The following is a 72,089-nucleotide window of genomic DNA, read 5'->3' as shown; positions in this document are numbered from 1 at the left end:
GGCGAGACCTGGTAAGTTACCTGTTGACCTGTAAATGGGAGTCCTGACACCTGAGGACACTTCACCAGAAACAGACTGGGACACAGAGAGGCATCAGCAGTACCGGAGAGTACAGGAGAGCGTGGAGCGAAGTCTCTGTCAGGCTAGGGAAAGACAAGAGAAGACTTACAACCAGTATGCTCCCGCTGTTCCCCTGGTACCCGGAGAGCAGGTCTTGAAGAGGAAAAGACGGCTCCACAAGTTGGATGACCAGTGGGAGAAGGACCCGTACACCGTACTGCCCTCAAGCCACGAGAACCCGAAGGTCTGTACCATCAGTAAAGACGGAGGGGAAACCACAGCCATTGTATCCCGGGACCACCTGAAGAAGTGTCCCGAACAACTGAGGAACCCTGAAGAGGAACAAGAAGACCATCGACCCGTGGGAGAAAGGGAAGATATGGTTAGTACCGTGCTCGGGGACTTCCCTCGGTCTTGGACTCAAGTCAATGGTGCAGTTGTGGTACCCGTACTCACCTTCCTCCAACCATCATCCCAAGAACCTACGGAGCAACGGGTAGAGCTGGAAGAACAGCCGGTCCAGGAGGCAGAAGACTCCACACAAGTAGAACAGGAGAATCAACCCTCTGCTTATAGTGAGCCTGCCGTACCCCTAGTGAGACAAAGAGCCGGTAGACAGCTGCCCAGTTTACCCTTGACAGCTCCTACACCCTGTAGTTCAGGGCCAGACAGTCAGCTCCGTAGGTCCACTAGGGCCACTAGAGGCCAATTACCCGCACGTTGGAGGATCTAAATGTTTAAGCTATTTTATAATGTTTACCTGTCTATAGTTGCTTGTGTGTAATTTTGTATTTCTAGTTGTTTTTAGGAATCCTTGGTGGATTTACCGGGAATCCTTGTATATAGTTGGAGCGTAACCCAGGATGGACTAAAGACTGTAAAGGACTCGGGGTAGAACAGACCCCTACCTGGTTACGTCTCCCTGTGTTGGTGAAATGGACACCTTGCTTTCTTCAGAGACTGCACCCGGTTGCGGACACGCCGTAACCATCTTTATGTGTTTTCTTATTGTATTATTAATGTTTTGCCTTGTTATGTTTTCTAAATGTGTTTAGTCCCGGAGTACTAAATTTTACTAGGGGGGAATGTGACACCCCAGGGGTCTGGTTGCCACAGTAACGTAATGTTATGTCTGAGAGCAGGTGGGAGGTCCTTTAGTCAGGGATCCTGTGCATGCCACACCTCCTGCCCAGTCTTGGGAGGGGAAGAACTTCCCCTATATAAACCTGGGGCTGAGGCAGGGTGAGTGAGTAGAAGAAGAGAAGAAGTAGAGACAGCATAGGAAGAAACAGCAGTTACAAGGAGTCAGGGGCTGGCAGCTGCAGAGTTCGCCCTGACTAAGAAGACTTTTTACCGGACCCGGAGTCCGAGGCTGTGGGGACTAATTCCTGCCCAGCAGCAGAATCCGTCAGGCAGGGGATTTCAGGTCCTCTGGCCCAGAAGCCCGAAGGCACGGTCACACGCGTGGGACCAGCACCGCCATCGTGGAGCGGAAGCCATTAGAAGGCCCCGAGTCACCGGCCATACGGGTGAGCACCACACGGTACACTCAGGGACGTGGGCTACTTACATCAGCTCCTAGCAAGGTAGCCAGAAGAGTACAGTCAGTTTGGGAGGCCTACAACTACGCCTGGCCAGGGGAGATCCCATCTGCTCAAGGACTGACCAGGCCCCATCCGCTAGCAAGTACTCCGGGAGGGTCTTTTGTTGTTACCAGTAAAGACCCTGAACTACACCGTACCGTCTCTGAGTGGTTCCTGCTACCCCCATCATCCACGTCGGCTGCCCTGAGGCCATACCCCTCCCGTTGGGGGTTATACTATCACGCTGCACAATCCCACCATCGGCCTCAGCGGTCTGCCCTGCAGCAGCAGCCCCCTGGCTGCACTCAACGGGTGGCGTAGTCATCAACCATTTACTACTAATGGACTGCCGTCTAGTTTGACTCCCTGGGCACGGACCGGGTCACCGCCACGAGACTACAACCCTCCACAGATCCGGCTCCGGGTAAGCTCCCGCATGCGCAGCGCAGCGCGACACAGGCCCAGGGGCGCGTCATATACATGAATGACCCGAGCTATAGGTATCCTTCTCTACTAGTTCCTCAATCCCAACACAAGATATGCATGAAATTTACGGACTATCGCAGAGCAGATGTAAGAGAACTAACAGTGTCTCTTACCTGGCCAGGTTTGTCATCTGCTGTTCCGATGTCCCAATCTCAGCGGTTACTCGTGCCGGTCGATGAACTTGAAGGAATACGCAGACCTCGGGTCCCTGTTCGGGCGCCAGGAATTGTTAGGATCATTCAGCCATGGAGGGTCCTTGTTGGAGTCGGGGTATCCCCGTAACAAGAAATACACAGACACGTAGTGTATAATCAAGTACTGGGAAGCCCCTGAGCGCGTCTGCCTCTATAGGTGCTGTCCCTTTATTTATACTAATAATCATAGTTTTTTTGTCACACATGCGCAGTAAAATGCCTTTGTTTCACAAGCAGTGAAGTGATGATTCATAACAGTGGAATGTTGATAAGAAAGTTTCATAAGCAGAAAAGTGATAATTCATAGCAGTAGAAGGTTGCTGAGACAGCTAAAAACAAGTTACAATCTAATTTCTGGGCGTCAGTCCAAATGTCCAGATAAGGGAAGAATAACTTCATCTGTGTCTTACATCGTAGTCTTGGGTGAAGTATAACTCCTATCATCCTCTCATATTAATAACCTTACCATTTGTCAAGTGACATACATAAAACTGAGGCAGGATCAGCGTCCCAGCCCAGACAAAGGGCGGCCACACCCTTTTATATGCACTAAAGCAAATATTTATTATTATTTTTGCACTGTGCAATTTATATATTTACTTTTAATTATTTGGGTATTTTTCTTGTCTTTGGTTTCTCTCTGTTTGATGGCCTTGTGTGAACATGCATTTGCATTTTGCATGTGACGCGCCCCCTGGGCCATATTCTTTAGGGGGAATATCCGGAGCCGGATCAGATGGGAGTTGTAGTCTTCCGAGTGGCTGTGACCCGGTCCGTGCCCAGGGTGTCAAACTCAGTTGTATGTGGCAGTCCTACAGATGTTATAAAGTTCTTTATTGTCGACTACGCCACCCGTTGTATTGCGGTCACTATGGCCGCCGCTGCAGCAGGGTCCGCTGAGGCTGATGGTGTAGGTGCAGCTTTTGGTGGTATAACCCCCAACGGGTGGGGTATAGCCTCAGGGGGTCAGGTGCAGAGGATGGGGGTTGTGGTGGTGCAGCATAGATGTTAAAGGAAGACAGAGTCGGGTTGTGCAGTTTAGGGTATTTACTCACTGCTGATGTTCCGGTCACTCCAGCTTCAAGTGACCTCCCGAGCCGTGCTGCATCCACCAGGTCCTGGATCCAGCCAACCCCCAAGCGAGTCCGGAGCGTGACCCTGAGCTCTCCTTCTGTCCTTTCTCTGGCCGTCCCCACTATTGATCCACCCAGGTCCAGCTCCCTCGGGCCTTCTGTTGGGAGACCCTTGGCCTTGGGTTCCCTGACCCTCCACGTGGTATGCCTTCGTGGTGGATGTGGTGGGTGGCCGTGGCAGACGCTGCCCACGGCCTCCGGTCTCTGGCTGGGGTGTGTTTTTGCCCCCACCAGCTTGGGTTCCGGTACCCTGATGCCGACTCTTCACCCGTGGATTGGATTTGGGGTCTTAGAGTCCTCTCTTCTGCTTCCCCCTCTGGGTCTCTCTTGCTTTCTCCTCTCTCTCTCTCTGGGGCTTCTCTGCTCCTCTTCCTCTGCTCTGCTCTGACAGACTGACCCTGTTCTCTGATGGTGCCCACCTTATATACACCCTCTATGTGTGAGCTCAGGTGACCAGCACCCAATGAGCTCCTATCTTTACCCAGGCTGCTCCCCCTATCTGCCCCTACACTACTTGGGATGTACCACCCCCCTCCCACTCCAGCCAGGAACAGACTCGGTCGTACCTGCACATTTCTAAGTGGGAGTACCGTCGGTCTGCTCCTCGGAAATGGGATGTGTGTAGTGCATGCAGCCTACCGAGCTCAGTTCCACACTCCATCCTTACCCGGGAGTGGAATATCACACCTCTGGGTTGAGGTGCAATACCCCTGTAGCAGCCGAATCCTCAGGGTGCTACATTCCCCCCTGGTAAATCACAGCACGTCCTCGGGCTGTAAGACATAACATCCACAAACATACATTTTTTTTTTTCATAAACATATAAAACATATTAAACAACATATCTTAGCAGATAAAACATTCTCGTCGCCTCAGGCTCCTCCTCCGGTCACTGTGCAACGTGTGACCGGGTAAAGTGCGACAGTCTCTTCTTGAAAAACTGTTTTTTCTATAAAACCGGTAGGGGGCGCGCAACTATTTACAGGGATATGGCCGCTCTCAGTCCTCGGCCAGGTATTGGGGAGGAATGACCGCTCTCAGTCCTCGGTCAGTGGGATTTAGGGGTTAAACGGGTAACAGTTCACACTTGCTGGTCCCAACGGGGACTATTTTTAGCAACAGCAACAGTTTCAGTTTCAGTTTATGGTGCCCCGACGGGCAACTATATACAGCTCCTGCTTCGCTGTACTTAACGACGGCGTCCTCCTGCTCTTTCTTTATTGTTACCTTTGGCTCTAGTTTCAGACCCGTCCGGGTCCTCTTGTTCTTCCTCCTCACACCGCAGCTCTTCCTCCGTCAGACGATGCACATGGAGGGCGTAGGGTCCTTTGGCACACTTGTGCCGGGTGAAGGTGACCTCGTCCCCGATGTAAAGGTCACGACCTCTGTGTCCCTCCGGTAGGTGGGACTCAACGTCTCTCCTCGTCACGAAGACGTCGCCTAGGGTGCGGTGGTCTCGGATGAAGCCCCACCCATGCTGCATATTAAACTTTATCACAGTCCCGGTGGTGCGGGGACTATGCGCTGCACGGGGGTCTCTCCTGGCCCGGCTCTTCTGCTCCGTGCTCCTTACTTGAGCTTGCTGTTCCCGGACCCGCCTCTCTCTCCGCTCCCTCTCAAAGTCCTCGAGCTGTTGGCGGCAGCACTCAGCACGCTCCGCTGCAGCTGCCCGAGTCTCTTGAGTGAACCCCATGAGATCTTCTCCGGTGGGGTCCCACTCGAACTGCGCTTCTGCTAGCGGGGGCGAGATCCTCTTTACGGGCTTTGGAGCCGGGATCAGGGGTTCATCCAGGGGTCTCTCTCTCCGGAGTCGGGGATGGTGAAACTCCGGTGGCCATATAAATGGCTGCCCATCCGGGCACGTATGCTGGGCGTACAGGTCCTCTCCCAGATGCGGCACTTTAGGTCTTATGGGCGCGGTGGTGTTAGCGCCCGGGTTGCCCGGGCCTTGCGGCCAGGCCTGGGGTATCTGGAAGGTAAAGGGCACCGTAAGGACGGCGGCGCCCTGGGCTACTTGGCCCTGCGACCAGGCCGGGGGCTCCGCGGAGGTAGGGGGCGCTGTTGGTATTGCGGCGCCCGGGGGTACTAGGCCTTGCGACCAGGCTGGTGGTACTTCCTGCTTGGTCACGCTCGGGGTCGAGGCGTGTGACGTCACAGGGGTCGCGGCTCCCGTTTGAGGCCTAGTCTGCGGCGGTGACGTTGCAGCGACGGGCACGGCAGGATAGACTTCGGGCTCTGCGACGGGGAGCTGGGGCAGGTACGCGGTTTCCCGGTTTGGGGTATAGACGTCCCCTTTACCTGCCTCCAATCGTTCGGCTCCCTTCTCGGCGCCGTCTCCGGCCTTCAATCCTCCTGCGCCATCCTCAGAGGCGGTCGGTCTCCTCGTCTTGGGTGGCGTGCTCCGCTGACGGGTCTCGGTCTGCTGGGCCATCTCTCGGCTCCACTCCGCCAACGTCTCTCGCTGTACCCGGGCCATCCTCCTTGCGAGGCCCTCCAGAGCGGTCTGCGCACACTCCCGGTCTCGGGGGAGCTGTGCTAGGACCTCCACTAGGCCTAGTGGGGTCGTTGTTTCCAGCAGGCTCCTGACCAACGGGTCGGTGCTGCTCTGCTCTTCTACAGTTGTCTCCAGCAGGCTCCTGGCCAGCGGGCCGGTGCTGCTCTGCTTTCTCGCCATCTCCGGGTAAGCTCCTCCGATATTCTTCTCCCGGCTTCTTGCCTCCGGGTGCGCTCGCTCTAGACTGCTCCAGGCGGCACCCATCTTCGTTCTCTCCTTTCGTCTCCTCCCACCTCGAGGGCGGTCCCGGGGCCACTTGGTGATTGTCAGCTCCAGGGGCTGTTCTTTCACGCTGACAGACACCTCTAGCATCACAGTCTCTGTTGGTGGGGGCGGTTTCCACTTTTGGCGCCATTTTCGGTCCTGGCCCACGATGGGAGGTGGCCTCTTGCCACCCTCTGGCACGCCCATAATGGCGTCTGCTCTTCCAAGGCGGGAAACCTTTGGAAATGGCGGGAATCGTCTCCCAGTGGCGGGAAACTCTGCAGATGGCGGGAAAAAGCTGTTAATGGCGGACAACCGGCGGGAATCGACTGGTGATGGGGTCCGATGGCGGGGACCCTCCGGAACCGGCAGGAGACTTCTTTTTGAGGTAAACTCATTCTTTTCTTCAGGCACGCAGTACCCGGGTGTTGCGGGCACGTAATCCTGCCGACTACGCCAAAGTTGACGCGCCCCCTGGGCCATATTCTTTAGGGGGAATATCCGGAGCCGGATCAGATGGGAGTTGTAGTCTTCCGAGTGGCTGTGACCCGGTCCGTGCCCAGGGTGTCAAACTCAGTTGTATGTGGCAGTCCTACAGATGTTATAAAGTTCTTTATTGTCGACTACGCCACCCGTTGTATTGCGGTCACTATGGCCGCCGCTGCAGCAGGGTCCGCTGAGGCTGATGGTGTAGGTGCAGCTTTTGGTGGTATAACCCCCAACGGGTGGGGTATAGCCTCAGGGGGTCAGGTGCAGAGGATGGGGGTTGTGGTGGTGCAGCATAGATGTTAAAGGAAGACAGAGTCGGGTTGTGCAGTTTAGGGTATTTACTCACTGCTGATGTTCCGGTCACTCCAGCTTCAAGTGACCTCCCGAGCCGTGCTGCATCCACCAGGTCCTGGATCCAGCCAACCCCCAAGCGAGTCCGGAGCGTGACCCTGAGCTCTCCTTCTGTCCTTTCTCTGGCCGTCCCCACTATTGATCCACCCAGGTCCAGCTCCCTCGGGCCTTCTGTTGGGAGACCCTTGGCCTTGGGTTCCCTGACCCTCCACGTGGTATGCCTTCGTGGTGGATGTGGTGGGTGGCCGTGGCAGACGCTGCCCACGGCCTCCGGTCTCTGGCTGGGGTGTGTTTTTGCCCCCACCAGCTTGGGTTCCGGTACCCTGATGCCGACTCTTCACCCGTGGATTGGATTTGGGGTCTTAGAGTCCTCTCTTCTGCTTCCCCCTCTGGGTCTCTCTTGCTTTCTCCTCTCTCTCTCTCTGGGGCTTCTCTGCTCTTCTTCCTGACTCTGCTCTGACAGACTGACTGACCCTGTTCTCTGATGGTGCCCACCTTATATACACCCTCTATGTGTGAGCTCAGGTGACCAGCACCCAATGAGCTCCTATCTTTACCCAGGCTGCTCCCCCTATCTGCCCCTACACTACTTGGGATGTACCACCCCCCTCCCACTCCAGCCAGGAACAGACTCGGTCGTACCTGCACATTTCTAAGTGGGAGTACCGTCGGTCTGCTCCTCGGAAATGGGATGTGTGTAGTGCATGCAGCCTACCGAGCTCAGTTCCACACTCCATCCTTACCCGGGAGTGGAATATCACACCTCTGGGTTGAGGTGCAATACCCCTGTAGCAGCCGAATCCTCAGGGTGCTACACATGCACGTCAATTTATGTTCCAGTTCACACCTTCAGGTTTTTTCTTTGCAGTTAGTATGCTTTAGTGCATATAAAAGGGTGTGGCCGCCCTTTGTCTGGGCTGGGACGCTGATCCTGCCTCGGTTTTATGCTTGCACCAGGGATCCAGTCTCTCTGCCCTTGTCCATATGTATGTCACTTGACAAATGGTAAGGTTTTTAATATTAGAGTTAGGACTGTCCCACAAGGGATGCCGTGAGGTGGCGGGACAGCTTTTGCATTATTTTGATCAAAATTATGTTAACTAAATACTCTTTATTATTTATTATTATTTTTGCACTGTGCGATTTATATATTTACTTTTAATTATTTGGGTATTTTTCTTGTCTTTGGTTTCTCTCCTTTCTCTCCTTTGTTTACAGTCTGGTCATCAGTTTTAACCCCTTCATCCCCTGGCGACTTTCACATTTTTTTCTTCCCGGAGCCATAACTTTTTTATTTTTCTGTCCCCATCGCCCAATGAGGTCTTTTTTTTTTGCGGGACGAGTTGTACTTTTGATTGGCGCCATTCATGTTATCATGTGATGCACTGGAAAGCGGGGAAAAATATTCCAAGTGCATTAAACAAAAGTGTAATTCCACAATTGTTTTCTTCTTATTCACCACGTTCACAATACGGTAAAACTGACCCGCCGTTATGATTCTCCAGGTCAGTATGAGTTCGCAGATACCAAACATGTATAGTTTTTTTTTTTATTTAAGTGGTAAAACAAAAAATTCCGAATTTTTTTTTGAAAAAAAATTAGGGTTTTTGTTGCCATTTTTCGAGGCCTGTAACATTTTCATTTTTTGTGGAGAGTTTGTTTTCTTGTGCCCCGAGCTGACTTTTTATTGATACCATTTTGGGGTAGATTCAATGTTGCAGCTGCGAAAAAAAAAAAAACGTAATTCTGGTGCTTTGATCCCCTCCCCCCTTACGCCATTTACCGATCAGATTAATTTAATTTATTTTACATTTTGATAAATCGGACATTTATGAACGCAGCGATATCAACTATGAGTTATTTTATTTTTTTAATTTTTTTTTTTAATGAACCCAAAAGGGGGGTGATTTGAACTTTTGTGTTTTTTTGTTTTTTTTTTATATTTTTAAAAACATTAATTGCGCCTGTTCTAAACGTTACACATAATGGATTAGGTGAAGACACAACGGCGAACATAAACAAACAGCAACAGGTTTAACCCGTATAAATTAGACTTTTAAAAAGAGCTGTTGGAAAGATAAATTTGGTGCAAAAAAAAAAAAAGCGCCCTAAGACGTTGTGTGCACACGTACCAGAGTCACTCCCCGTCACTTCATTTTTGGTTTATGCCTGTCCTACTTTTAGGATCAAAAGTGCAGCCACTAAGGTCAAAAGTGCCAATTTCTTCTTTTTTTTTATCATTTATTTTGTGCTGTATAATATTAACACTTTCCTAACCAGGCAATTTTTTTTTTATCTTTTTTTCGTTTTTTTTTTGCTCTTCTTCCAAGAGACTACCTTTGTTTATTTTTCCGCATAGCAGTATACAGTAAGGGCTTGTCCTATCCTGGACAACTTGTACTTTTTAATGACACCATTTATTTTGTCATGCCATGTACTGCAAAACAGGGGGGGGTGGAATGCAAATGCAGCTAAAAATGTGAAAAAAAACTCAATTCCACAATATTTTTGCTTTTAGAACGTTCATTATGCAGCAAAAATGAGCCAGAAATCACTTGTCTCAACATTTTCTGAGACCCAGGGGCGTATCTGGGGGAGGAGGAAGGCGGGGCATTTCCTTGATGCGACGGTCCGAGGTGTCTCCTCAGCAGCTGCATTTTGCCGTCCCCCTGTATTGGGAGTTGGCCTTTATCTGAGCTGGCTGTCAAGCTGACAGCCGGCTCACAGAAGGTGCAGCACAACAGCTCCCAGTGATCAATTGTATTCACGTGTTTTAGGCACAAGTATAATTGAAGCCCCAAACGCCGGCACTTCCGTCTCAGGGTGACGTCAGCAGCGGGATCAGGTCATGTGATCATACTGCTGATGTAAGGAGGAAGACCGGGGTGTAAGTACTTTCAGAGCAAGGGATCCGGAACTGCCGGGGCCGTACCTCTTGTTGTAGGGGGAAGACAGACTGCAAGTAGAGGAGTCATGTGACAGGGAAGCAGGGGGTGTGTCGAGAGAGAGAGCTGGGAGGTCAGTTGACAGAGGGACTCCTGGTGTGACTAGAGGGAGGAAGAGACGAGTACGTTTTGCGTGGGAAAGCGGAGCTGGATCCGGCTCAGCAGAGCAGCGTGAGAGGGTCCAGGCTCCTGGCTCCAGGACTGGGAGCAAGAGCTGAGTGCAGTGGACCGGAGGAGTCAGGCCGACTAGAGAAGAGACGCAGGGTCGGTGGAGCCGGGCACGTGAGGTGCCGTGTTATGGACTAGGGGCTCAGCGGGTAAAACCGGAGACCACCCGCTGCTGCCAGAAGACAGAGCATTGTTTGGGTGAGGACGCCTGAAAAATCAACACCGGCATCAGCGGCATCTGCCTTGTGAGGAGCGAGAGTCAGCTAAGTGGAAAAAAACTGTTGATTATAACCGGTTTGACTCTGCTACATCCAGTTAAACTGTGAACTGTCAGTGATAGACTCTTACCCGCTTTTCCCTTGTTTTTCTCCTGATACTCCCTGCGTGGAGATTGACCCTGTTATTATAAACTTCCCCTGTTTATTAACCCCGTATTGGCTGCTCTGTGTTTCTGTGTCGCTGTGTAGAACCCCGAGGGCTCAGTTGCTACAGAGGTATTGCATCTCACTCAGAGGTGCGATACCTCACTTCCAGGTAAGGATGGAGTGTGGATCAGGACCCCGACAGCAGCATGCACTACACCACATTTCCGGGGGACAGGGCGACCGATATGCTCCTGAGATGGGCACGACAGTCCCTGTCCCTGGCTGGAGTGGGAGGGAGGGAACACCCAGGAAGGGGGAACCCAGTAGTGCAGGGGCAGAGAGGAAGCAGTTCCTGGATGCACAAGATAGAGATATAAAAGGTGGGGGCCATCTTAGTGAGTGAGTTCTGTGAGAGGAGAAGTCAGGGAGCAGAGCTGCTGCATGGCTCTGCTCCCCAGGCAGGCCCTGTCAGGAGGCCTGAGCCTGGAGGAGGGAAGAAGGAGAAGGAAGGAGAGGGGAGCAGAGGAGGCTCCAGGAACAGAGGAAGAAGGGACCCCAGGGGTGCAGACCGGCCAGTCGCCACTGCACGCCCGTATCTACCTGCGTAGAGGGGTCAGGCCAAGAGCGGCTACCGGATCCCTTACTAGTGGAGGCGTGAAACTACCCTCAGCTAGGAACCAGAGGCTGTGACATTTCATGTGGTGCAGCCCCTCGCTACACCCGCTAGGAAGGCACCACATAGGGTCCAGGGAAACGGAATGCACGTTTGCCCGCCAAGGCCCGAGGCCGCTGGACAGAAGCGTGGTCACTGGTGGGGTACGACAGGCCAGAGGAAGGACACACAAAGGGGGTCCTGTGAAGCACTTCAGAGATACCTGGGAGTCGGACGAACCCCTCACCTGGTGAGCACAGTGCGATGTGGGCAGCCGGTACCTGTAGAAGTGGTCTGGAGTATAAGAACTGTGAGTAAAGACCCTGGACTGCATCACTGACTCTGTGTCGTCACTGCTACTCCTGCACCATCACCCCCATCCTCCGCATACACTGCCCTGAGGCTACACTCCTCCCGTGGGGAGTTATACTACGCTCTGCTGCACCCACAACACCAGCCTCAGCGGTCTGCCCTGCAGCGGCGGTTCCCCCTGACCGCAATCCACGGGTGGCGTAGTCGGACAATACCAGTAAATCCGCCACTGGTCTGACCACCCTGAGCCACGGGACCGGGTCATCGCCACGCAAGGACTACAACCCCCAGCATTCATCCTAAAAGGCCCGGGGGGCGCGTCAGCTGCATCTAAAGTGCCCGTGTTACATTTGGCGTAGTCGGCAGGATGCCGTGGTTAGACACAGACACTGCAGAGCAGTCCATCCTGGGAGCCCCTACATCTAGCTTGCCGCTGGGGGCCATGCTCAGCAATCTCCCAAAGTTCACCGGGGACAATATGATGCTGTGGGACTGGATTGAGAAAGTTAGGAGTATGTTACGTATGCATCCGATGACCCCAGTTATGCAAGCCAAAATAGCCTTACTGGCCCTGGACGGCGAGGCCCGACAGTCCGTGATGTACCGCCCTCCCCATGACCGGGATACTGTAGAAAATGGTGCGGATACTGGAGGAGATGCATGGGGATCCCACCAATGTAGGAGAGCTGAGGATACGGCTGTTTCACTAAGTGCAGCAGGAGGGGGAGACTGTGACGCAGTATGTTAATGCCTTACAGAGGGTGCATGCCTATATCACTAGAAAAGACGACATGGGGAATTTGGGAATAGGCCCCCCTGACGTGGCCTCAGGGATGTGCAGCTAAAGCAGGGCTTGCGGGAGCGGCTGCACGCCAACCCACGTATGACTTTTCTAGAAGTGGGGGTGGAGGCTAGTGTAAGAGAGCAGGAGATGGGGGTGACGGCCCTGGCAGGGATGGTCTGGAGTAATGAGGTACCCACTCCGCCTGCAGCTGAACCGGAATGGGCTCGAGAGATGCGAATGGAGATACAGGAGATGTGAGATGAATGGTCCAGTCTCAAGAAGACCCCTGCCCCGACACCAGAGATACACAGATCAATTGCCCCAGTTATGGAAAGAATTGAATTCAGGCCCCCCCCTGCAGGAGAGTTCCATAGAGGAGGGAGACAGCCCTACACAGACAGAGATACGACCTGCTGGAAGTGTGGAGGCGCAGGACATTACGCCAGGGGCTGTGCTAGCCGAGGGCGGCCCCTGTCGTGGCAGCAGTTAAACTAGCGGGCTCTGTGTTCGGCGGACACAGCACGGAGCCTGAGGAAGGGGAAAGAAAAAGAGGAAGTCCCAAGGACCTGGTTTCCAGCAGCCCGACTGTCTGGGCCAAAATAAGCAGTCGGGCTGTTCACTGCCTGATTGACACGGGATCCCAGGTGACTACGATGACAGAAGCATACTTCCAACAGCGATTTCCTGAGATAGCGCGGCCTGAATGGGGACCAGTAATTAGACTCACGGCAGCTAATCAATTACCCATCCTGGTCGCTGGGGTGGTGTGGATGAAGATCCGAGTGTGTGGAAAAGATGTGGGAAAAAAAGGAGTCGTCCTGGTCGCAGGGGGAACCGGAAGTGGACCCCCGGTGATCCTCGGAATGAATGTGCTGAAAGAGATCGGGCAAATCCTGCTTAGTGAGCCAAAGGAGATTCCTCTAGACCAGTGGGACCCGCGAACTCCCCAAAGGAGGATCTTTCACCAACTAATCCGAGCTTCCCAGGCTCAGGAGACGTCGAGTGAAGGGAAGATCCTGGGGAAAATAATAGTGCCAGCAGCTGCAGCGCTCACCCTACCGCCCGGGCAAACTGTACTCACGTTACCCGCATGGGCCTGCACACCTCTTGAGGGGGTCGAAGTTCAGATAGAACCAACATCGATGGACAAAGTACCCCCCGGACTCTTGGTGGCTCGAACACTGGCCACCGTCCAGGGTGGCAATGTTATAGTGCGGTGTGTTTATCTGGGCAAAGATGATCTCACACTCCCTCCCAGGGCAGAAATAGCCCAGATTCTGGGAATGCCAGAGAAGTTGGTGCGACCTGATGTGGTACAGCTGTCCGCTGTACGAGGAGACCCCTGGACTCTGGCTGTCACCGTGCCGCCAGAATCCCATCGGGCTAGTGCGAAGGGGGACGAAGAATCCTAGAACGAATGCGGGCAGAATTGACGGGACTTACACCTCGACAGGTGCAGCAGGTTGAGGAGGTGCTGGAGCGGTACCAGGAAGTCTTTGCTCGCCATGAGGATGATTTTGGTTGCACCGAAGCCATTACCCACGAGATTCCCACGGGGAGCGCTGCCCCAGTGCGGGAGAGATACCGGCAGATACCTCCCCAGATGTATAAAGAGGTTAAGGAGATGCTAGCCCATATGTTACAGAATGGTGTGATACGGGAGAGTCAGAGTCCGTGGGCAGCCCCGATTGTCCTGGTCCGGAAGAAAGATGGGACCCTGCGGTTCTGTGTGGACTATAGACGGCTGAATGCCTGTACAGTCCGGGACTCTTACCCACTACCCCGAATCGAAGAGTCCCTGTCGGCCTTAGGGAAGGCAAGATACTTCTCCTCTTTGGATCTGGCCAGTGGGTACTGGCAGGTGCCCGTGGCCGAACATGACCGTGCAAGGACGGCGTTCATATTACCCATGGGACTGTTCGAGTTCAATCGGATGCCCTTCGGCCTGACTAACTCCCCCGGGACGTTCCAGCGTCTGATGGAGAGGTGCTTGGGCGATTTGAACTTCGAGGCGACACTGATTTACCTTGACGACATAATTGTCTATGCCGCCACCTTCGATGAGAACCTCCAGCGACTGGAGCAAGTACTGAGTCATCTACAGAGTCATGGCCTAAAGGTGAAGCCCCAGAAGTGCCACCTGTTCCACAAAAAGATTGAATATCTCGGTCATACTGCGTCCAGTGAAGGAGTCAGGCCCACCCAGGAAAAGGTGGCCGCCGTACAGGAGTGTCCTACCCCAACGACAGTGAAGGACGTTCGGGCCTTCCTGAGACTTGCCGGGTACTACCGAAGATTTGTGAAGAACTTCACCCGCATAGCCAACCCATTGCTGGAGCTACTTAAGGGAGTGCCGGCGGGCTCCAATAATCAGGCGATTCGGTGGGGAAGCAGCCAGGAAGAGGCCTTCCATGCCCTAAAAATGGCCCTGACCGAGGCCCCAATACTTGCCTATGCGGATTTCTCCCAACCCTTCATACTCCACACTGATGGGAGCCTACATGGTCTGGGAGCCGTGTTATCCCAAGTACAGGAGGGGAAAGAGCGCGTGATTGCGTACGCCAGCCGCTCCCTTCACGACTCCGAGAGAAACCCAGATAATTATAGCTCTTTCAAATTAGAGTTGCTGGCTCTGGTTTGGGCAATGACCGAGAAGTTTGCGGAGTATTTGTCCGGGTCCGAAGTACTGGTGAGAACAGATAACAACCCACTGGCCCACCTGGAGAATGCAAAATTGGGGGCCCTGGAACAGCGGTAGGTGGCCCGCATGGCCAGGTACCGGTATAAGATCGCCTACGGCAGAGAATACTCACGCCGACGCCCTCTCCAGAGTGACATATGAATGGCCTGATCATGACCACGATGAAGATTTGGAGGCGGATGAGACCCCTAGCTTCCGAAGTTTCGTGGGACCGCTGGCTGCGGCGCAGGGACAGATCGGAGAGACGTCGGAAGAACAAGTGCTAGGACGGCCAAGAGATGACTGGATCCGACTTCAACAGACTGACAGAGAAGTTGCTCAATTATGTCAATGGGTGGCTTTGCGGCAAGTCCCCAGTCGAGAAGAGAGGAGTACCCTGTCCTCGGGAGCACTGAAAATGCTGGGACAATGGGAGAGACTGTGTTTGCGAGACGGGCTGCTGTACTGACGGGTGCAGCTACTGCGAGAGTTCGGGACCACCTGGCAAGTGGTGATTCCAGAGAAGTTGGCCGGAGTAGTTGCTAAGGAGGCTCATGAACGAGGGGCTCACTTCAGACCAGAGAAGACGTTTCAGTGGTTGCAGAGGCTGGTGTATCATCCCCGACTTCAAGCAACAATAGAAGTCACTTGTCGAAGATGTCGGAGCTGTGAGCTGGTAAAGCCTCTGGAGCAGCGGGTCCCCATACAAACTATTGTGACTTCTGCCTCCTTGGAGGTGCTGATGATCGACTATTTGACTGTTGGACCTGCGCATCTCGGGTATGAACATTGCCTGGTAATGACAGACCACTTCACCAAGTTTGCGGTAGTGACCCCAACCAGAGACCAGACCGCCGAGTCAGCTGCACAGGCCATCTGCCGAGACTTAATTTGGGTGTACGGCTGCCCAAAGAGGATTCATTCCAATCAAGGCGCCTGCTTCCAAGGCCGGGTGATGGAAGAGCTGCACCGGTTGTACAAGATTGAGAAGTCACGGACTACTCCTTACCACCCTCAAGGAAATGGGGCCTGTGAACGCTTTAATCGGACACTGATCCAAATGCTCTGCACGTTGGAGGAAGATCGGAAGGTACGATGGCCTGAGTTTGTGGCCGAGCTGGTGTGGGTCTACAACAACCGAGTGAATAGTACGACGGGGTTCGCTCCTTATACCTTGCTGTTCGGACAAAAGGCGCGAGAGATCACCGAGTTAGAGCTGGACCCCAAGGAGGACTACCCACGGACGGGGGTGTCTTCCTGGGTCCGAGAACATCGGCATCGACTGCAGATCCTCCGACGGTTGGTACAACAAAAGTTTCAGGAGCTCAAACATCATGAGACATTGGCTCTTCGAGGGACAGCTCTGAGGCCCGGGGAGCGGGTGTTGGTTCGGGACAGGCGGCCCCGGGGCAAATTGAGTAGGCAGTGGGAACGGACCCCGCACCGAGTGAAGCGCAGGATTGGCGCTGAAGGACCTGTGTATGAAGTTCAACCCGAGGGGGCTGAAGGAGCCCCTACCAGAGTGGTTCATCGTAGTATGCTGCGACCCTGTCTGTCTAAAGATGACGAGGGTGGAGAAGAATCACCTGCTTCTAGAGAGGGACCTGTCACAGTTGCCCCGAGCCACGATGTGGACGAAGAAGAGTTATTGATTCTACCTCCGCGGGTAAAACTGGAGACCGCCCGCTGCCGCTGGAAGACAGAGCATTGTTTGGGCGGAGACGCCTGAAAAATCAACACCGGCATCAGCATGCATCTGCCTTGTGAGGAGCGAGAGTCAGCTAAATGGAAAAAAACTGTTGATTGTAACCGGTTTGACTCTGCTATATCCAGTTAAACTGTGAACTGTCAGTGATAGACTCTTACCTGCTTTTCCCTTGTTTTTCCCCTGATACTCCCTGCGTGGAGATTAACCCTGTTATTATAAACTTCCCCTGTTTATTAACCCTGTATTGGCTGCTCTGTGTTTCTATGTCGCTGCATCTACAGTAAAGTGCCCGTGTTACACTGACATCACTCGGCAGAGGTTTGATAAGTGCTCCAATAGAGCTGAAGACACCGAAGATTTATTGTAATTAGTGGGTTTGGGGGGGGGGGTTAATTTGAGTACACAGTAAGGGGAGAGAGGGTGGGAGGAATTTATGCATACACTGTGGGGAGCGAGGGGGATGGGCGCAGACACAGTATTGGAAGTGAGGGGTAAATTTGAGGACACAGTATGGGGAGCGAAGGGTAAATTTGAGGACACAGTATGGGGAGCGAAGGGTAAATCTGAGGACACAGTATCGCCCTTATAAAAATTAAAAACTCGGGGTTAAAACAACATTTTAGTGAAAAAAATATTTGTTTCTTCACTGCCCAATAGTATAAACTTCAGTGAATCATCTGTGGTGTTAATATGCTGACTGCAGCTCTAGATTAATTAATTGAGGGGTGTAGTTTGTAAGAGGGGTCACTTTTAGGGGGTCTGCTATTCTGGAAACCCAAAGAGTCTGTTATTGTGAGCTGGTGACACCCTTAAATGATTCCATCAAAATCATTTAACAAATTGTTTCCTCCCTTTTTTCCTATTAGCTCTTTTGAAAAATAAATACTTGAGGCCAAAGGAACATTTCAGTGGAAAAAAATGGTAATTTTTAATTTTCACAGCCCAATATTATTCCGTGAATCACCTGAGGGTTTAAAATGCTCACTACACCCCTAATGAATTTCTCGAGAGGTGAAGTTGCCAAAATGGGTTCACTAGTGAGCGGTTTCTCCTGTTCTGGTATGTCAGGGGCTCTTCAAAGGCATCATGTGGTGGTCCAAAATTCAAATAGCGCTCCTTCCCTTCCATGCGCCCAAACAGTACTTTGTGACCACATTATGTGGTGTCTTTGTACGCAGGAGAAATTGCACAACAAATTATGGGGTCCATGTTCTCCTACTCTTGCGAAAATGAAAATTTGGTTCTAAAGCAACACTTTCGTGGAAAAAATGAATTTTTTTGTTTTCACCTCCCTGTGTTAAGTTCTATGAACCACCTGTGGGTTTTAAATACTCACAATTGTTGGGGGGGGGGTTCTATTGTTTTGACATGTTAGGGGCTCTTCAAATGCAGCATAATGTCCACAATCCATTTCAGCCTAAATTTCACTCCAAAATTTAAATGCCACTACTTCCCTTAAAAGCCCAAAGAGTAGTTCACCACATATGAGATATTGGCTTAGGCAGGAGAAACTTCTCAACACATTTTGGGCTCTAATTTTCTCCTGTTACCCTTGTGAAAGTGAAAAATTTGGTGCTAAAGCAATATTTTTGTGGGAAAAATGTAATTTTTCATTTTCACTTGTCAACGTTATAAAATTCTTTGAAGCACCTGTGGGCTCAAGGTACTCATCACACCTCTAGATACATTCCTTGAGGGGTCTAGTTTCCAAAATGGGGTCACTTCTGGGGGGTTTTCACTGTTTAGGCACATCAGGGGCTCTGCAAATGTGACATGGCGTCCGCTATCTATTCAAGAAAATTTAGTTATGCAAAAGTCAAAAGGTGCTCCTTCTCTTCCGAGCCTTGTCGTCCGCCCAGACAGTTGTTTTCTGCCACATATGAGGTATTGGCTTACTAAGGAGAAATTGCACAACAAATTTTGGCCTCCATTTCCTCTTGTTACCCTTGTGAAAATTAAAAAAGTGGGGCTAAATCAACATTTTTGTGGGAAAAATCTAATTTTTCATTTTCACAGGTCAATGTTAAAAAATTCTGTGAACCACCTGTGGATTCTAGATGCTACATTACCCATACTTGAATTCTTTGAGCGGTGTAGTTTCCAAAATAGGGTTTTCAAATTCAACATAGTGTCTGCATTCTATTCCAGCCAAATTTGCGCTTCAAAATGTAAATGTCACTCATTCCCTTCCAAGCCCTGCTGTGCGCCCAAACAGTAGTTTAACCACGTTTAGGGTATCGTTGTGCTCAGGAAAAAATTCACAACAATTTGTGGGGTCCATGTTCTACTCATTCTACTCTTGCAAAAATCAAAAATTTGGTTCTAAAGCAACATTTTTGTGGAAAAAAAATTACATTTTTCATTTTCACCTCCCAATGTTATAACGTTTTGTGAACCACGTGTGCATTTTGATGCTCACAAATCTCATACTTGAATTCATTGAGGGATGTGGATTCCAAAATGTGGTCACTTGTGGGGGGGTTTCTACTGTTTTGCCTTGTCAGGGGCTTTTCAAATGCAACATAGCGCCCGCAATCTATTCCAGCCTAAACTGCACTCCAAAATTTAAATGGCGCTCCTTCCCTTCTGAGCCCTGCCGTGTACCCAAACAGTAGTATCTGACCATATTTTGGGTATTGTCCTGCTCAGTGGAAATTGCACAACAATTTGAGGGGGCCGTGTTCTCCTTCTGCTGTTGAGAAAATGAAAATTTTGGGACTAAAGCAACATTTTTGTGAAAAACCTTTAATTTTTCATTTTCATATCCCAATGTTATAAAGTTCTGTGAACCACCTCTGGTTTCAAGATGGTCATCAGACCCCTGGTAGAACTCCATGAGGGGTGTGGTTTTCAAAATGGAGTCAGTTGTGAAGAGTTTCTGCTGTTTTGGTGCATCAGGGGCTCATCAAATGCAACATGGCATCCGAAATCTATTTCATCTAAAATTGTGCGCCAAAATTCAAATAGCTCTTCTGAATCCCTCCATGCACCCAAACAGTAGTTTTCCCACACATATTGGGTATCATTGTGCTCTGGAGAAATTACACAATAAATTGTGCGGTCCATTTTCTCATGTTACCCTTGTGAAAATTAAAAATGTGAGGCTAAAGCAACATTTTTGTGTAAAATAACACATTTTTCATTCACTTTGTTTTAGTTCCTTTCCTATGAAGCATCTGACGTGTTAACAAACTTCCTAAATAAATAAGGTTTTGAATACCTTTAGGGGTGCAGTTTTTAGAATGGACATTTTTAGACATATAGGCACATAAAAGTCACTTCATATGGGAAGTGGTCGTTAATAAAAATAGGTTTGATAAATTTAGTTGGAGAAATGAAAAATTGATGTCAAACTTTTAACACTTTTACATTTTTAAACAACAAAAAAATATGTTTCACAAATAAAGCTGACGGAAAGTGGAAAGTGTTAACTTAGTCTTTACACTAAAATTAATTTCTGTTTTAAAGATGTGAAAATTAAAAGTTCAAAAATTGGGAATTTTTTAAAATTTTCATCAAATTTACAATTTTTTTTTTTAAAGCGAAAATCATATCAACCTAAATTTAACACTAACGTGAAGTACAATATATCACGAAAAAACAATCTCAGAATCACTGGGATATTGAAGCACTTAAAGAGTTATTACCACGTAAAATTTACACTGGTCAGAAAAGAAAAATGTGGGCTTGTCAGGAAGGTGAAAAAAGGCTTTGGTGGTTAAAGTGAACATTTCAGGTTCCTCAAGGCGGCCAAGCGGTGATCGGTGTTATAGTGAGCTCTTTTCATGCTTTATTGTCTCCTTTTATAAGAGACAATTTTCACTATAATAATAAAAAATGCGGTAGAAAGCAATTAAAATGTTGTACGTATCCCAAAATAGATTCAATAAAAACTGCAGCTTGGCACAAAACAAGCCCTCATAAAGCTCCATCCCAGAAAAATAAAAGTTAAAACATAAGTTTTTATAGGTTTGAATAAAGTTCAGTCACGATGGCAGTTAGGTAAGTTTTTCTGTGCAACACTTTTTGTTTGAAATATCGGCGTGTTTCATAAAAAAAATATACCTGGCTGCCATCATGGACCCCGGCTCTGATTCATGCAATGCAAAAGCACAAGTAATCTAATTAATTAATAGGTGCAGAAATTCTGCAACATCAAAAGCTCATCATGGGAATGCCTGATTGATAGGGGGTCTGGGGGTCGGGTCCTTACGCTGGACAATCCTTTTAAAGGGAATCTGTCAGCAGGTTTTTGCTATGTAATCTAACAGCAACATGATGTAGGGACAGAGACCCCAATTCCAGTGATGTGTCACTTAGTTTACTGGGTGATAGAATCACAGTTTTCTCTGCTGCAGAACTTGCAGAGCTCCAGATGCTGAGCCCTGTATAACCCATCCCACACCACTGATTGCACAAGCTTTGCACAAAAAAGCTGTCAATCATTGTTGGGGGTGCGGCTGGACCAGGAGGCACGAGACACCTAGTCCTGTAGTGATAATCTCCTACTGATAAAACAATGATTTTATTGAAACAGCAAAACACAGCCCAGTAAGTGACACATCACTGGAATCAGGGTCTCTTCCCCTATATTATGCTTTCCTAATCTTACATATAGAGCAAAAACCTGCTGATAGATTCCATTTAAAGAGAAGATAAGTAGCAAATCCTTTTTCAGCCTTAAAGTAAAAGCTTATAACTTCTTAGTCCTACAGACGGTGAGGGACATACTTTTTAAATTCTTTTCTTGGTTTTCCTAAAAAAAATGACAAATTATCTTGTTCTGTGCAGTAATAAATTCTGCATGTAACTTCCATGTTCCATATCGTGTCCATAATCCACAGTACGATCCATCTAGAGTTGAGGTAAGGAGTTGTAGATATACAATGTCCCTGGTATTAGAGGAGCTCGCTGAGCGTTCGCACTGTGCTCCTCGTGTCCGGCTTATTACAGATCCAGTATTTGTCGGAGTAACACGATGCGCTGGAGACTCGTCCGCTGTTCAGGAAAACACACTTCGATACTCCATGAATGTGGAACCTGCGGGAACAAAGCGAACGAGGGATGAAAACTGTCACCAATGGTCACTGCACATTCAGGACTCAGGTGACGGAGCAGCTGCAGAGATACTATGACCCACCAGATCTGTTTTATCTTTTTAACAAAAATGTTAACAAAGGAATAAAAAATTTGATTAATTAGAAAACTGTATCAGAACATTAGTGATGGTGAATAATATTTAAAGGGAGCCAGTCGCCCCCAAAATGCAAATTCAGCTATTTAAACACTTCTGTAGGGGACGCAGCCTCTAAAAAAAAAATCACAAGAAATATATACAATACAGACCAAAAGTTTGGACACACCTTCTCATTTAAAGATTTTTCTGTATTTTCATGACTATGAAAATTGTACATTCACACTGAAGGCATCAAAACTATGAATTAACACATGTGGAATTATATACTTAACAAAAAAGTGTGAAACAACTGAAAATATGTCTTATATTCTAGGTTCTTCAAAGTAGCCACCTTTTGCTTTGATGACTGCTTTGCACACTCTTGGCATTCTCTTGATGAGCTTCAAGAGGTAGTCACCGGAAATGGTCTTGCATCAATCTTGAAGGAGTTCCCAGAGATGCTTAGCACTTGTTGGCCCTTTTGCCTTCACTCTGCGGTCCAGCTCACCCCAAACCATCTCGATTGGGTTCAGGTCTGGTGACTGTGGAGGCCAGGTCATCTGGCGTAGCACCCCATCACTCTCCTTCTTGGTCAAATAGCCCTTACACAGCCTGGAGGTGTGTTTGGGGTCATTGTCTTGTTGAAAAACAAATGATGGTCCAACTAAACGCAAACTGGATGGAATAGCATGCCGCTGCAAGATGCTGTGGTAGCCATGCTGGTTCAGTATGCCTTCAATTTTGAATAAATCCCCAACAGTGTCACCAGCAAAGCACCCCCACACCATCACACCTCCTCCTCCATGCTTCACGGTGGGAACCAGGCATGTAGAGTCCATCCGTTCACCTTTTCTGCGTTGTACAAAGACACGGTGGTTGGAACCAAAGATCTCAAATTTGGACTCATCAGACCAAAGCACAGATTTCCACTGGTCTAAAGTCCATTCCTTGTGTTCTTTAGCCCAAACAAGTCTCTTCTGCTTGTTGCCTGTCCTTAGCAGTGGTTTCCTAGCAGCTATTTTACCATGAAGGCCTGCTGCACAAAGTCTCCTCTTAACAGTTGTTGTAGAGATGTGTCTGCTGCTAAAACTCTGTGTGGCATTGACCTGGTCTCTAATCTGAACTGCTGTTAACCTGCGATTTCTGAGGCTGGTGACTCGGATAAACTTATCCTCAGAAGCAGAGGTGAAACTTGGTCTTCCTTTCCTGCGGCGGTCCTCATGTGAGCCAGTTTCTTTGTAGCGCTTGATGGTTTTTGCAACTGCACTTGGGGACACTTTCAAAGTTTTCCCAATTTTTCGCACTGACTGACCTTCATTTCTTAAAGTAATGATGGCCACTCATTTTTCTTTACTTAGCTGTTTTTTTATTGCCATAATACAAATTCTAACAGTCTATTCAGTAGGACTATCAGCTGTGTATCCACCTGACTTCTGCACAACACAACTGATGGTCCCAACCCCATTTATAAGGCAAGAAATCCCACTCATTAAACCTGACAGGGCACACCTGTGAAGCGAAAACCATTTCTGGCGACTACCTCTTGAAGCTCATCAAGAGAATGCCAAGAGTGTGCAAAGCAGTCATCAAAGCAAAAGGTGGCTACTTTGAAGAACCTAGAATATAAGACATATTTTCAGTTGTTTCACACTTTTTTGTTAAGCATATAATTCCACATGTGTTAATTCATAGTTTTGATGCCTTCAGTGTGAATGTACAATTTTCATAGTCTTGAAAATACAGAAAAATCTTTAAATGAGAATGTGTGTCCAAACTTTTGGTCTGTACTGTATTTTAGTGATGTAAGTGCAGAAAATTTCACTTTTAATCCATATGCAAATGGAGTCACTTCGGTGCACCCTTAACGTGGCCAAATGGCTCGGTGAACCGCCACGTCCTACGATTTGCATATCCAGCATTGTCCCTGAGCTTGTTTGGCAGCATTCACTTTCTCTCTTCCCTATTCCTGCGTTGACACTGGAGGAGCCTGGCGGGGCGCTGCCACTGGAGGAGGCTGGTGGTGTACTGACACTGGGGGAGCCTGGTGGCACGCTGACACTGGAGGAGGCAGGTGGCACACTGACACTGGAGGAGCCTGGTGCTGTGCACTGACACTGAAGGAGCCTGGTGCACGCTGACACTGGAGGAGCCCGGTGCAGTGAGCTGCCACTGGAGGAGCCTGGCGGGGCCCTGACCCTGGAGGAGCCTGGCAGCACGCTGACACTGGAGGAGCCTGGCGGCACGCTGACTCTGGGGGAGCCTGGCGGCACGCTGACACTAAAGGAGCCTTGTTGGGCGCTGACACTGGAGGAACCTGGCGGGGCGCTGACACTGGAGAAGGCTGGTGGGGCACTGACACTGGGGGAGCCTGGTGCCGTGCGCTGACACTGGAGGAGCCTGGCGGCATGCTGACACTGGGGGAGGCTGGTGGTGCACTGACACTGAGGGAGCCTGGTGCCATGCGCTGACACTGAAGGAGCCTGGTGGCACGGTGATACTGGAGGAGCCTGGTGGCGTGCTGGCACTGGAGGAGCCTGGTGCTGTGTGCTGACACTGGGGGAGCCTGGTGGCACGCTGACTCTGGAGGAGCCTGGGGGCACGCTGTCACTGGAGGAGCCTGGCGGCACGCTGTCACCGAGGGAGCCTAGTAACGCACTGACCCTGGGGGAGCCTGGTGCCGTGCACTGACACTAAAGGAGCCTGGTGGCATGCTGACAATGGAGGAGCCTGGTGGGACACTGACACTGGAGGAGCCTGGTGGCGCACTGACATTGAGGGAGCTTGGTGACACGCTGACACTGGAGGAGCCTGGCGGCACGCTGGCACTGGAGGAGGCTTGTGGAGCACTGACACTGGGGGAGCCTGATGCCGTGCGCTGACACTGAAGTAGCCTAGTGGCATGCTGACAATGGAGGAGTGTAGTGCCGGCGTCCCTGCCCTCTGCTAGGCAGGGACGCTGTTCCCCTCACCGCTCTGCTCCGTGCCCGGCGTCCCTCTCCCGCTCTGCTGGCAGCGCGCGCTCCTTTCCGGCCACTGTGCTTAGGGCGCGCGCGCGCGCCCTCCCTCCCTCTTAAAGGGGCCGCGCGCGCCGTCCTAAGGAGTCCCCGGCCAATGGCCGGAGGACTTTACCATATATAAGGCACCTCCTCCAAAATGGAGGTGCCCGAGCAATGTTGTTGCACCGTTCTACTCTGCTTCAGCCCTCAGGTCCCGTTGCCAGTTACCTGCCAGTTACCTGCCAGATTCCTGCCAGCTTGCTGTCCTAATCCTGCCTGATTTCCTGTTACCTGCCTGCCTGCCTGAGGTCCGACGGTCTGCCTTACAACTCCGGTCAGTCTGTCTAAGGACCAACTTGCCCGCTCACCTGGGAGCGCACATCAGCTACCTGCCTGCTTGCCTGAGGTCCGACGGTCTGCCTTACAACTCCGGTCAGTCTGTCTATGGACCAGCTTGCCCGCTCACCTGGGAGCGCTTCTCCGCTACCTGCCTGCTTGCCTGCCCGGAGGCTCCGCTGTCACGTGCTGTGACCACCAGCTATTCCAGACTCTTGCCCGCTCACCTGGGAGCGCTTCTCCGCTACCTGCCTGCTTGCCTGCCCGGAGGCTCCGCTGTCACGTGCTGTGACCACCAGCTATTCCAGACTCTTGCCCGCTCACCTGGGAGCGCTTCTCCGCTACCTGCCTGCTTGCCTGCCCGGGGGTTCCGCTGTCACGTGCTGGGACCACCTGCTATTCCAGAGACTCTCGCTTGCTCACCTGGGAGCACACATCCTCCATCTGCCTTGCTAGCCTACCTGGAGGTTCAGCCATCACAGGTCGTACCTACCCTTTACCTAGAGACTGCCCCGGTCACTTGCCGTGACCTCCAGCCCGTTCTTCCAGAGACTGCCCCGGTCACTTGCCGTGACCTCCAGCCCGTTCTTCCAGAGACTGCCCTGATCACTTGCCGTGACCTGCCCGTACACCCAGAGACTGTCCCGGTCACCTGCTGTGACTGCCTGCCTGGTCGCCACCCGCTCCCTTACAAGGACCGCTCCCTTGTATAGTAGCCCAGAGGTTCCGCCTCCCAGACCCGTTACAGTTTGCTCGGGCCATGGAACCCGGTGGCACCCAAGCTCCCTCGCTCTCGGACCTGTGTCATGAACTGTCCCGTCAAAGGTCCCAACAGGAGTCCATCCTGGGTCACCTGCGGAATGTCAATACTCGCCTGGACACTCTGACTGTTCCACCAACAACCTCCGCCAGTGCCATGTCTCGCAATCCGGCAGCTCCGCTGTCCACTAACACCATTATATCCTACCCCGGACCTCGGCTTTCTGCACCTCCTCGCTTCGGAGGCGACTCAGCCCAGGCTCGGGGCTTCATAAATCAGTGCACCCTGCACTTTGAACTATTGTCCCACCAGTTTAACTCCGACCGAGCCAAAATTGCATTCATCATGTCCCATCTCACCGGGGAGGCCCTGGCCTGGCTAAATCCTCTATGGGAGAGAGGAGACCCCCTGGTGTCCAACTTGCCTGCTTTTCTCACGGCTTTCCGGAAAGTCTTCGACGAACCCGGACGGAAGACCTCATCCGCATCATCGTTGCTACGCCTCCGTCAGGAAAGTCTCACCGTGGGCCAATATGCCATACGGTTCCGTACCCTTGCCTCGGAGCTGGCCTGGGATAACGACGCTCTGGTTTCCGTCTTCTGGGAGGGTCTGTCCGGCCGTATTAAAGATGAACTTGCCGGTCGGGACATTCCTACCACTCTCGATGACTTAATAACTCTTGCCACCCGGATTGACCTACGGTTCCAGGAGCGTGCCAGAGAGGTCACCCATGAGAGGAGGTTACCACGTCTAGCTCCTACTTTTCAGAAACCCGTCACTCCTTCTGTCTCTAACCAGGTACACCCTCCTGAGCCTATGCAGGTCGACCAGACCAAGATGGTCAAGACCCGTCAGGACTTACGCCGTGCCGAGGGGACCTGCTTCTACTGTGGCAGTAAGGAGCACCGGATCCGTGCCTGCCCGGAGAGGTCGGGAAACGCCTGTGTCTAGGTTCGCTCAGAGAGGTCCACCTAGACAAGAATAAATCCTCTCCATCCCTGCTGTTGTCAGTTTCAATCGTCTACGGGGAGAACCGTTATTTCGAACTAGCCCAACTGGACTCTGGAGCAGCCGGGAATCTTATTTCACAGTCCCTGGTAGAGAAATACCGCATCCCCACCAAACCTCTGGCTGTACCCTTGTCTGTTGCTGCCGTGGATGGGGGGCTCTTGCCACGCCCCATCCAACTCATCACCGAATCCATTACTCTGCAGGTGGGAATGCTGCATTCTGAAAGTATCTCCTTCCATGTTCTGCCTGGACTCTCTCACGCCCTTTCGCTAGGCCTACCTTGGCTCCAGAAACATGCACCCGTTCTTGACTGGCAGACCGGAGAAGTCCTTCGCTGGGGACAGGGCTGCCATAAGACCTGTCTGGTTCCCGTTCATCCCGTCCGTCCTTCTCCTACCCCAGCTAATCTTCCTGGACTTCCGATTCCTTATTGGTCTTATGCTGATGTCTTTAATAAAAAGGAGGCAGAGACACTACCCCCTCATAGACCATACGACTGCCCTATCGACCTGTTACCTGGTACTTCTCCTCCCCGTGGGCGTATTTATCCATTATCCGCTGCTGAGACCCGGTCGATGTCCGAATATATTGAGGAGAATCTGGCCAGGGGATTCATCCGGAAATCTACCTCCCCGGCGGGAGCAGGCTTCTTTTTCGTCAAAAAGAAGGACGGCTCTCTCCGTCCCTGTATAGACTATAGAGGCCTTAACCAGATCACGGTGAAGAATAAGTACCCCCTTCCGCTCATTCCGGAGTTATTTGATCGTCTGAGGGGGGCTAGAATCTTCACCAAACTGGACCTCCGTGGGGCGTACAACCTGGTTCGTATCCGTCAGGGGGATGAATGGAAGACGGCATTCAACACCCGGGACGGCCACTATGAATATCTGGTAATGCCTTTGGCCTCTGTAACGCTCCTGCCGTCTTTCAAGAGTTGGTCAATGACATCTTCCGGGACCTTCTCTACTCCTGCGTAGTGGTGTACCTGGACGACATCTTGGTCTTCTCTCCGGATCTCCAGACTCACCGGAGGGATGTTCGTCAGGTCCTGCTCAGGCTCAGGCAGAACCATCTCTACGCTAAATATGAGAAGTGCCTCTTTGAGCAGACCTCGCTTCCGTTTCTGGGCTACATTATCTCTCAGACCGGCCTACAAATGGATCCTGAGAAACTGTCTGCCATCGAGAAATGGCCCCGACCAGAGGGGTTGAAGGCTATTCAACGGTTCCTGGGCTTCGCCAACTATTACCGCCTCTTCATCCCGCACTTCTCTTCCCGGACTGCCCCAATTTCCGCGCTCACCCGTAAGGGTACTAATCCCAAAGAGTGGCCGCCCGAAGCAGAGGAGGCCTTTCTTTCCCTAAAACAGGCCTTCTCTTCCGCCCCGGTGCTGCATCGCCCGGACGGCAACAAGCAGTTCTTCCTGGAAGTTGACGCCTCCTCCTCTGGAGCCGGAGCGGTACTTACTCAAAAATCATCTTCCGGGAGAATGGTAACTTGTGGCTTCTTCTCCAAACTCTTCTCCTCTTCTGAGCGCAACTATTCCATAGGAGACCGAGAGTTATTGGCCATCAAGCTGGCGTTGGAGGAGTGGCGTTACCTACTCGAGGGGGCTCTTCATCCGGTAATAATTTACACTGACCACAAGAACTTGGCTTACCTCCAGCATGCCCAGAGACTTAACCCGCGCCAAGCCCGGTGGTCCTTGTTTTTTGCTCGCTTTGATTTTGTTCTTCATTTTCGCCCGGCTGACAAAAACGTCAAAGCAGACGCCTTGTCCCGATCCTTTCTGGTGTCCGATCTCGAGGAAGAACCTAAACATATCATCGATCCCGCCAGAGTAATGCAGGTGGCTCCCGTGAGTCTAAATCGTCTCCCTCCCGGTAAGACGTTTGTTTCAGTACCTGATCGGGAGAAGATCCTACACTGGGGCCATTCGTCTAAACTAGCTGGCCACGCCGGTCAGAAAAAGACCCTCCAGCTTATTGCCCGGCACTATTGGTGGCCTACCCTGCACAAGGACATAATAGACTTTGTTTCTGCCTGTGTGTCCTGCGCCCGCAACAAAGTCCCGAGACATCTGCCAGCCGGACGCCTCCTTCCGCTTCCTGTACCTGCTGCCCCCTGGCAGCATATAGCAATGGACTTTATAACTGATCTCCCCGTCTCTGCCGGTTGTACGGTCATTTGGGTGGTCGCTGACCGCTTTTCCAAGATGGCTCACTTTATTCCCCTGCCAGGCCTTCCGTCTGCACCCGAGCTGGCTAAAGACTTTATCCGCCACATCTTCCGTCTTCATGGCCTGCCCCTCCACATCGTGTCGGATCGTGGGGTACAGTTCACCTCACGTTTCTGGAGAGCCACTTGTAAACTACTAGACGTCACCCTGGACTTCTCTTCCGCTTACCACCCACAGTCCAATGGTCAAGTGGAGCGGATCAATCAGAACCTGACCAGTTACCTCCGGCACTTCGTTAATGCCCACCATTCTGACTGGGTGGATCTCCTACCATGGGCCGAGTTCTCTTATAATAATCACGAGAGCGAATCCTCCTCCAAATCCCCGTTTTTTGTAGTCTTTGGTCAGCATCCTCGGATTCCTTTTCCTGTCTCCACCTCTGTGGACAACCCGGCTGCGGAATCTCTCGTTAGCAAATTTTCCTCCATATGGGAGAGTACCCGGTCCGCACTCCTTCTGTCATCCGAGCGTATGAAAAGACACGCTGACAAAAAACGCCTGGATCCTCCACAATTTCGTCCAGGAGATAAAGTCTGGCTCTCATCTAAATATGTTCGACTCAAGATACCTTCTTACAAGTTAGGGCCTCGGTTCATCGGTCCTCTGGAGGTCATCAGTCAGATCAACCCGGTGGCCTATAAATTGAAACTCCCGGCCAACTTACGGATCCCTAACTCCTTCCATGTATCTCTCCTCAAACCCGTGGTGCTTAACTCTTTTTCCAAGTCTACATGTACGCCTCCTGCTCCGGTTTCTGCTGAGGACGAGTTTGAGGTAGAGAACATTCTTGCCACCAAAAGGGTAAGAGGAAAGACCTTTTTTCTGGTAGATTGGAAGGGGTTTGGTCCTGAGGAGAGAACGTGGGAGCCCCGGGAGAACATCCATGCCCCTCTCATCCTAGCTAAATTTCTATCTGGCCTAAAAAAGGGGGGGCCTAAAGGGGGGGGGTACTGTAGTGCCGGCGTCCCTGCCCTCTGCTAGGCAGGGACGCTGTTCCCCTCACCGCTCTGCTCCGTGCCCGGCGTCCCTCTCCCGCTCTGCTGGCAGCGCGCGCTCCTTCCCGAACACTGTGCTTAGGGCGCACGCGCGCGCCCTCCCTCCCTCTTAAAGGGGCCGCGCGCGCCGTCCTAAGGAGTCCCCGGCCAATGGCCGGAGGACTTTACCATATATAAGGCACCTCCTCCAAAATGGAGGTGCCCGAGCAATGTTGTTGCACCGTTCTACTCTGCTTCAGCCCTCAGGTCCCGTTGCCAGTTACCTGCCAGTTACCTGCCAGATTCCTGCCAGCTTGCTGTCCTAATCCTGCCTGATTTCCTGTTACCTGCCTGCCTGCCTGAGGTCCGACGGTCTGCCTTACAACTCCGGTCAGTCTGTCTAAGGACCAACTTGCCCGCTCACCTGGGAGCGCACATCAGCTACCTGCCTGCTTGCCTGAGGTCCGACGGTCTGCCTTACAACTCCGGTCAGTCTGTCTATGGACCAGCTTGCCCGCTCACCTGGGAGCGCTTCTCCGCTACCTGCCTGCTTGCCTGCCCGGAGGCTCCGCTGTCACGTGCTGTGACCACCAGCTATTCCAGACTCTTGCCCGCTCACCTGGGAGCGCTTCTCCGCTACCTGCCTGCTTGCCTGCCCGGAGGCTCCGCTGTCACGTGCTGTGACCACCAGCTATTCCAGACTCTTGCCCGCTCACCTGGGAGCGCTTCTCCGCTACCTGCCTGCTTGCCTGCCCGGGGGTTCCGCTGTCACGTGCTGGGACCACCTGCTATTCCAGAGACTCTCGCTTGCTCACCTGGGAGCACACATCCTCCATCTGCCTTGCTAGCCTACCTGGAGGTTCAGCCATCACAGGTCGTACCTACCCTTTACCTAGAGACTGCCCCGGTCACTTGCCGTGACCTCCAGCCCGTTCTTCCAGAGACTGCCCCGGTCACTTGCCGTGACCTCCAGCCCGTTCTTCCAGAGACTGCCCTGATCACTTGCCGTGACCTCCTGCCCGTACACCCAGAGACTGTCCCGGTCACCTGCTGTGACTGCCTGCCTGGTCGCCACCCGCTCCCTTACAAGGACCGCTCCCTTGTATAGTAGCCCAGAGGTTCCGCCTCCCAGACCCGTTACAAGGAGCCTGGTGGCGCGCTGACACTGAAGGAGCCTGGTGACACGCTGACACTGGAGGAGCCTGGCGGCACGCTGGCACTGGAGGAGGCTGGTGGAGCACTGACACTGGGGGAGCCTGATGCCGTGCGTTGACACTGATAGAGCCTGGTGGCGCGTTTACACTGAAGGAGCCTGGTGGCACGCTGACAATGGAGGAGCCTGGTGGCGTGCTGACACTGGAGGAGCCTGGTGGCGTGCTGACACTGGAGGAGCCTGGCGGCGCGCTGACACTGGGGGAGCCTTGGTGGCGCTCTGACACTGGGGGAGCCTGGTGACGCGCTGACACTGGGGGAGCCTTGGTGGCGCTCTGACACTGGGGGAGCCTGGTGGCATGCTGACACTGGGGCAGCCTGGCGGCGCACTGACACTGGAAGAGCCTGGCGGTACGCTGACACTGGAGGAGCCTGGCGGTGAGCTGACACTGGAGGAGCCTCGCAGCGCACTGACACTGGAGGAGCCTGGTGGCGCGCTGACACTAGAGGAGCCCTGGTGGCATGCTGACACTAGAGGAGCCCTGGTGGCGTGCTGACACTAGAGGAGCCCTGGTGGCGTGCTGACACTAGAGGAGCCCTGGTGGCCCGCTGACACTGGGGGAGCCTGGTGGCGCGCTGACACTAAAGGAGCCCTGGTGGCATGCTGACACTGGGGGAGCCTGGTGGCCTGCTCACAGTGTCAGTGCAGGTGCACACTCAGTGTGGATGCAAGCATGCTCTGATCTCCAGAAGTGTGGCGAGCGGCTTTAGACAGGAGCCAGAGATCAGAGTGTGATCGCACCCTCACTGGGTGGTCCCATAACATGACCCTGTTAGGGCGCAGTCAGACAACTGTATAACACGGGCGACGATCGCATCGCAGTGCACGGACTGGCTGCAGCTCTCTTGACCTGACTGACAACATGTATTTCTATGCAGCTTGGGACAGGAGAGCCGCCGACCAGTCAGAGCGATTGTTGTCCGTGTTATACGGATGTGTGACTGCTCCCTTACTGTGTTAGTGCGCCGCTGGGCTCCTGCAGTGTCAGTGCGCTCACACAAGAATAGAGATTTAAGTTTAAGCAGTGTTCGCCATCCACCAAGCTCCAAGGCAACGCTAGACGAGCAGAACGGTGCACCGAAACATTTGGCCATGCCAAGCTTACACCGAAGCGCCCTCGCTGGCATAGGGATTAAAAGTGAATTTTCTGGAGCTGCAACGTTAAGATGTGCATCACTGATAAATATTTATATAGGGGACTTTACCACTATTAAAAACATCTAAGCTGAATTTGCATATTGGAGGTGACGGATTCATTTTAAGGTGGAAGAGGCAAACGGGGATCTTAAAAGGGTTGTCAACTTTTGAGTAAATTTTGGGCAAGTTTTGCAGCTTGACAAAACCTAATGGTGTGTACTGTGCACACTGTTATTATTTGGCTCCTCTTGCCGGTCCCAGTAATCACCACATGACCATCAGTATGTGATATAATTTATACTTGCGGTCACGTGCTGTCTAGAATCTCATCCACTTTGCTCCAGTCGTGACGTGACCCCGAATGGGGCGTACAGTAAACACTGTTGGGATTTGCAGGCTGCAATTACATTTTCTGATTTTAATTGTAAAAATAAGCAAATTGTTTTTCAATTAGAAGTAGTAAAGGGGTCGTATCACCCTATTGATCGGTGGGGGTCCGACTGCTGTGAGCTGCGCCAATAGGCAAAAGGGGGCACTTAATGCCCCTTTATAGTGGAGCAGCACTTTGCACATTCGACCTCTGCTCTACTCATTACCTAAGGAGCTGCACTTTTTTCTGGCAGCCCCATAGAGAATGAATGGAGTGGACGTCGGACGTCTGCCACACTGATGTTCCGTTTTGTAACAAAGATAGAATTTCCGGTTTTGCTGTTTGATGCGGGTCACAGCAGTCAGATCACCTATCTTTAGGATGAGTGATAACTTACTGAACGGTGGAGATCTCTTGTTTTCACTGGACAACCCCTTTAAAATTCAGGTTCACCGCAGCCACCACAAGGGGGCGCTTACTGCATGCTATGTTATTATTAAGTATAATGTATAAGCTCTAAAGCTCCCTCTAGTGGTGGCTGCAAGTAACCTGAATTATGTTATCCTGTCAACAGGATTTCACTCTCAAACTATTTATATGCACATGTAAGCTCTTTCATAGACAAGTCCAGTAATCCCTTTACATGTCTAGTCAGTTCCTCTGCTGCTGAAAAATCAGCTTTTGAATTGATGTGTAAATGAGGCAGAAGAGCTATGATAGATCCGAGGCCTCTGGCACTCCAGCTCTATTCCCCACCCAGCACCGCCGCCTCCTGCTTCACTGACAATCTCTATGCTTGTGTCACTTCAGGGAAAGGAACTGACAGTGAAGAAGGAGAAGGCAGCACTGGACAGGATATAGAGCTGGAGTGACAGAGGCTTCAGATTTACCATAGCACTTTAGCCTCATTTGCATATAAATTCAAACCCTGATTTCCCAGGGTATTAAAATTACAGTTCTCCAACCATTATAAGACTATGTTCACACATCATGTTTTTTTCAGCGTTCAATTTCTGCAGAAAAACTTGATCTCTTGCCAGGAGGTTGTTCAGAATTTTTGTTGCTGTTTTTCAGCTTTGGTGTGTTTTTTTAACGTTTTTCTTACTGTCCTTTTGTCTGTGATGCATGTACATAAAGTTTAGTGAAAAAAAGATCTCATCCTGGTTTAGGCACAAAAAACGCTGAAAAAAACATGATGTAAGTTCAGCTTCCACCACAGAAGCATGAACTCAGGTTACCAATGCAAGAATTAGGTTAAACCACATTAACCAGAATTTCAAATGTAACAGTGGGGGGAGGTGAATTGTTCAGGAATAGTTTGGCAGTGCATTCAGTTTGTATGGTCACTATTTATTTTCACACTATGGGGTCTGTCATTCAGTTGCTCATGGATTGTTCAATTTCACACCTCCCTGGGCCACAAGTATTGTTCAATCTCACACCTAGCTCAGCCAATGTTTACACTGTACACATCACTAATTTAATTACACTGTACTAATACAAACTACCATCTCAGTGACCAAGACAAGATGGTAAAATCACAAAAAATAAATGAGTTTCACATACTTCTGTATTTGCTTATTTTCACTAAAAACGCAGCAAGACCTAAAGATCTAGTAATTAGAACAGATCTGTCAGAGCAGCTTTAGACATGATATTGTGGTGATTATTGTAATCCTGGCTCTGCTGCGTCCTGTGAGACCCAGGTCTCTGGGTAACCAGAATTTGCCACTTGTATTGTTATGTGTGGAGGACAAGGACATCTAGAGTGGAATCTCTCCTGCTCTGTGTTCTGGCACCTAGAAGGGGGTCTCAAGCTGGAGACCCTCCAGTATGATGTCCATATGTACTAATGGGATATCTTATGAATGGCCGCCATAAATACAATGTGTACAATCCTCCAGGAGTATCAATTCCACTTTTTCACACTTCTGTAACTTACGCATTATTACATAAAGACCCGTTCGTCCACACCCAGGGCCGTCCTTCTTGTTCTCTCGAAAGGCCGATCCAATGATCAGAGGAACCTTTGTATCTCACTAGAAAATTCTGCAAAACGAAGCAAAACAATCACGTTAGCTCTGCGATATAACACAGACTCAGCGAACATCTCTATCACTGTTAGCCAATTGTTATAATTTAGGTTCTTAAAGGACTATTCCAATTTAGAGGCCACCAGAGATCTTTTTATATAGGATTTCACCCCAAAACTATTTATATACCCATGTAGGTCTTTCATAGACAATTCCAGCAATACCTTTACATGACTGGTCCATTCCTCTGTTACTGAGAAATTAGAACTCATATGCAAATGTGGCTGAAGCGCTATACTAGATCTGAAGCCTCCGTCACTCCAGCTCTATTCCCCGCCGCCCAATAAAAAAAATCACAATTTTGTCATTCAGTTATTTTTTCTTTTTACAGCATTTATTAGAAAATTGAATCATTTGTTTTATTTTGATTTGGATTTTTACAGATGTGGCAACACCAAATATATTTATTTTTTAAATGTTTTATTTTTAAAAAGGAAAAAGGTGGGTGATTCAATTTTTTTTTTATATTTTTTTAATTATTTTATTTTGCTCTTGTTAGGGGACTTGAACCTGCAATCATCTGATACATGTAATGCAATTCCTCAGTATTGCTGTATATAGAGAAAATGATGGTCTCCTCAGAAGCCCAGCATGTGGTGGGACTTCACAAAAGTACCAAGATTTCAACAACTGGGACCTTCAGCTGGTAACCCACGGCGATCACAATGAATGGGGCTGATGGGTGCCAGTGCGCACTGGTGATCATTCCATTTAAATGCTGCTGTCAGAGATTGACAGCAGCATCTAAATAGTTAACAGCAGCCATCGACACCCTTCTGTGGTCACTGCTGTTAGACACAGATACCACCTGTGTAATATAGTTGTCTTCAGTCGTGTTTGGATAGTGTTCAGCTCTTGAGCCCCCTCCACACTTGCGGATCCCAATGGGAACGTACAATTACGTCTATTTGTGCAAAGGGTTTAATAACAGCTGTCAGTTTACTCAGACTCATCAGATTTTCTCCTCGTGATCACGAGTGGTCAATTGATGACTGGTCAAAATTCAGAACAATAATTTTCTAAGGAAAGAATATATGTACAGAATTATTTATGGAATTTTCTTCTAAAAAAAGCATGTAAGCTTTTCTTGAAATCATGGACAGTGTCTTCTGTGACCAGCTCCTGAGGTCGACTATTCCACAGATTCATAGTTATCTAGCTAGAGGAGTCTTGTATCCTCTGGAGATTGAACCCTTCTTTCTCCAGATGGAGGGAACGCCCTCTTGTCTTTTGAGGGACAACTTTTCACCATACTCCAGGGCCTCCTTTCTATGAATTGGTGCTAAGATCTGAATTATAAATTCCTGATGAGGTCGCACTAACAATTTGCACAGTGGGATTGTTATGTACCTGTCTTGCGAGTTCAGGCCTCTTATAATACTTTACAGTATCCTACTTTAGGAGCTGGTGATTAACATTGTGCTGTCGGTTACACCCAAATCAAGTGATTCTCCTAGTTTTCCTGCTGCTTGAACATGTGGTGCCCTCAGGTCATTGTACCCAGATCCTTCTCTACAAGTGACTCTCCTAGTTTTACTCCCACTATAACATATGATGCCTTCAGATTATTACACCAGATCCTTCTCTACAAGTGACTCTCCTAGTTTTACTCCCCCTAGAATATATGGTGCCTCCATATTATTAGTGCCCAGATGCATAACTTTCCATTTCTTCACATTGAACCTCATCTGACAAGTGGACCCCCAAACACTCAGTTTATTCAAGTCAGGCTATAACTTATGAACAGTGTAGCTTGGTGAACTTTGGGGTACGTCAATTATAACCAGAGACCATTCAGATCAGCCGTCATTCATCACTATTCTCTGGGTGCGATATTTGATCCAGCTTCCGATCCAATTACAAACCTCACTTTCTAATCCTATAGACTTTAATTTACCCATTAGGCATCTATGGGGGACAGTGTCAAAAGCCTTTGCAAAATCCAAAAAATACAATATCCACAGCTCCCCGTCTGTCCAGGCTTCTCCTCGCCTCTTCATACAACTTATCAGGCTAGTTTGACAATTTCTGTCCATTGTGTCCTGGCGATCACTTATAAATGTTATTTTATACCACATACTCCAAAACCACCACTACAAGACCCTCAAACCACCTTATATGATGCAGTATTTGTGGGCAGTTGGCTCAAAATCTAGAATGTAATGTGGATTAACCTGTAAATTGCAAATGCTGAAAATGGTTTATGTTTTTGTTGCCTGTTTAGTAATTATGTTTCTCTAGTTACCCTGCAGGTTTATCTGGACTGACAGGTTATGGACGCTGAATAACCGGAACTACATTGTAAATAGTTGCACTTGGTGCCTCTTGCGAAGTCGGCCACGGAAGAAAAACCTGTCTGGCGTGGCCCCGTGTGGTCCAAAGTAGTTTGCTTCGCCTTGCAGCCACGCCCAGAGCCAACGTTTGGGGTTTGCTTTGGACAGGTCCCCTACTCCGTTCTAAAACTTCTCCTTGGGTGATATGGACACCCGGTTACGGAAATGCCGTGACCATCAAGACAAAATGTACTTTTTCCTGTTATTGTTTATACCCTTGTATTTGTGTTTTTCTTAAAAATGTGTTTAGTCCCGGAGTACTAAATTTCACTAGGGGGGAATGTGGCACCCCAGGGGTCTGGTTGCCACAGTGATAGAAATATCACGTCTGAGAGCAAGTGGGAGTTTCCTGGTCAGGATCCCTTAAACATGCAACACCTCCTGTCCCAGACCTTATAGGGGAGAAACCTGCCCTATATAAACTGGTTCTGGGGCGGGGTTAGAAAGAGAAGAGAGAGAAGGGAGAGAGAACAAGCAGACACAGGGAAAGCAACAGCTAGGAGCTCTGTAGGAGCAGGAGCTGAGTGCCAGGGACTGGAAGCAGATATTGCTCGTCCTGGCTGAAGACACTACGACCGGACAACGGAGTCCGAGGCTGTGGGGATCTCTAAGTCCAGCAGCAGAAACCAGCCGGCAGGGGATTCCAGGTCCTCTGGCCGTAGAAGCCCAAAGGCTCAGTCACGAGAAAGGGTACCAGCAACGCCATCGAGGAGCGGAGGCTATCAGAAGGCCCCAAGTCACCAGCCATACGGGTGAGCACCACACGGTATACTCAGGGACGTGGTCAGGGGAACTCCTGTTTGTTCACAGACTGACCGGGCCTCTTATGCTAACCAGTACTCCTGGGAGGGTCTGCCTTGTCATCATCAGTAAAGACCCTGAACTGTACTGCAAAGACTCTGAGTCGTTCCTGCTTCACCCGTGCACCATCACTCCCACCATCCACACTCACTGCCCCGAGGCTATACTCCTCCCGTAGGGAGTTGTCCCATCCTCTGCTGCGCACACAACACCAGCCTCAGCGGTCTGCCTTGCAGCGGCGGTACACCCTGACCGCAATCCACGGGTGGCGTAGTCGGACATTAAATCATAAAAACCCTATAAAATACTGCCACTGGTTTGACCACCCTGAGCCACGGGACCGGGTCGCCGCCACAGAGACTACAACCCCCAGAGACCCGGCTCCGGGTAACCCACACGCGTGCACACACACGGCCCAGGGGGCGCATCATGAGGCTGCCCTCCAAAAACCCCTTGACCTGTGGATGTGTATTTAAAAAGGAGATATGCTTCTGTAAGAGTCAGTCTTGGCACAGAAATTGGAAAGAGACTTTACAGGGAGATTCAAGGATTAGACTCCCTGAGAACATCAGCTTGGAAGCATGCATTTTACCTAAAGAGACACAGATTTGAATTCTATATGATTGTAGCCTAAGGGTACTGACCATGACTGGAGAGATTTGGATCTGCTCTATTAACCATCAGACACACATGGATACATTTTGTATCCAGGAGAGGACGAAAAAGTCACTTGGCCCCATGGATATGTTGTTTTGGGGTTGCTAGGAGGGACCCACCGGTCGCCTAGAACCCATGGAGACATTTGGAGTTGCCAGGAAGGACCCACCAGTTGCCTGGCCCCATGGAAACTTTCGGAGAGGCCAGGTTGGGACCCTCGGGTCTCCTGGTCTTGTACCTCCGATGGACTGCTAGCTTTGTAAGATTGCCGCTACCTTCTCTCAGTGGGGGCCCACCAGAATTGCGGGGGGGTCACTGGTTGAGGAAGTCTCCAAAGTCGCAGCTGTTCTATCCCAGGCGGGCCAGCGGAAGGGTGAGACTGTGTAATGTTGTTCCATTCACTTCCCTATTTAGATGAGGCTGGTTCGGCACATGGGGAGGTAGGACATTAGTGATAGGGACCATCCAAATTTTGGTCACCATGACGTGGTTGGAGGCTTTTGTTCTCTTTGATAAAAAAAAAACAAAACCTGCTAACTAAGCACCTTACATTTGTAACATTTACAGCAGTTAGTGGAGTTCATGTATTCATTCGTGTATGTATATATCTGCATATTGGCCACGTAGCAGATTTGTGTACCTGTACATTAATTTAATATTAAATGTGTGCAGGACATATTTATTTATTTATTTAATTTTTTTTTATTTTTGTATTAAAGAAAAGGTAATTTCTCTGATGACACATTCCATTTAAATAGTCTGGTTAGTAGGAATAAACTGCCTGACAACCACAATCTTTTCACTGTTGTTGTCAGGCAGTATATCCTATTACCTAGTCTATTGCTAATTATTTTTACAGTTGAATCTGCACTAAGTGAAGGGCAGATAAGAGGCAGCAAGGTTTGGCTGGTCTTATAGTGAATGTCCAATAGTGAGTCTAATTCTGTATAGTTCAATACTTATAGCGGATGCTGATCTGTTATTCTCAGCTCTTACCTCTTTCCCACTTTCTAGTTCAGCACCATCAGGGCAGATCTGTGACTGCAGTAAGTGAGTGTAGAGTAGTCTGAGACACGCCTCCTGTCTTCTGATTGGCTGCTGTATATCATCACAAGCTCACTAGGAAACTTCTTTTTCTTCAGTTTTGAAAGGATTGTCTATCAACCCCATCAACCAGCTGCTATCGCCTGGCGGGGATCCCAGCTATCAGTACTATTCATATAATGACACTCAATCCTCCCCCTCTTCATCCTCATTGATGTCTGTAGGAACTAATAGAACATATGGACGGGGTTTGTTTTTGTAAAAACTATAATATATATATTAAATATTCTCACCTTTCACTGCACGCGTCAACCACAAAGTACAAAATGTAATTGCCAATAGAAAGAAGAAGATCATAAGAACGATCATCAGATATATTCTGGTTTGGGTTTGACCTACGAAGAAAAAAATGAAATACAAAAATTGAACATAATAACTGTTCAGCAAGTAACTTACAAAGTTCATAGACACCAGTGCTGGGACGTTCCTGTAGATGACAGATTGTGTCTTGTCATATAGTATCGGACACAGTGCATTCTAATAGTATCATACTAACAAATTAATTAGACCCAACTTAAGGGATAATGTGATTAAAATTTGACTTTTATTATAATTAATTTCTCCTCTATGGGATATCACTCTCCTAAAGCTAATATATCTCAGTCTAGCCTCAGTCCCCTGATGAAGACAGTCATGGCGAAACATGTCGGGGAAGCTATGAGTGAATTTTAATCAGCTCTAGTGGTCTTGCAACTGACATCTAGGTAGGAGATATATTGTCTTTAGGAGAGTGATATCCCATAGAGGAGTCCCAAAGAAAAGCTACACAGCAATATCACCTGAGCTATTTGAATCCTTATTTATTAGACCATATTAATTAATTATAATAAAAGTCAAGTTTTAATCACATTATCACTTAAATTGTGTAATTTGTTAGTATGATTTATCATCCCTAAAGGGTTATGTTAGACACTCAGTTCTCTATTCTAATAGTATCAGACACACAGCTTATGTATTATCAGTACAGAAAACAGCGCTGCTGTGTAATGGTGGTGCTGCGGTCCTTGACCCCCGCGTCTTTCTGTTTGGAACACACAGAAGTTGTACTGAATGTTGGGTAGACACATGACAATCCGCAAATTGTGCACCCCCGAATGGAAAACTGACATGTTCCCACCACCCTACACAGCACACAGCCCATCGCTGTGACCCACATCACAATAAAACCCCTTTCAACACTTTAATATTTTAAAGGGTTAAACTGTTCCCAGAAACTAAGCATGAGGGTCTCCCCCTTTATAAGGTAGAAGTCCCGGTTCTGAATCTGACCATTACTATCACATATATTCAGACATATAGGCAGCCACTTACAAAGTGCCCGCACAGCCAGTGTCTCCGGGGGTTCGTCCCCAGTGCCCGGTCCTACACTACAGTTATGGATATTTGCTTCCATCCCTGAGCACATTCTCACAATGAAAGAATGAAAGCGCATTTCCCGGTTGTCACTCACCCCCGCGTGTTTCTGCGTGACACGACTCGGGTTTTTCCAGCTTATGAACCTTGTGAATAGTTTCAGTGTATAATCATCGATTGGTGGAGGAAGTTTCTTTTCCCAGATTGTGAAAATCTCACTGCTGTTAAGCCCCTAATAATGGTGTAAAAATCCACAGTATGTAAAAGTGCGGTGTAAGGCAGCGCTAGTCATCATACTGGGGGTAACTCGCTTCGCTGCGTCAATCAATGTGTGGAACCTCAGGGGTCTGGTTACCACAGTAATAGCAATATTACGTCTGTGAGCAGGTGGGAGGTCTCCTGGTCAGGAATCCTAAGCATGCCACACCTCCTGCCCAGTCCTGGGAGGGGAAGAACTTCCCCTAGATAAACTGGGGCTGAGGTGGGGTTAGAAAAGAACACAGACAGAGACAGAGACACAGTCTGGTCTGGTGTGGATCAGTTACAGGGAAAATAAGAACAGGACCTCTGTGGGAGCAGTGATAAAAGGAGTCCGGGACTGGAAGCTGTAGAGCTCGTCCGGACTGAAGAGATCTCACCGGACACGGAGTCCGAGGCTGTGGGGACTGTTCCATACCCAGCAGCAGAAACCGACCGGCAGGGGATTTCAGGTCCTCTGGCCAAGAAACCCGAAGGCACGGTCACACGCAAGGGACCAGCACCGCCGTCGTGGAGCGGAGGCTACCAGAAGGCCCTGAGTCACCGGCCATACGGGTGAGCACCACATGGTACACTCAGGGACGTGGGCTACTTTTACCCGCTTCTAGCAAGGTAGCCAAGAAGAGTACAGTTAGTTGGGGAGGCCTACAACTCCGCCTGGCCAGGGGAGATCCTGTCTGCTCACGGACTGACCAGACCCTGACCGCTAGCCAGTACTCCCGGGAGGGTCTATCTTTGTCACCAGTAAAGACCCTGAACTACACCGCACCGTCTCTGAGTGGTTCCTGGTGCCTGCGTGCAATTCTACCATCCCCATCATCCACGTCCGCTGCCCTGAGGCCATACCCCTCCCGTTGGGGGTTATACTACCCACGCTGCACAACTGTACCACCGGCCTCAGCGATCTGCCCTGCAGCGGCGGTTTCGTAACCGCATTCAACGGGTGGCGTAGTCGGACACTATTACCATCATACCAATAACGCCACTTAGTTTGACACCCTGGGCACGGACCGGGTCACCGCCACGAGGACTACTACCCCTATCGGATCCGGCTCCGGGTATTCCCCGCGTGCGCAACGCTACACAACATGGCCCAGGGGGCGCGTCAACTTTTGGCGTAGTCGGCAGGATCTCGTGCCCGCAACCACCGGGTACTGCGTGCCTGAAAAAGACTGTTAAACTTACCTGTGGTGAAGATTCCCGCCATCCGACGCCATCTTTTGCCTTCTTCCCGCTATCCGTGGAGTTTTCCCGCCATCCGACGCCATCTTTTGCCTTCTTCCCGCCATCCGTGGAGTCTTCCCGCCATTGGACGCCATCTTGAGGACGCCGCGCGGGAAGAAGAGGGGCGTGGACTCCGAAAGCGCGCGAGAACTGAAGCCCCGCCTCACGTCCGGACGTTGCGTAAGGTCCTGGAAGGAGCCCAGCAGACGCCGACGTCACAGGAGCGCGACGGAAGGTCCTCAACCCTGACGATCCACTGCGGAGCCGCGGCCTACGGAAGAGGATCATCGCAAGGTAGGCCACGGTCCACTAGGGGGGAGGAGGATGTCGGATACGGAGGAGAGCTTCACTGCCACAGCCACCGCCAGCACCACCGCTGCGGCGGTCATGCCTTTCACTATGCCCTATATCCCGGGGGCAGCCTGGCTACCCCAGTACTCAGGGGAGTCACATACCCTAAATGACTTCAGAGAAAGGCTGGATGGCCTCTTCCAGGTGTACCCCCTCACAGAAGAGCAAAAAGTGAGCATCCTGGTGGCTCAATTAACAGGGGCAGCCCAAAGGGAGGTAAAGTCCTGGCCACTTGGGAGGAGGAGGACTGTCGCAGAGATACTAGCCCGGCTGAAGGACACCTTTGATACCCGTACCTCAGCCGAGATCAAGCTTAGATTCTACGGGTGCAAGCAGCGAGCACATGAGAATATAAGGGACTATGCACTAAACCTACAAGAGGCCCTGAGAGCCATTAAGCAGGCTGACCCTGACGGCGTGGGAAACGAAGACAAGCTGTTGACTGAACAATTTATAGAGGGTCTACATTGCAATGCCCACCGAACCCAGTTGCGGGCAATGGCCTTACAGGACCCTCATCTGGACTTTGCACAGTTCAAGGACAGAGCCATCCGGGTGCTCCGAGAACCGGCACCAGGTGGCGCTGTGACCCACAAACGCCCTGCTACCACTTACCACCAGGAGGCGGAGCCCTTGTCGGCAGGGCCTGTGGGAGCTGATGCGCAGGCTTTAAACAATAACCCGGCTACAGACCTGCACCATCAGGTCCAAGAGCTAACTAAAAGCGTTGCCGCGCTAACCCGAACTGTGCAGTCTTTACAGGTTTCTACTCCAGGGAAGATCCAGCTGGCACCTGGACCGGAGGATATCCCGTGGCGCCGACCAAGGAGGACCCCACCGGCCAGAAGAAGACCCAGCGACCGATACAACGAGGACGGACAACCCATCTGCCGCCGCTGCAATCAACCCGGACATATGGCAAGGTACTGTCCTTTTAAACTGGCACAACCTGGGGTAGAGGGCCAACCCCTAGCAATAAGATCACCAGGCCCATCGAACTGGCGTGACAAATACGTGGGAGGACGTCCAGTCTTGCCTGTAGTACTGGATGGCATTCCTATGAGTGCCCTACTTGACACCGGGTCACAGGTCACCACCATCCCGTACGTGCTCTTCAAGCAGTACTGGAATGACTCGGATATAACCCGCTACCCAGACGACGACTTGAGTATCATCGCCAGCAATGGTCAGCCCGTGCCACAGATCGGATTTAAAGAGATGACCATTAAAATCGGTAAAGTCGAACTGGCAGCACAGGGACTGATCATTGTGGACATTGACAAGCGCGAGAGTCACCCAAAGATAACTCTAGGAACTAATGTGATTGAAAATTGTCTTGCAGAGGTGATTCTTATTTTACAGCAGGTTGCCAAGAACGCCAGCTCCGGCCAGCAGCGAGTGCTCCAAAAAGAGATCCGGGCACTGATGCGACGGCAACAAGTGGAACTCTCCGGTGGTGAGATAGGTAGCGTGAGAATGTGTGACCCGTTCCCTATTGCCATGCCCCCAAAAAGTGAGATGATGATTTGGTGCCGGGCAGCTATTGGTCTAAGAGGTAGAGACTACCAAGCAATGGTAGAACCCGTCTACTCAGACAGTAGGCCCACCATTTTGACAGCACGGGGGGTGGTTGATGTACGCCATGGGAGGGTGCCCGTTCGCATAATAAATATCGGGAAGAGGGAAGTGTACCTGCCCCGGTATGCTACGCTAGCCAAATTGTATACCATCAACCAAAATTCTGTACAGTCCGTGGAACCCTTGCCTCCATCTCATCCAGAGGAAGGTAACGGCTCTAAGCAACAAATGGAGGACTGGTGTCAGCAACTGCATTTGGGTACTGACTCCACTCCCTCACACCAGAAACAGGGAGTCTATCGGGTGGTTCGAGAGTACGAGAGAGTGTTTAGTAAACACCCGCTAGACTTCGGGCGAGTAAAGGGGGTAGAACACCACATCCCCACGGGAGACCATCCTCCCATAAAGGAGAGATACCGACCCGTACCCCCTGCACACTACCAACACGCCAAGGGGATGCTTAGAGACATGAAGGAGGCTGGGGTAATCAGGGATAGCTGTAGCCCCTGGGCAGCTCCACTAGTCTTGGTTAAAAAGAAAGACAACACTATGAGAATGTGTGTAGATTACCGGAAAATCAACCGTATCACACACAAAGATGCGTACCCCTTACCAAGGATAGAGGAGTCTTTGGCTGCTTTAAAATCTGCTAACTTCTTCTCCACTTTGGATCTCACTAGCGGGTACTGGCAGGTTCCTGTAGCAGAGGCGGACCGGGAGAAGACCGCATTCACCACCCCGATGGGACTTAGCGAGTTTACCTGCATGCCGTTCGGACTCTGCAACGCACCAGGAACCTTCCAACGATTGATGGAATGCTGTCTGGGACACCGGAACTTTGAGACGGTCCTGCTGTACCTGGACGATGTTATAGTTTATTCCAAAACCTACGAGGACCACCTGAAACACCTGGCGGAGGTGTTTGAAGCCCTGGCAAACTACGGTCTGAAGGTGAAACCGTCGAAGTGTCACGTGCTAAAACCAAAAGTGCAGTACCTGGGACACGTGGTGAGTGCTGACGGAGTGGCCCCCGACCCTGATAAGATCACCGCGATTAAGGAATGGCCAAGACCCTCCAGCGTAAAGGAAGTGCGGCAGTTCCTCGGGTTGGTAGGCTACTACCGAAGATTCATTCCCGGTTTCACCAAAAAGGCAGCTCCTATGCAGGACCTCCTGATAGGCCAGTCCAGGAAGGCCAAGAACCAGAAGCCGCCCTTCAGATGGGAGAAGCTGGAAGAAGAGTCCTTCCGCCAGCTGAAGATGGCCCTCACGGGGGATGAAATCCTGGCGTACCCGGATTACAGCCAGCCCTTTATCCTCTACACCGACGCAAGTAACATCGGGCTAGGAGCCGTACTGTCCCAGATCCAGCAGGGGAGAGAACGGGTAATTGCTTACGCCAACCGAAAACTGCGACCCACCGAAAGAAACCCTGAGAATTACAGCTCATTCAAGCTAGAGTTCCTGGCAGTGGTGTGGGCAGTCACCGAACGCTTTAAGCACTACCTCGCCTCTTCCCGGTTCACCGTGTACACGGATAACAACCCGTTGACACACCTGGACACTGCAAGACTCGGTGCCCTGGAGCAGAGATGGATGGCCCGCCTGTCCAACTATGAGTTCACGATTAAATACCGGGCAGGACGCTCCAATACCAACGCGGATGCCTTGTCCAGAATGCCAAACCTACCGGACGTAGGGGAAGATCCAGAGGAACTGGAAGAAGTTGAACTCCCCGCGTTTCACCGTCATGGGACTACCCAGTATTCCCACCGTGTAAGGGGTAAGCAATCCACTACGTTCAACCCCTTACCTCATTACAACTGGGCGGAAACGCAAGACAGTGACCCCGCCGTCCGACGGGTGAAGGAGATGCTGACTCAGCCAGATGCCCGCCTTGACCCAGACGCTCCGGAGGAGACCAAGCAACTGTGGGCTGAGAAGAGTCGACTGTTCCTTTACAAGGGGAAGTTGTGCCGCAGAATGGTTAACTCCCGGACGCATGAACTGATCTGGCAAGTAGTGGTGCCAAGAAGAGACGCGGCTATGGTGCTGGAGGCATACCACGACGGAGCTGGGCACTTCGGATGGAAGAAACTGGAGTTCCTGCTGCGCGGGCGGTTCCACTGGGTAGGCATGAGAGGAACCATCGAGACGTGGTGCAGAGACTGTGGCCCGTGCAACCTAAGAAGGAAGGACCGTGCCAGCCAGAAGACTCCCCTGCAGTCCATCGTCACCAGGCAGCCGTTGGAACTGGTAGCCTTGGACCATGTAAAACTGACCCCCAGCAGAAGTGGCTACGTCTATGCGTTAACCATCGTGGATCACTACTCCCGGTTCTTGGTTGTAGTCCCCGTCAAGGACTTAACAGCTCAAACAGCAGCTAGAGCCTTCCAGCAGCACTTCTGCCTTCCACACGGATACCCAGAGCAGGTGCTGATGGACCAAGGACCTGCCTTTGAAGCGGAAGTCTTCCAGGAGTTCTGCACTCTGTATGGCTGCCGGAAGATAAGAACAACACCCTATCATCCGCAAACCAATGGACTCTGCGAGAAGATGAACCAGGTGGTGATAGACCTTCTGAAAACATTGCCCCTGGAAGAACGCAGTCTGTGGCCTGAGAAACTGCCTGATCTGGTGGACCTATACAACCACATCCCTGTAGGTTCTACCAACTGTACCCCGGCTTACCTAATAAGAGCAAGACCTGGTAAGCTGCCTGTTGATCTGGATATGGGAGTCCTGACACCCGAGGACACTTCACCAGAAGCAGACTGGGACACAGAGAGGCAGCAGCAGTACCGGAAAGTACAGGAGAGCGTTGATCGAAGTCTCCGTCAAGCAAGAGAAAGACAGGAGAAGACCTACAACCAGCATGCTCCCGCTGTTCCCCTGGTACCTGGAGAGCAGGTCTTGAAGAGGAAAAGACGGCTCCACAAGTTGGACGACCAGTGGGAGAAGGACCCGTACACCGTACTGCCCTCAAGCCATGAAAACCCGAAAGTCTGCACAATCAGTAAGGATGGAGGAGAAACCACAGCCATTGTCTCCCGAGATCACCTGAAGAAGTGTCCCGAGCAGCTACGAAACCCTGAAGAAGATCAAGAAAACCCTCGACCCGCAGAGAAAAGGGAAGAGATGGTCAGTACTGTACTCGGAGACTTCCCTCGGTCTTGGACACAAGTAAATGGCGCTGTTGTGGTACCCGTCCTCACCTTCCTCCAGCCAGCATCCCAAGTGCCTACGGAAAAACAGGTAGAGCTGGAAGAGCAGCCGGTCCAGGAGGCAGAAGACCCCACACAAGCAGACCAGGAGAATCGACCCTCTGCTTATAGTGAGCCTGCCGTGCCCCTAGTGAGCCAAAGAGTCCGTAGACAGCTGCCCAGCTTACCTTTAACAGCTCCTACACCCTGTAGTGCAGGACCAGTTAGTGAGCTCCGTAGGTCCATTAGAGCCACTAGAGGCCAGTTGCCCGTACGTTGGAGGATCTAAAGTGTTTAGACTGTTTTATTAATATTTACCTGTTTACTGTTGCTTGTAAATAATTATGTTTTTCCAGTTATTTTATAGGTATCTTTTGTGGATTTACTAGAACTCTATTGTATATATGTTTGGAGCGTAACCCAGGAACGGACTAAAGACTGTTAAAGACTCGGGGCAGGACAGACCCCTACCTGGTTACGGCTCCCTGTTCTTTGGTGAAATGGACACCCTTTTTGTTTCAAAAATTGCACCCGGTTGCGGACACGCTGTGACCACTTTAACATGTTTTTCCTTATTGTATTGTTCCTGTTTATACCCTGTTATATTTTCAAAAAAAAAAAAAATATGTTTAGTCCCGGAGTACTAAATTTTACTAGGGGGGAATGTGGAACTTCAGGGGTTACCACAGTAATAGCAATATTACGTCTGTGAGCAGGTGGGAGGTCTCCTGGTCAGGAATCCTAAGCATGCCACACCTCCTGCCCAGTCCTGGGAGGGGAAGAACTTCCCCTACATAAACTGGGGCTGAGGTGGGGTTAGAAAAGAACACAGACAGAGACAGAGACACAGTCTGGTCTGGTGTGGATCAGTTACAGGGAAAATAAGAACAGGAGCTCTGTGGGAGCAGTGATAAAAGGAGTCCGGGACTGGAAGCTGTAGAGCTCGTCCGGACTGAAGAGATCTCACCGGACACGGAGTCCGAGGCTGTGGGGACTGTTCCATACCCAGCAGCAGAAACCGACCGGCAGGGGATTTCAGGTCCTCTGGCCAAGAAACCCGAAGGCACGGTCACACGCAAGGGACCAGCACCGCCATCATGGAGCGGAGGCTACCAGAAGGCCCCGAGTCACCGGCCATACGGGTGAGCACCACACGGTACACTCAGGGACGTGGGCTACTTTTACCCGCTTCTAGCAAGGTAGCCAAGAAGAGTACAGTTAGTTGGGGAGGCCTACAACTCCGCCTGGCCAGGGGAGATCCTGTCTGCTCACGGACTGACCAGACCCTGACCGCTAGCCAGTACTCCCGGGAGGGTCTATCTTTGTCACCAGTAAAGACCCTGAACTACACCGCACCGTCTCTGAGTGGTTCCTGGTGCCTGCGTGCAATTCTACCATCCCCATCATCCACGTCCGCTGCCCTGAGGCCATACCCCTCCCGTTGGGGGTTATACTACCCACGCTGCACAACTGTACCACCGGCCTCAGCGGTCTGCCCTGCAGCGGCGGTTTCGTAACCGCATTCAACGGGTGGCGTAGTCGGACACTATTACCATCATACCAATAACGCCACTTAGTTTGACACCCTGGGCACGGACCGGGTCACCGCCACGAGGACTACTACCCCTATCGGATCCGGCTCCGGGTATTCCCCGCGTGCGCAACGCTACACAACATGGCCCAGGGGGCGCGTCAAATGCACACGTGCAATGTCTTTACGTTTTTCACCACAATGCAGTTTATTACTTCGGCATAAACCACAAGTCCACACAGTTCATCGGGTCCAACTCCGTGGCACGCCGACACACATATCTACATTATTCATGAGCCAAGTGGCACACCGGCCCACTTGCTCCAGGTTACAGCTTACGGCAAGGTAATAATAGCAATGTTCATATCACAATGTCCATATAGCACAGGGTTTGCCGGGTTTAGCTGTCTCAGTCCGTTACTCTGCCACCACTGTGGCTCTGCGGCTTCCTAGGTAGGGGTCTCCAGCCGTCGTTCCCTCAAAGGCCACTGACATCCACACAGGATCCAGGCTCTGCCTTTCAGGACTCTTCCTCAAGCCGGCTCTCCCTCAAAGGCCACTGACATCCACACAGGATCCAGGCTCGACCCTTCAGGACTCTTCCTCAAGCCGGCTCTCCGTCAAAGGCCACTGACATCCACACAGGATCCAGGCTCGACCCTTCAGGACTCTTCCTCAAGCCGGCTCTCCCTCAAAGGCCACTGACATCCACACAGGATCCAGGCTCGACCCTTCAGGTACCAGGCTTCACTCCAAAGCCGCTGCCTTCCAAGGCCACTAGCATCCGCACAGGATCCAGTCTTTGCCTTCAGGCTGCCAGGCTTCACGGTATCCCACACACATGGGGAACAGGCCTCAGGCCTCTCACACCGAACACACCTGTCTCAAATTAAGCAGGGTTTATATATGCTGTGCACAGACAGCCACATACTGACAGGACCTTGCTGATGTCACAGTCATGCGATCAGTCAGCTGTGTGTATAGGTCCTGTGTGCTGTCCCAGTCATGTGTGCAGAGCTTTACTGTGCACACAGGACCTGTGTGATGTCACAGTCATGTGACCAGTCAGTTAAAGGGGAAGGTACATGGTCCGGTAAACACATCCTGGACCATTTACAGTAATGCTAGCAAGCTGCTGCATTACAGCAGTTATATGCCAACATATAGCAGAAAAATGGAAGAATACAGCAAAAACACCAGACTGGACCCCAAAATAAATTCAGACGCTTTCACATCCCAAAATACTGTCAATTCAGAGCCAAGACAATGTTCAGTTAGACTGGGGGTGCACTTACTTACCGGTTTATGGTAAGAACAGCGCTCAGTTTAATATTGGAATAAACAATGTATCAGATTATAATGGACGCTGAAGCTTCTCAGTAGCTAGAGAAAGTATTGTGAAATTACGGATACATTTCTCAGTGGAGAGTATATTTGTTAAAACACATACTGGACTCAGCATATACCGTATGTTAATACATAGATTGAGATAACTTCTACAGCGTATAAATTTTATCTTCATAGTTGACATATATATGCCTAGACCATTAGAAAGGCTGAGCATATACCAAAAATAGGAAAAACCCGAAAAAAAGTGGTCATAAAACAGCATCAGAACTCGGTTCATTGATTAAAAGAACCTTTATTAACAGTCAATGGTTAATAGTGGCACTGTGAACCACAAGTGCACACACGCACAATAAAATCGCATAAAAAGGACTCATACATATGTATTGTACATCTATTAAGTATGAACCATTACAGCCGGACCCAAAGTCATATAAGGTAATGTTTGGTCAAAATTTCCACTAAAGTCCTGTAATTATTGTTTGTTTAAAAGTAAAACAAAATTTACATTTTACTTTTTTTCACCAAAATTTTACTTTAGCCCCAAATTTTTTATTTTCATAAGGGTAACAAGAGAAAATGGACCCCAAAGTGTGTTGTGCAATTTCTCCTGAGTATGCCAATACCCTACTAGTATGCCAAACTACTGTTTGGGGCACAGCAAGACGCCATGTCGGGTTTGGAGAGCTGCTGATGCACCTAAACAGTGGAAACCCCCCACAAGAGACCCCATTTTGGAAACTAGACCTGTCAAGTAATGTATCTAGATGTGTGGTGAGCACCTTGAACCCCCAGGTGATTCACAGAAGTTTATAACGTAGAACCATGAACATAAAAAAAATCACATTTTTCTCACAAAAAATTTACTTTTAGCCCCAATTTTTTTATTTCCACAAGGGTAACAAGAGAAAATGGACCCCAAAACTTGTTGTGCAATTTCTCCTGAGTACACTCATATCCCATATGTGGAGAAAAACTACTGTTTGGGTGCATGGTAGGTCTCGGAAGGGAAGCAGCACCGTTTGACTTTTGGAGGGCAAAATTGGCTGGAATCATTAGCGGAAGCCATGTCGGGTTTGGAGAGCCTTTGATGTGCGTAAACAGTTGAAACCGCCCACAAGTGACCCCATTTTGGAAACTACACCCCTCAAGGAACTTATCTAGAAGTGTGGTGAACACTTTGAACTCCCTGGTGCTTCACGGAAGTTTATAACATAGAGCTGTGAAAATAAAAAAAATCTAATTTTTGCAACAAAAATGTTCTTTTAGCTTCATATTTTTTATTTGCTACGTCAGATGACCTGGCCTCCACAGTCACCAGACCTGAACCCAATCGAGATGGTTTGGGGTGAGCTGGACCGCAGAGTGAAGGCAAAAGGGCCAACAAGTGCTAAGCATCTCTGGGAACTCCTTCAAGATTGTTGGAAGACCATTTCCGGTGACTACCTCTTGAAGCTCATCAAGAGAATGCCAAGAGTGTGCAAAGCAGTCATCAAAGCAAAAGGTGGCTACTTTGAAGAACCTAGAATATAAGACATATTTTCAGTTGTTTCACACTTTTTTGTTAAGTATATAATTCCACATGTGTTAATTCATAGTTTTGATGCCTTCAGTGTGAATGTACAATTTTCATAGTCATGAAAATACAGAGAAATCTTTAAATGAGAAGGTGTGTCCAAACTTTTGGTCTGTACTGTACATACTGTGCGAGGTGTGGGGGGAGCAGCGGAGGAGTGGGGCACAGGAGGCAGCAGCTGCCTGCTGCAGCCTACACTGTCCCCGCTGCTAAAGAAAATGAATATTCAGTGCTTCCCACGCCCATGGGCATGTGGAGCACTGAATATTCATTCTCCTTAATAGCCGTCACACAGTGTAGCCGCAGCGCCGCTCCTGCCGAGTGCGCCAATACCCTACATGTCATCGGGAACTACTGTTCAGACACAGTGCAAAGCTCAGAAGGGAAAGAGACCCATATTATAGTGCAGATTTTACTGTTATGGTTTGCGGGTGCCAGGACCCACTGGGGAGCCCCTGAGGTGCCAGATCAGCTGAACCCCCCCATAAATGACACCATTTTACAAACTACACCTCTCAATAAATTCATCTAGGGGTGCAGTGAGCATACTGACACCACAGGTGTCACAGAATTTTATACCGTTGGGCAGTGAAGAAAAAATAATAACATTTTTACCATCAAAATATTGTTTTAGCCACAGATTTTAAATTTTCACTCTAGGAAATGGGTAAAAATGGCACTAAAATGTGTCCCACTTTCTGTTGAATGTAGAAATGGCTGTACAGTACTGCTGAGCCACACGGCGAGACTCGGGAAGGACGGGGCGCTATTTGCCTACTGGAGCGAACATTTTCCTAGAATAGTTTGTGGATTTCATAGACACAGCTCCTAAGTGCTAGAACAGCAGAATCCCTCCTCAAGTGACCCCATTTTGGACACTATACCCCTTTGAGAATTTATCTACAGGTGTAGTGATGATTTTGACGCCATGGGTGTTTTTCATAAACAAGTAGCAGTGGATGCTGCTGAGTAAAAATTGCAAACTGCTGTTTTAGTGACCAGTACGTTGTAGTGACCAGTACGTTGTGCCCATCTCATGCTTCTGGAGACATGCACCTGTAAATTAGGCGGGCTCTCATCACTACAGAAATGCCAAACAAGTGGACGCTAACTGCGGCGTAGGCACACTGTGGGGCTCAGAAGGGAAGAGCAGCATTTGGATTGGGGAGCACATAATTTGCTTGATTTGTTTTGGAGGGCGATGTGTCATTTCGCTTTTCCAGAGCCTCTGTGCTACCAGTAACATGGAAGTCCCCATATTTCCATTAACAGATGACAGACCTGAGTGAGGATTTGCTATTATTGAGAACATTTTGCATAAGATTTTGATTCACATTTATCCTGTGCTCTACGCTGAGCACTTATATCGGGGCTTCCATCTAAATCTCTGAGTGATGTGATTCAGATGAAATCCCCGAGGGATCTATTCACACTAATGAGGCAGCAGAATTACTCTGGACTTCGTCTGGCTTTAATTAGGCAGTGTCCTTCTTTTCAGCGGTGCACAAAACTGTGGCCGACAGCACTTTTATGCACTCCTAATGAAAAGACGAACACCGCCGGATCAAAGGCTAGACGACATCCACAGTGCCTCTATCTGCCTCATTATAGGGAGTCTTCAGCTGGGGGTTCCGTCTGAGTCACGTATTTCAGAGATTTACACGGAAACCCCAGTGCAAGCGCTGAGCACAGAGCGAAGGATAAATGTGCGCAGAGCCTTTCTGCGATCATTGAGAGGCAGAATGAACAAATCAACAGCAGATGAAGAATTGGGTTTATTTATTTTTTACGCCGTTCCTCATGCGGTATAAGTGATTAGATGACTTTATTCTGCAGGGTTTTTATATTTGGCAGCTGTCACACACTAAAAGACGCTTTTTATTGTAAAAACTAGTTTTTGCATTGCCATATTTTGATAGCTATAATTTTTCCATATTTCAGCTGACACAGTCATGTGAGGTCTTTATTTTTATTGGTACCATTTTCGGGCAGTGACATTTTTTGATCGCTTTCTATTCTGATTTTTGGGAGGCAGGATGAACAAAAACCAACAATTCAGGATTTTTTGGGATTTTTTTTTATGTCGTTCCGCGTGCGGTAAAATTGATAAGGTAGCTTTATTCTTTGGGTCAGTATGATTACAGCGGTACCATATTTATATAGTTTTTTTATGTTTTGACAGTTTTACACAATAAAACTATTTTATAGAAAAAAATATTATTTTTGCATCGCTTTATTCTGAGATCTGTAACTTTTTTATTTTTCTGCTGATGGAGCTGAATGGTGGCTTGTTTTTTGAGGGACAAGATGACATTTTCAGCTGTACCATTTTTATTTACATTCGTATTTTTGATCGCATTTTAGTGCACTTTTTGTTCTGTCGTATGATGATGAAGCATAGTTTTTTGCCTTGGTTTTCATTTATTTTTTATTGTGTTCACTGAAGGGGTTAAATAGTGGGACAGTGTTATAGGTCGACACAGCCACCTTCCTGAAGGACCCCTTGGCCATCTTGGGACCGGGGGCCACCATGGAGACCATCAACACAACACGATTGCAATTGCATTGTGCTGATGAAATCACAGAGGGAGCCCACTCCCTCTGCGATGCCCCATGATGTCGCTGTCACTATTGACAGTGGCATCATAGGGGTTAAACACACGCGATCAGTGCTAGCACCGATCGTGGGCGGTGCTGTGGGATGTGAGCTCTCACATAGAGCTGACACCTGCATGTGATTGTGGCGGCACTCAGCGTGAGCCCGCGCGATCACTGTGCCGTACATATACTGCTGTTTGCGGGAACGAGAGCAGTATATGTACGGCGAATGTTGGGAAGGGGTTAAATAAAATGAAGAATTAAATTTAAAAAAATGGCTCCCATGTCATTTTCATAACCAGCAGAGGGAAAGCCAACTGCTGGGGGCTTATATTACTGGCCAGGGAAGGGGCCATTAGCCAAAGATGTTCCCTAGCTATTAATAACAGCTCACAGCTGTTTGCTTAGTGTTTGCTGGCTAGATTACAGGGGGACCCCGTAAAAAAAAACGACATAGGATCCCCCTATAAAACCTAACCAGCAAAGGCTAAACAGACTGCTGTGAGCTGATATTAATAGCCAGGGATGGGGCCATGGATACTGGCCCCCTCCAAGGCTAATAATATCAGCCCTCAGCGGCCCCAGAAATGGAGCATCCATAAGATGCGCCAAATCTGGCATTTAGCCTCAGTCTTCCCACTTGCCCTGGTGCGGTGGCAAGTGGGGTAATAGGGATGGGGTTCATGTCAGCCTTCTATTGGCAGCTGTCATGAAGCCCAGGTTAGTAATGGAGAGGCGTCTATAAAATGCCCCCATTACTAACCTCATAGTGAAGGTTTTCAAATAAACACACGGCCTGAAAAAAATCCTTTATATGAAATAAAAGTCCACACAGTTTTAATCATTTATTTAAAAATAAAAAACACTGTATACTCACGTAACGCCTAATCCATGGAAGCCATTGTCACCTGTAAAAAAACTAAAATAAAAAACAACCATATCCCTCACCTGTCCGACATGATGACATAATCCAGAGTGTCCCACGAAGATCTGGGTCACTTCTAGCAGTCACATCAGCAATGACTGGTGTGGCTGTTCTAGAGGACAGCCAGCTATACACTGACAGGAGTGTAATCACTCCTGTGTCAGTGTATAGCGCTGAGCTGCCGGGAGAGTGTTCACTGAGCTGATGAACTCACATGACCTCTCTCCCGGCGGCTCAGCGCTATACACTGCCGGGATCGCGGTTGCAATGTATCTATAATAATCAGATGCTGTACTGTGGCTCCATATGGCATCCAATTTTTTTTTGCGTACCCATAGACTTGAACGGGTGAGTCTCATCTGGTTTACGAAAGAAGCGAGTGCACTAGAACCATCATCTGCACTGCCCCATTGAATAACATTGGTCTGAATGTGGTCCGCACTGGGACCGAAAATATGGTCACATGTAGAGTTAACATTTAGAGAAAACAAAAAATATAGCTCTTTCAATGACGCAGATCATTTTTATATCTTTGCATTGCAGGAACCATAACATTGTTTTATTCTCTTGATGATGTTACTGTATGTATATTTTATTTTAGTGTATTTCCTTAGAGTTACATCTGTCTCTCGTGTCCTCTTTCCTCATTCCATTGCGCTCTGTGCTTGATACCTGATTGAAGTTCCTTATTTAGGCAATGTGCAGACGGAATTTTTTTGAAGCAGTCAAAAACAACTGCTTCAGGAAACGCTCCTCCTTTGGCAGAGTTTTTAGCTTGACAAATTTGGTGCATCTATAAAATGTAACACTTATGCAACACTTCTCCAATCTTTTACACAATCCACCATTATACATCTAGCTTAAACCTATTTGTCTAGGTAACCTCTAACACAAAAGTAACAAATTTCAGAATTTTTAGAACTACAGTAAACGTGGCGTAATACAAAACCAGGATTAGGAGAGCGACCAAGACAGAAAATTTCATTGATAGAAAAAGAAGACCTCAATGTAATATTGTGGTATGACCACTAGATGGCACCCCCGTATGATTGTACATAAAGTACATTTTGTAAATGGGGACCAGAAACAACGTAGTGAAGGAGGTCAAATAATACCAATATCAGTAAAGTACAGTGATATTGTAACTTTATGTTCGATGTTGTTGCTCTTTCATTCTCAGACCATTTACATCACAGTACTTTACAGATATTGGTATTATTTGATCTCATTACGTTGTTTCTGGTCCCCATTTACAACATGCACTTTCTGCACAATCACATGGGGGTGCCATCTAGTGGTCATACCACAATATTACATTTTCAATAAAACATAATTTTTTAACCAAATAGGCTTCTTTACTATTCCTTATCTATCTGGGGTTAATAAACTCCATTTTTTGCTTTTTTGTTTCCGAATTGTATTGGGAGTTCCGCACATTATTTTTGGGACTATGGTGCCTGATATTGTCCATTATTCTGGTGTTCTTATATATTAATGTATTGCCATTTTCAGACAATTATTGCAACATCTAAAGGATTTTCACACTTCATACATGAGTCAGCTGAGATAATGATGATAATTTTATTGCTTTGGCGCCAACATATTCAGCAGCATTTTACAATTAAGCGAGGTAATGAACAGACAATAAAAACAATACAATGTAACACGTAGTTCACCAGTTACAGGACGAGTGAGGTTCCTGCTCATAAGCTGTAATATATAAGGAAATACGGGGGACACAATAGGTGAAAAGTGCTTGTCATGTACGGTCCAGCCATCATTATAATAAATAGGGGTTCACATATACAGCTGCATGATTCGGTCATCAGCCAGTATGTGTATAAGTGGAGTTATCAGTGCTATTGGGTGCATGGAGGATGTGGGGACAGATGAATAAGAGGGACCAGATTGTGAGGAAAATTTAGGCAGAGAGAACAAGGGAGAGGAAGATTAGCGAGATGGTTCGCCTGTCTAAAGAGATGTGTTTTTACAGCACTCTCAAAAACATGGGGGCTAGGTATTAATAGGATCATCCGGGGTAGTGCATTCCAGAAAACTGGCACAGCATGAGAGAAGTCTTGGAGATGGAAGTGGGGGGTGTTAGTCTTAGATCAGTTGCAGGATGGAGGGCACGTGTAGGTTGATAGAGATGAGGGAGGAGATATAGGGCGCTGCAAAACTGTGGAGAGCATTGTGGGTGACAGAGATAAGTTTGTATTGTATTCTGTAGAGGATGGGTAACCAGTGCAAGGACTGGCCCAAGCTGGATGGACAAAAGAGACTGGAAAGACAATAAGTGCAATAGGGTCTTATCAGAGAAAATCCGGGAAACAAAGGGCAGCTAGTCTCACCTGATGTGGTTGTGAAGTCACAAGCCATGTAAAAGCTTAGAAAAAGGCTTCTGCAGCTCCACTATGAGGAGAAACATGTGAAGCTGGAGAAAAGTGCATTGAAATCTGCGCTGCCAATGGTCCAGTGATGAACAGGAGACGAGCAACGTGGAAATGCGGTTTATTTGCCAACAGGTTTCAAAGTGACATACTTCTTCATCAGGACAAACCACAGATACAGAAAAACAGTGATTTAATAGCTCTGCTCACTCCACCAGTTGGCAACCATTATCAGTGGGATCGGTTAACAGTCTAGTGTGTAAGGAGGTCTCCTGACACTCCTAACAGATGTTGGGGAAGATAAAGATCCGGGTATGTTGGATTTCCAACATCTGATTCTTTTCTTCTCCAGAATATATGTCACCACCAGAAGAGTCCAGAGGAGTCTGGTAGAAGATCTGTCATAGAGAACACAGGAGTGCTCTGCCAATCTGAGGTTTCTTGTGTATGGGGGAGATGGTTGTCAGCTGCTAATGGGGACGGAGGCCTTAAAGGGAATCTGTCAGCATGTTTTTGCTATCTCATCTGGGAGCAACATGATGTAGACAAAGAGACCCTAAATGCAATAATGTATCACTTAGTTTACTGCGTGCAGCAGTTGTGAGACAAAGTTTTTAAAAGTAGCAGAGCTGAGAAAGCTAACCCCGCCCACACCTGGCTCTGTATGTACATGTTCTATAGACAATGAGCTGCTCATCACAGGAGGAGGCAGAGCTGGATTAGCAGTCCCGTGCACTGTTGTCTGTGATAATCTCCTAGGGATAAAACCTTCAGTGTAAGTAAACAACAGTATGTAGCTTAGTAAATGACACATCTTTGAATTTAGTGTTTTAACCCCTACCTCATGCTGTCTTCAGATTACATAGCAAAAACCTGCTGACAGATTCCCTTTAAGCAGAGTGATGGCGGCAAGTACTGTCAGCAGCTGCCATCTTTTTGACACTTTTATTACAGTTGCTATTTGATTGAATATAACATTAAAATGAATGAATGAGATAACAAAAAAAATCCCAAACAAATGTTCTATGATTTGTTTAATCGTTTCGGGTGTCTTCAGTGCACTTCATCCTCACACAAGAGTGATATTAGAGAGAAGATAAGTAGGGAGTCTCTTTCCATCTAATGAGAACTTCTTCTTATGACCTTTTGAAACAATTTTTCATTGTTTTCTTTCCTTTTATTTTGTATAAAAACAAGCAGCTGAAACATCGACATGAAATGTTGCATCCACGCCGGTTACTTAATGTTTTTCATGTATCCTTCATGATCACAAATTCCCATGGTCTATATCGTGTCCATAATCCAATGCGATCCATCTAGAGTTGAGGTAAGGAGTTGTAGATATACAATGTCCCTGGTATTAGAGGAGCTCGCTGAGCGTTCGCACTGTGCTCCTCGTGTCCGGCTTATTACAGATCCAGTATTTGTCGAAGTAACACGAAGCGCTGAAGACTCGTCCGCTGTTCAGGAAGACACACTTCGATACTCCATGAATGTGGAACCTGCGGAGTGGTTGGGAATTGAACCTGTCACAATATTCACTTAGCATTTGATACTTTACTGATGGAGCAGCTGCAGGGAATCTTAGTTCGCCGCAACTACCCTGTTTTTTTTTTCTCTTTTTAATAAGAATCTCTCTTGCAAAGGAATTAGAAATAAAATTCCCAAATAATTGGGATAGTGAATAATAATTTTTTCCAGGACTAAGATATTGTCGACTTATATTTTGGTTGTTTAATCAATATCTGATGAGACTGACCCCAGGCACCTGCACCAGTCAGCTGTCACCGGAACTAGAGCACCAAGGCTCTGAACACCATATAGTGGCCATACTCGGTCACTGCAGATCAGATCCCTTTCACTTCAATATGAATCCCCAGCAGCAAGATATTATACATTTCAGACCTCTTTTTTTATGGGATAGAGATCCAAACGGGGCAGAATGAGGATTTGTATCTATGGTCTAACAATGAGACAATGGGCTGTTGTCAAACTGGTTAAGAGCAACCGGAAGTAGGAGGGATATAAAGTAGGTAAGGTAAAAAGATATCACATTTCACACTGTGGACTGATACCGATGCCAAAACAGAATTACAGACAGTCCCAAAATATATAAAATATGGTGAAAATGGTTCCTCTTGGCCCCCATCCCCAACTAAATCCTATCCAGATTATATCCTGCCTGCTGGAGGTGATTTACTTACCAAAACTTTGATGACAAGTTTCCTTTAGATAATAAAATTCTTGCCACCTGCAGCTACCACTAGGGGGAGCCTACTGTATAGTTTGATAATATTGTATTCAATATATTAACCCTTCATACCCAGGTGATTTTTTTTTTCTTTCTGGAAATTTATTCTTTTCTTTCTGTTCTTTCTTTTTTTTTAATTTTTCTGTCTACACAGCCGTATACGGCTGCTGATGTTTCTATTGATACCATTTTGGGGTAGATGCATCATTAGGTTTGCTTATACTTGCAGTTTTATGAGTAAGTGTGCTGACCTTATAATGGCAATTCCGGCGTTTCAATTTTTTTAACCTTTTTAGCTTTTTAAATGTTTTTTTTTTATATCAGACTTTAACAGATGTGACAATAACAAATGCATTATTAATTGTTTTATTTTTGTATTTTTGAACTGAGAAATGAGAGGAGGGGAGATTTAAACTTTTTATATATTTTTTTAAAAAATATTTTGTTTTACTTTATTCTTCAGTCTCCTCAGGGGACTTGAGCCGGCAATCATCATTTAATCGCTTGTTGTATACAGTGGGTACGGAAAGTATTCAGACCCCTTTAAATTTTTCACTCTTTGTTTCATTGCAGCCATTTGGTAAATTCTAAAAAGTTCATTTTTTTCTCATTAAAGTACACTCTGCACCCCATCTTGACTGAAAAAAAAATAGAAACGTAGAAATTTTTGCAAATTTATTAAAAAAGAAAAACTGAAATATCACATGGTCATAAGTATTCAGACCCTTTGCTCAGACACTCATATTTAAGTCACATGCTGTCCATTTCCTTGTGATCCTCCTTGAGATGGTTCTACTCCTTCATTGGAGTCCATCTGTGTTTAATTAAACTGATAGGACTTGATTTGGAAAGGCACACACCTGTCTATATAAGACCTCACAGCTCACAGTGCATGTCAGACCAAATGAGAATCATGAGCTCAAAGGAACTGCCCAAGGGGCTCAGAGACAGAATTGTGGCAAGGCAAAGATTTAGCCAAAGTTACAAAAGAATTTCTGCATTACTCAAGGTTCCTAAGAGCACAGTTGCCTCCATAATCCTTAAATGGAAGAAGTTTGGGACCACCAGAAGTCTTCCTAGACCTGACCCTCCAGCTAAACTGAGCAATCGTGAGAGAAGTGCCTTGGTGAGAGAGGTAAAGAAGAACCCCAAGATGACTGTGGTTGAGCTAGAGATGCAGTAGGGAGATGGGAGAAAGTTCCACAAAGCAACTATCACTGCAGCCCTCCAACAGTTGGGCTTTTATGGCAGAGTGGCCCGACGGAAGCCTTTCCTTGGTGCAAGACATATGAAAGCCCACATAGAGTTTGCTCAAAAACACATGAAGGACTCCCAGACTATGAGAAATAAGATTCTCTGGTCTGATTAGATGAAGATAGAACTTTTTGGTGATAATTCTAAGCGGTATGTGTGGAGAAAACCAGGCACTGCTCATCACCTGCCCAATACAATCCCAACAGTGAAACATGGTGGTGGCAGCATCATGCTATGGGGGTGTTTTTCAGCTGCAGGGACAGGACGACTGGTTGCAATTGAAGGAAACATAAATGCGGCCAAGTACAGAGATATCCTGGATGAAAACCTCTTCCAGAGTGCTCTGGACCTCAGACTTGGCCGAAGGCTCACCGACCAACAAGACAATGACCCCAAGCACACAGCTAAAATAACAAAGGAGTGGCTTCAGATCAACTCTGTGACCATTCTTGACTGGTCCAGCCAGAGCCCTGACCTAAACCCAATTGAGCATCTCAGGAGAGACCTGAAAATGGCTGTCCACCAACGTTCACCATCCAACCTGACGGAACTGGAGAGGATCTGCAAGGAAGAATGGCAGAGGATCCCCAAATCCAGGTGTGAAAAACTTGTTGCATCATTCCCAAGAAGACTCATGGCTGTACTAGCTCAAAAGGGGCTTCTACTCAATACTGAGCAAAGGGTCTGAATACTTATGACCTTGTGATATTTCAGTTTTTCTTTTTTAATAAATTTGCAAAAATTTCTACATTTCTGTTTTTTTTTCAGTCAAGATGGGGTGCAGAGTGTACATTAATGAGAAAAAAAATGAACTTTTTAGAATTTACCAAATGGCTGCAATGAAACAAAGAGTGAAAAATGTAAAGGGGTCTGAATACTTTCTGTACCCACTGTATACTGTAGTTCTGCTGTATATCATGAAATTTACTTTTTCCTATGAAACTCAACTGCAGGCTTAGATTCATAGGAGGAGCAAGATGGCAGTAACATGGGACTTCCGTAGGACCCCGGGTGCTAATGTATCGCATTGGCACCCCATGATTGTGTTGCAGTGGTGGAGAGAGAGGCCATATGAGTTGATGCACTAGTGCTAGGGCAAGCAGGCCATTTAAATCTCACTCTCAGGTATTTGCAGCAGCATCTAAATGGTAAACAGCAGCAATCGGTGCTAGTTTCGGTCTGTATAATGCGGCCAGCACCCGCCGTTTTTAGAGCAGGCTCAGACTATTTGTACAAGGATGGACATGGTAACCTAAAGTGGAATCTGTACTTACAGAGAAGCTATATTCTGGCACATAGAAGGGGGTCCCATGGTGGAGATGTCCATATATGATATCCACATGTCCTAACAGGGCCTAAGGAGGGGTTGTGTTATAAATGGCTGCCATTAAAACAATCTGCACTGTCCCCTATTCATTACACTTTTTCACACTTCGGTAACTTACGCATTATTACATAAAGACCCGTTCGTCCACACCCAGGGCCGTCCTTCTTGTTCTCTCGACAGGCCGATCCAATGATCAGAGGAACCTTTGAATCTCACTAGAAAATTCTGCAAAACGAAGCAAAACAATCACGTTAGCTCTGCGATATAACACAGACTCAGCGAACATCTCCATCACTATCACCCAAGTGAAATTGGTTTCTTAAAGTGTTAGTCCAACTTAGAAGCCACCTGGGATCTTATTTATTAACTCATAATAAGCGATTCTGAAACATGATTAATAATGGCTGACAATATTAACCTCTTCATCACCTTGGTCCACCAGAGATACTAGATATTAATCATTTAGCTACTCTAGACCACCAGGGATGTGACAATAGCATTACACAGCTACATAGTTTGACTGAAAAAGGTCCATCAAATTCAGCCACGGGATGGGAAAGAATAAATGAAAGGGGTATAAGTGCATCCATAATGGATGACCCAGTCAGCCCTAAACAGTACATTTCTCCATCCTGGACCAAACATTCAGAAAAGAACTTTACACATTTATATAAGTAATTGTTATTTTCTTCTAAAAAAAACACCTATGCCATTATTGACACCATGGATGGTTCCCACTTTTCCCAGCTCCTAAGGTTGACTATTCAACAGATTAATAGATCTCATGGTAAAGAAGTCTTGTATCCTCTGGAGATTGAACCTCTGTCTCCAGGTGAAGGGAACACCCTCTTGTCTTTTACATGAAACAACTGTGGACCATATTTTTGTATAGACCATTGATGCATTTGTACAAGTTAATCATGTCCCCTTAGATGACAAGACATAATAAATGTTATAATTTTATTCTTTCCTCATAATTAAGATCTTCCATGGCATCTTTTCTATGAAATGTTGCCCAGAACTGAACTGCATATTCCATTTTAGGGAACTAACACTTTGTAGAGTGGCTGTATTATGTCCCTGCCCCGCAAGTTTGTGCTTATTTTAATACATGACAATATCTTGATGGCTTTAGAAGCAGCTGATATACATTGTGCTGTCAATTGTACATAGCTCCTAGTTTTCCTCCCCCTAGAACTTATGATACCCTCAGGTTATTACACCCAGATCCTTCTGTACAAGTGACTCTCCTAGTTTTCTTCCCCATAGAACATATGATGCCCTCAGGTTATTACACCCAGATCCTTCTCTACAAGTGACTCTCCTAGTTTTCTTCCCCTTACGACATACGAGGCCCTCAGGTTATTACACTCAGATCCTTCTCTACAAGTGACTCTCCTAGTTTTACTCCTCCTAGAACATATGATGCCCTCAGGTTATTACACCCAGATCCTTCTCTACAAGTGACTCTCCTAGTTTTAAATCTCCTTAGTAATATATGATACCTTCAGGTTATTACACCCAGATCCTTCTCTACAAGTGACTCTCCTAGTTTTAAATCTCCTTAGTAATATATGATGCCCTCAGGTTATTACACGCAGATCCTTCTCTACAAGTGTGTAGCGCCCCGAGGGCTCGGCCGCTACAGGGGTATTGCACCTCTGCCAGAGGTGTGATATTCCACTCCCGGGTAAGGATGGAGTATGGACCAGGGCTCAGTTAGCTGCATACAGCACACACACCCCATTTCCGAGGGACAGCTCAACGGTGCTCCCACTAGACAGAAGTACAGGCACGACCGACTATGTCCCTGTCTGGAGTGGGGAGGGGGGTGGAACACCCAGTGCTGTAGGGGCAGATAGGGGTTGGTTCCTGAGCGTAGGAAGGAGCCCATTGGTTGCTGGTCACCTGGGCTCATGGTCAGAGGGAGGTATAAAAGGTGGGCACCATCTTAGATCTAGGTTCTGTCCAGAGAGGAGAAGACAGTGAGTAGAGGCTCTGTAGGAGCTCTACTCCAGGAGGGCCTAGTGAGAGGCTGAGGAGGAGGTGAAGGGGAGCTGTGGTGCCACCTGAGCCCAGCTCCAAGAGAAAGGAACAGGAAGGAACGTAAAGGGAGAAGAAGAGACAGAGAAGCAGAAGGGCTCAGGAGCAAGAAGGTGGAAGGGACCCTAAGAACCCACGAGAATCCAGGGTGAAGGGTCAGGCAGATTAAGGGTACCGGATCCCAAGTTGGTGGAGGAGAAACTACCCTCAGCCAAAGACCGGTTGTCGTGATCATCTATTGGTGCGACACCTCATCAAACCTGCTAGGAAGGCACCATATAGAACAGCGGAGGACGGGGCCCACGTTTAACCGCACAAGTCCGCGGCAGCTGGACAAAAGTGGGTCACTGGTGAGGCAGGCCAGAGAAAGGATTAAAGGGGGTCCTGTGCCATGCTCCTGAACTGCCTGGGAGTTGACCGAGCCCCACACCTGGTGGACGCAGCACGGCTCGGGCGGTCACTACCTGTACAGAAGTGACCTGGAGTACCTGAACTGTGAGTAAACGACATTGGACTGCAGTACGTTGTCTGTGTGCTCTTTCGCTCCTCCAGCACTATCAGCACCGGGACTCTCACTACCATCACTCCCAACATCCACTACACTGCCCTGGGGCCGCACTCTTCCCGTGGGGAGTCACACCATCCCAGCTGCACACGTCATCAGCCCCAGCGGACTGCCTTGCAGCGGCGGTTCCTAACAACGGCAATCCATGGGTGGCGTAGTCGGACTTTATCGTCGGTACGTAGCAGGCTACCATTGGTCTGACCACCCTGAGCCGCGGGACTGGGCCGCCACTACTACCCCCATCGTTCCCCTATCACCCGGATCTGCGTGCCCCACGGCCCAGGGGGCGAGTCAAGTGACTCTCCTAGTTTTAAATCTCCTTAGTAATATTTGATGCCCTCAGGTTATTACACCCAGATCCTTCTCTACAAGTGTCTCTCCTAATTTTACTCTCTTTAGTAATCTATGGTGTCCTCAGGTTATTATACCCACAAAATAAGCAAAATATGGAAATCTCTGATTAACAGATCTTCTTCTACGCAGTGCGCTCACCAGCTCTTCCATGGAATCTATTAGGGCGAGAGACGCGTTCCTGGAGGCGCAGAGATCCTGACCCGTCTGCCATTCACTAATATTAGAGGAAAAATAGTAACACTTTTTTCTTGACCAGATCCAGTCGTCCTCACAGGGATCGGAGGGATAATTTACCGTAACTAGATTCATATTCTTTCCTGAGAAGACAAAAAGATGTAAGGACTGACATTACAAAACCAAAGAAACATGGAGGAATTTCCAATGACCAATCAAGTCGTTTGATTTTCACAAGTTTTATAACTATTTTCTTACTAGATTCATTATTTTAATTAAAATATTATTAAATAAGATGGGGAAAAGATGGGCTTTTTGCAATCTGGCATTGTAATTTAAAGGGACAGTGTCATTTAATTTTACATTCTCCATATCATTATGTATATGGAAAAAAAATAATATCTTGCAATTGCACATTAACTTTTAGGTGTGAATAATTATATATGTATTACAGAAAATCAACAGCACTAAGTGGGTGCAAAACTCCCCCCTATGAAACTACCTAAACTTCCTATCAAAGATATAAAAATCTAAAAGAGGAAACAGCACATCCACAATAGTGAAAAAGTAAAGATCTTTTCTGCTTGAGAAAGGCTCCACAGAGAGAGCCGAAATGTACTGTAGCTTGTGTTGGTGAATAAAAGATCTTTACTTTTTTACTATTGTGGATGTGCTGCCTCCTTTTTTGTATATGTATATTTATATATAATCTGTATACATATCATAGAGCAGTTTCTTTATAATCACAGACAGGTAACTATATACAGTAGAAATCATGGGATCCACTGTTCAGAATAGGTGATGTCACAGCTCACCTCCTCTTCCTCCTGTACAATGACTGATGACACCTCTATATACAGTAGATAACACAGGATTCACCATTTATAATAGGTGACATCACAGCTCACCTCCTCCCCCTCCTGTACAATGACTGATAACACCTCTATATACAGCAGATAACACAGGATCCATCATTCACAATAGGAGATGTCACAGCTCCCCTTTTCCTCCTGTACAATGACTGATGACACCTCTATATACAGTAGATAACACAGGATCCACCATTCACAATAGGTGATGTCACAGCTCACCTCCTCCCCCTGTACAATGACTGATAACACCTCTATATACAGTAGATAACACAGGATCCACCATTCACAATAGGTGATGTCACAGCTCACCTCCTCCTCCTTCTGTACAATGACTGATAACATCTCTATATACAGTAGATAACACAGGATTCACCATTTACAATAGGTGATGTCACAGCTCACCTCCTCCCTCTCCTGTACAATGACTGATAACACCTCTATATACAGTAGATAACACAGGATCCACCATTCACAATAGGTGATATCACAGCTCACCTCCTCCCTGTACAATGACATTTGCTGTGATGACAGCATGCTCATAAAATACTCCAATATAACTCAGTAGGGTCTGAGTCAGTCTATTGCTCCTAATGTCCGTGTGCACAACAGGAAGTAGGACTCTAATATTAGGCCTAATGGTCAGTTTGAAAATTGCATAGTGATATGAAATGAAAAAAATATTATCAAGATACAAATAACATAAAAACCTGATTTAAACAATATGTCATTATCTGACACATTACCAGTAAAATCCACAGTGTTATTAATGAAGTTGTCCTATTAGTCTACATTTAATTATTTAGGTCTTAGGCTCAAGGTTGAATCGTCACTAAGCAGAGGGAAGAAAAGAGGCAGCAAGGCTTGGCCCGTCTTAAAGTGAATGTTCGGTAGCTAAAATTCTGAATAGTCCAGTACTTATAGCGGTTGCTGATCTCCTATTTATCTCACCGCTTGCTGCTTGCCCACAGTCAAGCTCAGCACCATCAGGGCAGTGATCTGTGACTGTAGTGGAGCTGCAGCGCCTACAGTGAGTCAAAGGAAGTCTGAGACACGCCTCCTGTCTTCTTATTGGTTCAGGAAGCTGATCTCCACCCTACTGCAGCTCTGCCTCTTCCGATTGGCTGCTTACTCTCTAGGAGAGTTGTCTTCATTGTCCAGCGGCTGCTGCCTGGCCCAGGTCACCACCGGACGGTCACTCATTATTCCTACATGATCGTTCACATAATAAATAGTTGGTCCCCAAATGTAGAGTGAAAAGAATCTCCTTCCATGTCTGGTGTGCACATGACTTTATATACAATATTCTCACCTTTCACTGCATGCGTAACCCACAAAGTAAAAAATGTAATCGCCAGTATAAAGATGATGAAAAGTGCGATGATGAGGAAGATTCCGATTTGGTTTAAACCTACAAAGAAGAATGAAATGAGGACATTAAAAAATGACAATAAAAGTGCAGCAAATATTCTACTTCTTAGTTCATAGACACCAGTGCCGGGGACTGCTATAGGCAATTGATTCAGTAGATTCTGTCTTGTTATATATTTATGGCAGCCAAAAGAGTGCCCCATACTAGTATCAGTCGCACAGTGCCCCCTATTAGTATCAGTCGCACAGTGCCCCCTAATAGTATCAGCCGCAGTGCCCCCTAATAGTGTAATCCTCACAGTACACATATTAGTGTCAGCCGCACAGTGCCCCCTATTAGTATCAGTCGCACAGTGCCCCCTAATAGTATCAGCCGCAGTGCCCCCTATTAGTGTAATCCTCACAGTACACATATTAGTGTCAGCCGCACAGTGCCCCCTATTAGTATCAGTCGCACAGTGCCCCCTAATAGTATCAGCCGCAGTGCCCCCTAATAGTGTAATCCTCACAGTACACATATTAGTGTCAGCCGCACAGTGCCCCCTATTAGTATCAGTCGCACAGTGCCCCCTAATAGTATCAGCCGCAGTGCCCCCTATTAGTGTAATCCTCACAGTACACATATTAGTGCCAGCTGCACAGTGCCCCCTATTATTAGGTCACACAGTAAGGTCATTAGTGCCACCCACACTGTACCCAGTATTACCATAAGCCTCACAGTACCCCTATTAGTATCAGCCATATAGTGACCCTATTAGTGCCAATGAAATATTGCCTCCTATTAGTGTCAGGCACACAGTACCCCTGTTAATACTAGTGCCAGCTGCAACATAAAAGATACCTAGGATCAGCACTGAGAAGAGAGAACGTCTCTGCTGTGTAATGATGTTGCTGAGGTCTAGAGAACCTCTGATGGGGGCACAGGGTGCACTGAAGGTGGGGGACATACAGAGCAGCATCTGCAGCTGATGCACCAGGGTCACCAACTAGATCATTCATTTTTTCAAGACAGGTTATCAAACACTCACGGACAGACAATATTTTTTATGGACACATTGGAAAACTATAATAAATGATTCTGATTATCACTGATCCAGGTCTACAGCCCTTAATCCTGATATGAAGACGTCAGCCGCATTCACTGTAAAATGATAATTACAGTCATAATAATCTGTACAAGTTTCTTCAGCTTCAAAAAAAAAAAAATCACAGACACCTCAATATTTTTTTTTTTTTACAGACAGTGCAAAAAAGTGTCCTATTCTTATGGATTGTCCTGGATTTCCTGTTGCGCCCCCCACCCCCGTATACAGAACTGTCTGACATGTTCCCACCGCCCTATACAGCACACAGCCCACCACTCCCACCCACATCACAATAAAACGCCTTACAACACTTTACTCTTTTAAAGGGTTAAACTGCTCCCAGAAACTAAACCCGAGGGTCTCCCCCTCTGTAAGGTAGAAGTCCCGGTGCTGAATCTGACCATTACTATCACATATAGGCAGCCACTTACCGAGCGCCCGCACAGCCGGTGTCTCCGGGGATTCGTGCCCTGAGCCTTGTCTCCCTTTGTCGTTTAGCTCAGCTTCTTCCTCTCTGATCTTTGCTTTCATTGCTGTCACTGACGGCCTCGTGTTTCTGAATGACTTTATAACAAAGTGACGTGAATCAGCGAAACTTACAGGGATTGCCCGATCACATGATGCCTTCGAGTCATCTTAAGGATGAGTCATCACCATCTGATTATTGGGGATTCCGCACCTCCACCGATCACCGGTTATTACCCAGATGTAAACATTGAATGGCTAATCACTTGCATAACAGAGTCAGCTTTTACAGAATGAAAAGGTTTTTCCGGAATTATAAAAATAAAGCGGTAAAAAGTGTCACAAATATGGGGTAAATATACTCTTAAAAGGGGTGGTCCACTACCTGGAAAACCCCCTTTTAAATAAAATAGTCCCCATTATAAAATAAAACCACATTTATACTCACTTCCCGTACCGGCGCTGTTCCAGCGATGTCAGCGCCGAATCTTCCCTTGGGCTTGTGTGACATTATTATGTCACGTGAGCCCTGTAACCAATCAGCAGCTGCTCTCCCACCTCTTCTGTTTGTCCACCGAATCTTCCCCTGGGCTTGTGTGACATTATTATGTCACGTGAGCCCTGTAACCAATCAGCAGCTGCTCTCCCACCTCTTCTGTTTGTGCAAGAAATGTCGGACAAATTGAGAAAGTGAAAAGTGCAGCAACCATTAGCGGCAGATGACTGGCTGCAGGGCTCACGTGGCACAATAATGTCACACAAGCTCAGGGGGGAAATCCGGCGCCAACATCGCTGGAACAGCGCCGGTACGGGAAGTGAGTATAAGATGTTTTTATATTATAAGGGGGATTACTTTATTTAAAAAGGGTATGTCGAGATCGTGGAGAACCTATTTCATGACTTACTGTATGCTGTAAAAATGTAAAACTGCAAGAGCTCCAAGTGCTGCGGAATATGTTGGCGCTATAGAAATAATGTATTGCATAAGCAATCAAGTGATCACAGGTTACAAGTCCCCGAAGGGAACACATTAAAAAATGGCAAATATTTAAAAAAAAAATTAAAATAAATCTATAAGAATTTAAATCACTTTTTTTTCCTGAAATCCAAATATCAAAATCTAAAATATATGTATTAAAAAAAACATATTTTATATCACTTCTATAGTCTGAACTAAAACTTTAAAAAATATTTATCCCGTATGTTGAACGCCAAAAAGGGAAAACACAAAAAAACTATTGCAGAATGGCTGTTTTTTGGAATCATGTCACCCCCCCCCCCCCCCAAATGAAATAAAATAAAAAATCCGAAAATATGGACGTTTTTTTTTTATTTTTTATTTTTTTTGTTTCACTTTACTTAAAAGATAAAAACGTTACAGTTTTGATATAGAAATTTCGATTTAATGATTCGTCAGCACGACATTTACATCTTAAAGGGATTTTTTTTTACCAAGATTGAAAGTTATCCCCTTTCCAAAAGATAGGGGATAAATTAGTGACTGCTTGGTCCTACCAGTGGGACCACCACTGATCTGGAGGACGAGACTGATATGAGGACGAGGTTAAATATGCCACCTCCACTGTACTTATTGTCTATGGGATGGTTAGAGATTGTCAAGCGCTTTTTCAGACTCTTACAGCAGTCGTATAGCAAACGTATTCATATGCATGCTTGTCCTTTGCTCTGCAGAGCCCTGTCCTCAAGATCAGTGGGGGTCCAGCAGTTGGACCCCTGGCAATCAATAAAATATCACCTGTCCTATGAATCTGATATAACTTTTCACACTTAGCTAGTGCATTAGAAGTGTTTCTTGCCATCTAGAGGACATGAGCTGATGAGGGCCCTAGTCCACATAAATACACTAAAGTGCTAACTGGTATAATCCAAAGTCTTGGCCAAAAACATTAATACACTTACCAAAGTATAGTCACAGCAGGGTACTGGGGACCGCAAGATGTGCGCGCGTCCGCCCCGATGCGCGTTTCGGCACGGCTTTCTTCAGGGGGTGTAGACGTATAGAGTTGGTGGGTAAATTTAGATAATCAGGCAGCCAATCACGAGGGATTTGCGGACTGATGGTGGCGCATGTTGTGTCACAGTTGCTGGGAAGACCCACGGTGTCAGCA

The 72,089-nt window shown here is 48.2% G+C and overlaps 1 protein-coding gene across 2 annotated transcripts; it reads right to left on the bottom strand.

Annotated features, from left to right (window-relative positions):
• Positions 1 to 21,675: 21,675 nt before the first annotated feature.
• LOC141273284 (C-type lectin domain family 2 member B-like) lies at positions 21,676 to 70,765 on the bottom strand. Of its 2 annotated transcripts, XR_012322081.1 has the most exons (7): positions 69,927 to 70,765; positions 68,352 to 68,450; positions 66,135 to 66,313; positions 63,153 to 63,259; positions 40,102 to 40,203; positions 34,823 to 34,929; positions 21,676 to 21,708 (listed from the first exon to the last, which is right to left on the bottom strand). XR_012322081.1 is itself a non-coding variant. In XM_073684904.1 (5 exons), exons 1-5 carry the CDS (start codon positions 70,024 to 70,026, stop codon positions 59,563 to 59,565), a joined length of 627 nt encoding a protein of 208 aa, XP_073541005.1. In that variant the 5' UTR covers positions 70,027 to 70,765; the 3' UTR covers positions 57,375 to 59,562. The 2 variants fall into 2 exon arrangements, 1 of the variants encoding a protein (XP_073541005.1); XM_073684904.1 differs by lacking the exons at positions 21,676 to 21,708; positions 34,823 to 34,929; positions 40,102 to 40,203 and adding an exon at positions 57,375 to 59,704.
• Positions 70,766 to 72,089: the final 1,324 nt, after the last annotated feature.

The sequence above is a fragment of the Phyllobates terribilis genome, unplaced genomic scaffold, assembly GCF_046119375.1.
Source record: "Phyllobates terribilis strain yellow unplaced genomic scaffold, ASM4611937v1 Scaffold_5__5_contigs__length_657084704, whole genome shotgun sequence".
Classification (NCBI taxonomy): domain Eukaryota; kingdom Metazoa; phylum Chordata; class Amphibia; order Anura; family Dendrobatidae; genus Phyllobates; species Phyllobates terribilis.
This window is presented reverse-complemented; position numbering and strand designations above follow the sequence as displayed.

Excerpts from the sequence above, each read along its gene's own strand:
- LOC141273284 (XM_073684904.1), bottom strand. The coding sequence starts at position 70,026 with ATGAAAGCAAAGATCAGAGAGGAAGAAGCTGAGCTAAACGACAAAGGG. Across the intron at positions 68,451-69,926 it reads ACCGGCTGTGCGGGCGCTCG|GTTTAAACCAAATCGGAATC; the intron begins GTAAGTGGCTGC and ends TCTTCTTTGTAG. Across the intron at positions 66,314-68,351 it reads GGTTACGCATGCAGTGAAAG|GAAAGAATATGAATCTAGTT; the intron begins GTGAGAATATTG and ends TTGTCTTCTCAG.